General features: G+C 30.7%; 2 protein-coding genes across 3 annotated transcripts; both read left to right on the plus strand.

The window, feature by feature from the left end:
- The first annotated feature begins 15589 nt into the window (after window positions 1–15589).
- LOC145306430 (uncharacterized) lies at window positions 15590–59734 on the plus strand. 2 transcript variants are annotated; one of them, XM_080148525.1, is made up of 18 exons: window positions 15590–15678; window positions 29857–29946; window positions 32266–32415; window positions 34338–34431; window positions 35024–35135; window positions 37195–37262; window positions 39656–39733; window positions 40181–40232; window positions 51305–51372; window positions 52578–52688; window positions 54871–54975; window positions 55262–55329; window positions 55842–55899; window positions 57413–57460; window positions 58265–58327; window positions 58636–58706; window positions 59038–59128; window positions 59482–59734. In XM_080148525.1, exons 1-18 carry the CDS (start codon window positions 15617–15619, stop codon window positions 59542–59544), a joined length of 1452 nt encoding a protein of 483 aa, XP_080004651.1. In that variant the 5' UTR covers window positions 15590–15616; the 3' UTR covers window positions 59545–59734. The 2 variants fall into 2 exon arrangements, with proteins under 2 accessions (XP_080004651.1, XP_080004652.1); XM_080148526.1 differs by lacking the exon at window positions 57413–57460 and adding an exon at window positions 57288–57335 and having other exon boundaries at window positions 59482–59683.
- Window positions 59735–66241: 6507 nt separating this feature from the next.
- Window positions 66242–69400, plus strand: LOC145306682 (C-type lectin BPL-like). Its single transcript, XM_080148989.1, has 7 exons — window positions 66242–66323; window positions 66723–66773; window positions 66879–67013; window positions 67359–67478; window positions 67547–67608; window positions 68402–68489; window positions 69229–69400. The coding sequence occupies exons 1-6, from the start codon at window positions 66275–66277 to the stop codon at window positions 68483–68485; spliced, it is 501 nt and encodes a 166-aa protein (XP_080005115.1). The 5' UTR covers window positions 66242–66274; the 3' UTR covers window positions 68486–68489; window positions 69229–69400.
- Window positions 69401–71812: the final 2412 nt, after the last annotated feature.

Here is a 71812-nt window from a genome sequence, read left to right on the forward strand (position 1 = left end):
TAATACGATGCTAGACATGATTTTTTTTTGTATGGATGATAACCGGTTCCTATCCATCGGATTCGAATGAATACGAGAAAACTATTCCTTTTTAAACTTTATAAATATTGTATTCTCATTCGTTGGCTTAGGTTCTCTTACCAAAGCTTGATTGTTGGTTTAGAAAAGTTGAGAGCTTATCAGTCAAAAATTTTAAAGAAGATTTGACGGAGTATGAATATAGTCTTATCCCTTAAAATCCCTGGATTGTAATGCAAAGTGAGAAATGTGATTTTCTCGTATTCATTCAAATCCGGTGGATAGGAACCGGTTCTCATCCATACGAAAAAACTATGTCTAGCATCTAAATATATCCAGCTTTCTACGAATATAAAAATGTACAATCAAAAGATTAAAACCAGTTTTTTAGCCCGTGCCTTCGGCACCTCGGGGCTAAAAAAACTAGTTTTAATCTTATAATTGTACATTCTATATCCGCGGAAAGCCGTTTATAATACGATGCGAGAAATAACTATTATTGGATCAAGGCGAAGTTGATAATAAGAAATATACATTCAGCGCGGAAAGGTTTAAGGCTATTGACCGAGGGTTGCATTCTCACAAGAAAAAATGCGCCATCCCCAATGAAAATTAATAATGTGTCTGGGGGTGGAAATAAATAATCTCCACAAAATGGACGGATGGAATGGGTAAAATTATAGAGTTGTTTTGTTGCTGAAAAAAAGTAAATCATTAAATAAATCAAGAAAAACATCACATATTTTCACTAAAACAATGACAATTAAAAAATTATAACAGTATTGAACAATATATTTTCTTATTAAAAGAAGTAGCTTGATAAGAATTTCCGGTTTAAAATTTTTTCCCCTAATTTTTCACTTGAATAACAGAATCAATACCAATTTTATTCGCTTCGGCCATCGGCACCTCGGTGGTAACAAAACTGGTTTAATACAAGAGTTTTAATTTTACTATCCGTAGAAAGCTGTCTATAATACGAAGTGATAAAAACTAATATTAATGTGTGGTTTGGTATCTGCTCCCCTAAAAATTGTGGATCTTTGAATACACTCCCTTTAATAGTAATATCTAATTACGTTAGGATAGAAAAGCGGCTGAAGCCTAGCCTCTAGGGGACTAATTACAAGGTGACAAAGTGCATTGTTTAAAAAATCAAATGCCTATTATAATATTTTATGAAGAGGTCCCTATGATTCCATAAATAATTTGCTTTAAACAAATAACCTTACTACTGTATACATCAAATTTAATTTTATAAGATTAAAAAAGAGCTTTTAACGACAGCAAATAGCAACAGCTGAAATATCTTATTAAATATATGTTTAATTTGATGGCGTTAAGACCTCTGTAATGGCTTCGATTATAAGAATTGTTTGAAAACAATTTTGGTGGATTAAAATTCACCTAACGAATCAGATAAAACTTTGGGTACTTACTAGTATAATTTAGAGTCCATTGTTTCAATTCCAATTTCATTACATTACCCAACATTACCTTAAGATTTTGGTATTGGTGTATAGTTATTTCTTTTATCGTATTATAAACCACTTTCCGCGGATATAGAATGTACAATTATAAGATTAAAACCAGTTTTTATAGACCCGAGGTGCCGAAGGCACGGGCTAAAATAATGGTTTTAATCTTATGATTGTATATTTCTATATTCGTAGAAAGCGGTTTATAATACGATGCTAGACATAGTTTTTTCGTATTGATGAGAACCGGTTCCTGTCCACCGGATTCAAATGGATACGAGAAAATCTGTTATTTTATCTTTATTTGTCTTATCCTTTAGAACCATTAATAAATTGGACAAGAGACAGACATCATGGTTAATTAGGGTACTGAAAGTAATAGAATTAATTTAGAAGAACTTGAAAAGTTTTTTAAGCAAATTGTATCCAATATTTAAGCCGCATTAAATTTAAACATATTTTAGACATTTTAGCAAATTAGAGTTCATTTAATTTTTGTTAATCTGGGTAGTAGGGGATGAGAAATTTTCAAACTTTTATAGATTTATTATTTCATTAACCTCTCAAGATCTGAAGATGTCGTATTTTTTTGTATCATTCCTTTCTTATGGATGTTGTCATCCTTGTTTCTGATTTCTAAATCTGTATTCATATATCAGTTTTTAGCTGGCCAGAAAGTTCAAATACAGTTTCTTTTAGAACAGTTGCTCTAAAATTCATTCGTCTTGTATATATTTTATCACGTCGCATCAACAATATGGTCTTTGGAAAAATAACATTACAATTTAACACTTAGGGAGACAGCGTTTATACAAAACAGTATGGTTATTTTAATAGTAGCGAAGCTAGTATATAATTAGCGTATGTATATACGTCAATCTGTCACTTGTATATATACTCTGTGTATAGTATACTGTCTCAAAATACCACATCGCAGTTACTCTTAAGTCTCTGTCTCTTTCTCTCCCCATCTGTCTTTCTGTCACTCTATTTAATTATTTCATAAACAGGCTGTTTCAAATTTGTTTGTTCTTCTTTCTCCATTTTAAATAGTATTTTAGTGCCATGGCTTCTTCCAATAACCTCAGATGGTCCCCAAATAAGATCTTGAAAATACGTTTTGGATGAATATTTCAATTTAAGTCTGTTTAAAATAGCCTAGTATGGATAGAACCCCGTTGAACATGTAGGATTAATGACTCCTACATGAATATCAAGGCTATAAAAATATTTTTTTTGGGAAAATTAAAGGTTTTACTGGTCAAATAATAAGTAAAAAGCACCAATGGACAATGACATGTAAGATTACGGAAACACCTTAACATAGTTTATAGAAGAATTAAGGGGGCAGGAAGTAATTTAACGATAACATCCTTTAATACATACAATTACACATTTTAAATGGTTTTGTATTTTTCTCATGGACTATATATATTGAAGTAGGATGTATGAGTGTGTGTTCCGAAAGATCTAATAAACGGTTGGACCGTTCGTTACACAATTTTCAAAGAATTTTGGTAATGTTCATAAGATGGTTTTCGGGCTATTGGGCATGAGGGTTTGACACCCCCCTTTCCTTAGGATTGAATGCCTCCCCCAAGAATGTTTTTTTTTACACATGCATACAATGTATGCCCTAATAAATACTTAGATTAAACCATAATTTTTAAGCATCATGTAAAAAATTACAACTATTACAAATGTTCTGCCTAAATTTCTGGTAATGATTTTATTTTTATGTTTGCTACGCTTTACTTTCTAGTTTATACCTATTTGTTGTGTGAATCCTTATTCAAATTTAGAAATTGAGACTTGAAAACATAAAGTTTTATAGAACCTAAATGAATTCTTTAAATAATATTAAAATGTGTGTGCCAATTTATATTTGTTTGACCAGCTGAAATTAAGCTTATCTATCTAGTATCAATTCTACCTAGAATGTAACTTGTTAAAAAGGCGTTTCTACTATTCAAAAAAAAATTCTTCTAAAGCTAAAAAAGAAATCTTAAATCTTTTTAAAGCAATGACGAGACTTTCCCCTTAATCAACCTATCTTAACCCTTAACAGTCGGGCACCTTTACAAGACCTGAATCGGTCGGGGGGGGGGGGGGGCATATTTACCCCCCCCCCCCCCGGACCTTTAATGGTTAAAAAACAAATAATTGAAATGCTTTACCCTTAATGATGATTAAACTGTCGGACATATAGTCATGCCCTATTAATAGAGAAGCTACGCATCCAAAAATAATATTTATATTATGATAAACATCTTTTTAAATTTGTTTTAAGTCTTATTTTGGTTGAAAGCATTTTAAAAACCAGAATTTTTTAGGTTCTGATATATTAATTTTATTGTATTGTATTTGTATTTTACTAATTAATTATCTTATTTTTTTCAGGTATTTTTGGTGTATGAAAAAAGAATATCAAAATAAATCTAGTGTTTTAAATGCTAAGATAATTATTACTATAAATTGGTTAGGTTAATTAAAGTGCGATTCGTTTGGGCTTTCTTAAATCTTATAGTGTAGTTCTTTTGCTATTTGCAGTGGTTAGGAATCCGACGCATAAGGGTTAGACCTTCGCAGGTGTTTGGGGCTTGGTTTTTGCCCATAAACGTTGGGTACTTTACTTAAATTTTGAATGATTATTGCAAACTAAGTGTCAAAACTTTCAACAAATATTTTTAATATAAAATAATTTTAAGTGGTAATTTAGTTTATCATAGGGGTTTTACATAAATTTATCATCCGTTTTCCTATCCCTTAAGATCCCCAAAATAAATGATTGGGATGCCTGGTTAGAAATCTTATTAAACACTGTGAAAGTGTTCATTTAAATTCATGGAAATTTTGGACAGGGATTTGGCATTTGAAGATAAATTTTTTCTTGCTTTGAGTTGAACATTTTCTAATCTATGTAAAGTAATTAAAAAAACTTTTGTTGTTTATTGGTGGATTTTTAAAATTAATTTCATAGATTTACCAAAAAACATACTTTAATGTTCTTTTTATTTTATAAAATAAGCTACTTATTGACATAACAGAGGTGGATTCTTTTTAAAAACTTAGGGTCGCTCATTGAGGCAAAATTATTTTTTTGAAAAATCCTCCAAAATCGCATAAAAAAATAAACGAATTTAAATACAAGATTTTGTAGATTTTTATATGATTTTTTTACAAAAATAATTTTGCCTCACTAATAATTTTTACCAGATTCAGCGACCCTAATTTTTTTTAAAGAATCCACCTCTGTTTTTGTTAAATAATGTTGCTTATTCATTGGCCACTGTCTGTTAAATAAGGATGACAACATCCATAAGTAGCAAAGCACAGAAGGCATGGATGTAAAAACGTATTTTTGAGTATCTTCTTACAAATATCAAGCATTCTATCTTAAATAGTAGCCCAGAAAATCACACTTCTCTCATATCGTTACAGATACACAGACGGACAGACAAAATGAATTATAGAATAACTTCGCAACTAAAAAGAATTAAGAATTTCCAACTTAGCTCTCTAGTCAGGGTTATGGGAATTTTGAGTGAAAATTTATGTCCATAAAAAATTAATAAGAAGCTGAAAGTAATAATAAGAGAGATCTAAAGGGATAAGACAATGGCTGATAAATTTATGTACATCCCAAATGATGATACATAAAATTACCCCTTCGGTAGATTTCAATTAATTGCTAAAACGTTTGGACACCTGACTTAATGATCCAACCAATCAGAAAACGCCATTTTGAAACTTTTGGGACTAATCGAATAAATAATATAGAATCATTTTCTACCACTTTTCAAAAATACGTGCATCAGTAAGATATAGATTCGAACCCGCGACCAATGCAATATGAAGTGAAGAAAGGAGGTAATGCTGGTTTAATTAATTTCCAATCTTTCTCTCCCCCTCCCCCTAAGCTACCAAAGACAGAATATCTCCCACTTCTTTGTGAGAAGATTTTTTTTTCGTCCATTGTCCAATCCCTTTAGATCCCTGATAATTTCTTAGTTATCATCGCGAGAGGGAGGGGTTGGAATTTTAAAAGTAATTGTTAAGGGTGAGTGCTAATTCTCCATTACCTTAATAATGACAGCAAATAGACCCCCCCCCCCTCTCCTTCCCCACTCGTTTTTTTTAATACGTTTTAGCAAATTGGACAGAAGATTTGAGTAGAAAGTGGCAATAATGGATATAGAATACGCGGATATTCTCGTATATCCTGATAAAATGTTTCTCCTAGGTGGCTAATATACCCCCTCTCCCCCCACCTATACCCCCTTAGGACTTTACCCAATCCCCTTTTTTGGCCATGGGGGAACGTACTGACCATTTTAGTAGCAACCTAAATTTACGACAAAAGTTCCTCTGTCATAATATCCATGTATTCTATATCCATTGTGGCACCGGATGGGGGGTTTGTTACATGGTACAATTTAAACTAGTAAGAAATTAACATTTAGGGTGAGGAGTTGGTTGAGTAATTTAATGACCTGTTGTGATTTTATACAATTATACAACAAATTAACAATTTTAATTAAGAAATATAATTTCAATTTTATCATGTATTGTCTTAGCCTTAAGTTTTTATAGCTATTACATAATTTTCGTATTATAGACAGCTTTCCGTGGATAATAAAATGAGCAATTACAGGAGTAAAACAAATTTGGTATTTTTTTATCATTTTTTTTATCTAATACGATGCTATACATGGTTTTTCAGTATTGCTGAGAACCGATTCTAACTTTGCGTTTTAGAACTCATACTGGAAATTTTTATTTTGTAGGTTGATAATAAAAATATAGATATCAGATTATTTTACTGAGATTCGAACCAGTAACTATTGAAATTTTGGGATAATTACGCGTTAAGTACTTGAATTAATTTTATTGCCAATATCTCTTATAATTGAATTGTAAAGCATAAAATAAGGCTTTACTATTAGATTAAGATGTTTATTCGTTTTAGCAAATTATCTCTTATAGCTCAGAAAAAGAAGAGCAAAAAAATTGTCTGTTTAGGAAAAGGTTTAAAAATCCAGCTGATTTTTAAAGTCATAATATGAGTATTTCAATGACGCTTAAGGGTTAAATCTAGTTTGATACATCCGTAGCTCATTTCAAACCTAATTAGTCGTGTTTAATGCCGTAATTGAAAAATAAAAAATCATAAGGCCAATTTTTTTAGTATTTTTCTACTGTGTTGTTTTATATAACCACCGAAGTAGGCCCTTTTTATGCCTTTATAGCAATCCTAATTTAGGCATGGGCAAGGCATCCATTTTAAAAGGAATCTCTTTTATACAAACTATTTTTATTTATTGGCAGGTATTGTCATTAATTCATTATTATTTAGACCTGGATAATAAATGAAAAATGAATTTGTCTTTATATTAGAATGGCTTAAAATAAAGAATGGCTTATGTTAGATTTTTTTTATTTGTTGTAAAATTATTTTTTAAACAAACTTAATCTTATAATTTTATGAATATGTAGAATCGTCTTATTTTAGTGAAAATCAACATGTACAGACTTTATATATAGTAATGAATATACCGTATACTTTCAACTTTATTATTACAGGAATCTTCATGCAAAAAAATGAAATGAAATAAGTGTCCCATTAAGGCCCAGGTTTAGATTAATTTACAACTTTTCAATTGGTCAAGTTCAGGGCTACAAGGATAGGACAATGGTAGGATATAAAGTATACTCCTCCCCCCCCCTTGCTTTTAAATTAAGGAATGAAACATAACCAACAACACAATTATTTCCTCTTTAAAGGGGGGAGGCGGATGTGCCACTTTTTGAAACCAAAAGTAAAAGTCAACAAAGGAACTCAACTAAAAAAAGAGTTACAGGTCTGAGATTTTGCATGGCAGTTGCTTTATAGGGGTACAATATGGAACTGTGAAGAAACGGCGGCGCAAACGCCGAAAACCGCCGTTTTCCGCCGAAATTTTTTTGCCTTTTCTCGGCGGTTTTCGGCGGTTGTGCCGCCGTTTCTTCACAGTTCCATATTGTACCCCTATAAAGCAAATGCCATGCAAAATGTCAGACCTGTAACTCTTTTTTTAGTTGAGTTCCTTTGACTTTTAGTTTTGGTTTCAAAAAGTGGCACATCCGCCTCCCCCCTTTAAAATGAAATCTTAATTTTTTACATTGACAAAAAAAGACATTATAGCTAAATACTACCAATTTTATTGTATGATTTTTAATTAATGTTGCAAAATTCTATTTTGTCTTTTGTCTGCAGCTAAAAAAAACTGAAAGAAAAATCTGGGAAACATGGATTAATTTTCAATTGACATACCTATCCCTCATGTCTGGTCAAACTATGAGATTCAAAGTCATTTATCACAATGGGTTCAAAATGGCTAAAATTTTGGATACTTTGTTTTTCCCATTTTTTCACTTTTTTTTATTTTAACTTTCTTTCGTGATCTTCTTTAATTTTAATATTTTTTATTTTTTCTATCTCTTTCCCTCTCTATCTCTTTCTCCCTCAATCTCTCTCTCTCTCTCTCTCTCTCTCTCTCTCTCTCTCTCTCTCTCTCTCTCTCTCTCTCTCTCTCTCTCTCTCTCTCTCTCTCTCTCTCTCTCTCTCTTTCAGTCTCTTTCTCTTTTGTTAATTTTCTGGTATCTCCTTTATCACTCTTTCTTTACATTTTCTCCTTTTTCCCCACTCTACTGTTTGTCGTAATTCAACTATTAACCTATTTCATTTTTGACCATTTTAATCAATTTTGCATAATCAAAAATGTAGAACTTAACAATGTAACAATGATTATTTTAACACAAAGAACACAATTCATTTTTATTATAGTAGCGCAGCTAGTCTACAATTAGGGTCTGTCTGTATGTCTTTCTGTAATAAATAAGAAATATTTTTTTTCGGGGGGTGGGGTGGGTGGGGGTAGAGTATTGTCAGCCCCTTATGCATGTGATATGTTTTCTCCCAATTCTAATAAAACGTGCCAAGTTTCAGAACAAGAAGAGAATACCAACCAAGTTGAAGCCAATCTCCAACTCATATGACAAAGCATAAACTTAGCTACCAAACCGAATAAGTTAAACGCAATATTGTCAAAGTTTACAACATTTAGCTGGTTAGGCTAAATTGATTCAAGTGATAGATGTGATAAACAATTCAACTTTGCCAAAGAAAAAGCAGTTCAATTCAATACTTTAAACTTAGATTAAAATTATGTTATGAAGTACTTATAAGCTATAATTTGTGAGAATATTAAATAAAGCTAGATTTTCCAAGAATAAATAAATAAAGATTTATCCAATGCTTAATTAAACTCTAGCAAGCTACCAGATGTATTTTGCTTTTCTTATAACAATAGAAACTCAGAGTAAACTGCATAGCCGGCTTATACAAGTAACTTGATGCGCTACCGTACCCTTACTCCTAGAATCCAAGCTATTAAGCTACAGAGCTGTACTAATCAGTGTCCCAAAATCTAATTCAGCATGTATTATACAACTTGATATTTCTTATCAAGCATCCTTAAAGAGAGGTACAACTATAGAGGTTCCCATGTTCCGGTATGCTCCAGGGCCTCTGGAGTGTCAACCGGTGCGAGTGTCCCCCTAGGGCCGCGACCAATGGCCACAAATATACTAGCATTCTCTAGGGCCTCTAGAGTGTCATCTAGTTGCAATTGCTTGTACACAAGGTTCTCAATTGCATTTGTGTCGTGCGTTTCAGTCCCTAAAGCTCCAAACGCCTACAGATAGCTGTCCTTTAATCTCTAGTAATTTTACAAGACTTAAAATATTTGTATCTACTATATATGTAATTGCTAACCACGTTGATTCCTAACCCTCAACTAAGAATGATTCTATTTTTGCACTTGAATAATTCCTAATCAAGTTGGAGGAAAGAACTCCACTCTTTACTAACGTTTTCCAAAGGTACTAGGGCTTTCTAACAAGCTTTGATATTAGCAACTACTTTGAATTTCTAAATAAAAAGAAATCATCAAAGTATTTTTGAAGTTACTTTATATTTAGACAATATAGTAGCAAAGGTCCTTTAATAAGTTGTACATGTAGACTATCATAACCTAATGAATATCAACTATATACATAATCACTAATCACGCTATTCCCTCCGCAGGAATAACTCCGCTCTTTACTAATCGCTTCCAAAGGTACTAGGACTTTCTAACAAGCTTTAAATTAGTAATTATTTTGCTTTCTAAGAAAAAGTCTATTAGATAAAGAATATTTAAATAATAAACATTTACCAAGATAATATAGAGGCAAAGGTCCTTTAGTAAGTTATGATATGCTTATAAGTTAAGTTTTTAAATTAGTTTTACTTTTACTCTTAAACTGCTTAAGTAATGGCAAAATTAATACAAAGACCTAAGTGTTGTAAACACTTCCACGCGAAGATCTCCTATTATTTATTAACTTTTGTGCAATAAAGAACTGTTGTCTCACAACTTCAAGTTCAAATTATTCAATATATACCAAAGTGAAAAATGTACTAAGTGTTCATTGTTTATACTTTATTGTTGATTAAATGTGAGTATCATAGTTTAGCATTGTATTCTAACATAAGTATAATAATGTTTTTTAAGTTATTTTCAATTATTTTATATAAGGTTAAATATGTTTTATGACAGTTAAAACATATCTTTGGATTTGCAAAGTGTAAACCATAAGTTCTTAATAAGAAAGTAAACTTTAAACTTATAATATTTGATTCTTTAAGATTTTCTTTACACTTGACATGTAATTGTTTGTTATCCAAATACTTTGAAAAATAATCATCAAACTTCATTATGTTTTGTAAATTTACAAGTCCAAAGATATAATAGTTAAACTTAGATAAATTTGCTAAAGATAGATTTTTTTTAAGCAGCATAAGTATATGATTTTTCAGAACTTAGACTATTTCTCTAGTTTTGAGCTTCATTTGATTTTTACAAGTCCCAACAGGGAACTTGTAAAATTTCTATAAATCTCAATAAGAGTAAAACAGAAATTAAGATAAATGAAAAATTGATACACATAAAAATAAACACCATTCTAATCAAAACTAACAGAATGGTTAAGAAAAGAGATAGTATACAGATAAACACATTAGATAGGTTAAACATTAAGAGATACAGAGGTTAAATAAAAGATTACGAGTGAATGAGTGTGCAAGGCTCATTGAGAACCAAATACTTTGCTGCTCTATTTATACTGAGATCTTAGAATGTTCTAGAATTTAGTTAATGGCATAATCTGATGCAATCCTAGCTTTTTTGTGCAATAAAAAGTATAACAAAAACTTCTACATCAGTTTTTGTCATATAATAAAGAAGATTCTGGAAACTTACACATGATGCAATATTAGCTGTTTATGTATTAAAAAGCATAATAAAAACTTCTACATCAGTTTTTGTCATATAATAAAGAAGATTCTGGAAACTTACACATGATGCAATATTAGCTTTTTATGTATGACAAAAACTTATTCATTGGTTTTTGCTTGTATAATTAAAGTGTTTCTAAGAACATTCTAGTATCTATATACAATTACATAATACAAAATAATGATGAAATTATTGAATCACAGTAAATAACTATACTCTTGTTTCCTACAAAAAGTCTAGAATATTCTAGATATAAAACACAATTATATAACTTTGAATTGTTGTGCAATCCTAGTTTTTGCTCTTGTAAAATTGTAGCAAAAACTGCACTTTCTGTGGGAAACTCAAAATATACTAATACTTGGTTTTTTTTTTATTTATTTTAAAACTACAATTCTTTTCATGTTTTTTTTTTATTTTTTAGAACTTTTTTATTTACTTTACTGGACGTTAGTCAAATTGATTTTTTTGTGTATTTTTTAATAAAAGTAAATCACATGCTTGTGTTCCAAACTTAATTACATATATATAGTTATTTTTTACATTGCAAATGTTTTAATGTTGTGCTTTTTTGCGTATAATTGAACTTGTTATCAAACAAAATTGTGTCTTCATTTAAAAAATCATCTCTAAGATGAATTAATTCATAAAAAGATTTCACATTTGATTTCATGAAAGCTAATATATATTAAATCAAAATCAAAATTCATAAATTTGTTATGAGCTTTTATTGCATAGATGGTAATTAACTTCAACTAAAAGTTTATCTTTAAAAAAAATTTGGGAAAAAACGTAATTTTGGTCCTAATTGAAGACTAGGTTAGAGTTAGTTTAAGATAGACAATGAACGAGAAAATGTTACCTATCATTTAAATAATAAAAAATATCAGCTGGAAACATTGCATTGCAATTCATTGTGGTACTCAAAGTTATCTCATTCGTTGGCCTAAAAGCTTTGAGTACTTTTATTAAATCTTTTTTTTTCTCGTTTAAACCAACAGTGCACTCTCTTTTAAACCAATAGTTTTAATGCTCAAAAGGGTTAACTTTGTATATCATCAATAGGGACTTACATCAGTTTTTCGTTCATTGTCTTATCCATTAAGATCTCAGAGTAGCAGTGTTGCTATATTGTTATTGAAACATTAGATGTATTAATCAATATTTCTAGACCTCAAGTCTAGATGACAAAATTTTGGATCTGTCATTTTATTTGAACAATAGGTGTATAAATTCTAAAATTATTTTATCCAGACTTTAAAGTGAATGCCTTCTACTCGTTTTAGCCACTCTAAAATAATTGTTCTATTATATTTCACCATTCCCAAAATTGGTCGTGATTACTCATCCTATTTTTTAGCCGTAGGAAAAACATTTTTTTTATTGATTTGATAGATTTTGGAAGATAAGCATGTTTTTAGGCTCATTTTTAGGTAGTATCAAAAGTACTTTAATTATTTTTTTTATTTTCTTAATTTTTTGTTTTCTATCCCTTATAATCAATTCCCACTTATTAACTTCTCTTGTTAAAAAATCATAGACCAGAAGGGATATCTTATTACTTAATTAAAGTATTAAGGTTTTTATTGTCTGAAGCTACTTAATCGATTGAGTTCTCCATTTCATGGAAGCTTAACATAGGTTCTGCGGTGGTTTTAGGCTATTCCATTTTTAAATTGAAGTCTTAGGAAGGTTTTATGCTATCTTTCTGCCCTTCCTTACCTTCCTTAGAGCCGCTAGTTGTGGAAAAAATAAAACTAACTTAATCCAACGGTTAGCAGTAGATTAGAGGAAAGACGAATAGATTAATTGACATACGTTGTTTTATTTCATTTTAAACTGTCAATTAAGCAATTTCATATTTGATGTTGATGTTGATGTATAGTGATGTGCATTAACTTTCGCACTTGTATCATTTAAATTATTGAGGGTACCCAAAGTTTCATATCCAAATTTTCTTGGTTCAAGTACTTTTACTGCCTTTTATATAATGTAATTGGTTAAATAAAAAATAGAAAAATAGTAGTGTCAACCGATAAATTTATAATACAGAAGGGGTAATTTTGTTTATCTTCATTTGGGATATGGGAGTGTCCAAACTTTTCAACTAATAATTCTACCTTCGGAAAGAAAGGATAATTTTGATTGTCATCAACTTTTCGTCCATTGTCTTATCCCTCAAAATCCCTATTCTACTCAGAAATAAGGTATTTAGAAACTAAAAAAAGACTTATTTTATTAAACTTGTTTCTTCATTGATAACTAATTACAGCATGCCCTTTTACAATAATTTGAATAGCAAAGAGTTGGCAAAAATAGCTTTTCTTCAAGTGTAATATCCCTCACTCGTCCATTGGTGTACATGATTCAAAGTAGACATTTTAATGTATGTTTATTGTTTAAATCTGTTCCATTTCCGCTAGATTAAAACTAGCCCTTAAGAGTACTGAAATAATATGTATCGAAATTCTTATGAATAATGGGTTCATAATGATAATGTTACATTTATAGAGGCTTCTATTATATAATATCAATAGTAAGATTTGGGGAAAGGCCTTGGCCTACAAATATATATTTTAAAATATTTTATCTTTAAAATATGAATTACTTTATGTTTATCAATTTAGTTTAATGCGCTTTTTCATAGTTTATATTTTAATTAGCGGCTATGCAACTAGAGGCCTCTTGGGGCACTTGAGGAGAGGGGAGTTGCATTCCATTACCTAATTTTTTTTTGTTGATTTTTTTTTAAAAGTGAGAAAAAAATTTGAGAGGTTGATTTTTTTATGGGTGATTTCTCTTGGGAGGGTGGTGGTACCCTCTCCCAAAGTAATTATAAACCTACCCAGGACCTGTGAGAAGCTACCCTGTATAGAAGAACCCGATCGGTTCACCGGTTAGCGTGATCCTTCGGTACATATAGACAGACAAACATCCTGTTACTTTGATTTAAAAGCTTTGCACTAGCTAGATGGCAATTCTGTGGCCTTGCAATTTTTGCATTAAACGGCCATTAACAACGCAATTTTCCACCCATATAACATTATATCATTTAATCTTTATTTGCCTTAATATACACGCGGTGGCCATATATTGTCGCATCATATTATATACAGTCTTCCGCAGATATTAAAATGAAAAAAATATAAGATTAAAAGGTAAAACTAGTTTCCCAGAGGGTCCGAAGGTCTGTACTAACAAAACTGGTATTATCTTATGTTTACTTTTATTTTAATAGTCATGGAACATTGTCGATGTACGATGCGATACATGATATTTCAATATGCTTATCCAACGGATTGTAATCGGTTTCGAAGCCATACTAGAAATCAAATCATTATACCAATACAAATTCTCTTTATTGGATATTTCCTTTTAATATATTAGTTGTAATATCTTTTTGAGATTATGATTGTATATTATATGCGAAAGTGAATGCACACCTCAACACTCTAGTTGGTGTTTCCTAATTTACGCAGAAATATCAACAGTGCCAATTGAATTTCTAATCAAAGACAAAAAAAAGTTATTTTAAGCATTTAACTTTAGATTGATACCTCAATGTGGAGGGCATTAGAAACCAGTTTTATGTATAAATGTAGATGTTTACTAAAGTAACAGGATATCTGTTTGTCTGTGTGTTTGTATCGAAGGATCTCGCTAACCGCTGAACCGATATGATTCTCCTTTACATAGCAATATCTGTAAAGACTTGAACGCAACATTGCAAGGTATCGTAGAGGCTTGAAAGCAACATAGATAGGTATCGTATTATTTTTTTAAAAATATTTAAAGTGCCACTAGAGGCCTCTAGGGGCTTAGACGCTAGTTAAAATAAAAATATTGCTTAATTAAACCCACTTAACCCTGACAGAAATTAATCATTATTAATAATTTTCTTCATTTGCTTATGGAAAAAAACATATTCTCGCTTTTCTCAAATTATGCCCCAAAAACTTTAATTTATCTATACCAAATATGTATGATAACATCATTGTTACGTATATTATCATGTAGTTAGCTAAATCAATTATTCTCAGTTTTGTGAGTTATCCCAAGTCTTGTAAAGGCAGATATTTATAGTTACACACTTGATAATAAAGGCATTGAGCTTTTAAACTACAAATATCATTATAATAACAGATTTATTTCTCTAGATGGTCAGTTAGACATAATAATTCATTCACCTCATAATAGTTATTTATAGCATCGTATTAAAGACAGCATGGTTATTAAAATAAAAAGAAATAAAAGATTAAACCAGTTTTGTTATGTTAGTTATGATTTTTATTTTCATCTTCGTTGTAAATTGATTGAAATACGATGCTATATATGATTTTTCAGTATTGCTGAGAACCGGTTCTAATTAAGCGGAAATTAATCGGTTTCTAAGCCAGACTGGAAAGTAATTTAACATAAGATTTTTATCTATTTTTTAATTTTTAAACAACAAAAAAATTACTGCCCCTTCGTACAAAAATATATGCACCTCTAGCCAATAATATGGTCGCATTGTTACTCCTACATGGGCTACCTATTGGCGCAATTTAGGTATTGGACATCTAGACTTTTATATCTATTATCATAATGTCGGTGAGTACATAATAGTGCGAAGCGCACTGAAAAATTTAACCCTTATTTATTTATATGAAATTAGATTGTTTAGATCTACAGATAAGATTCTTCAATTAAAATAACTATAATTTTATTTATTTTCAGAAGAAAAAAAATCTACTAAAAATGCAGCACGAAAATGAGGGAGGCGGAAATGCAGGCGTTCTCAGGATTACTGTTAACTCCAGGTAAGAGGTTTCAAGCAGTGAAGGCGCGCACAGGGTTTTTCACATACAAACACACACCGCCCCCCCCCTCAACCCACGACCATTCCCCATGCCTATGTCATATTCAATTTTTTCGACTTTGCAAAGTGTTTGATATTAATAATCATATAAAAAGTATAACAAATAACTATTTTAACAAAAAAATTATACGATTTTGATATCTTTTGAGCTTAAAATAACTGTTTATAAAAAGCTTCATGTGATTGTTTAACAATCTAAAATGTTTTCTAATAGTTCGTTTTCTTCGTTTAGCTTACAGGATTAAGACTTGATTTGATAACATATTGAATATCAAATGACAAATATTATGTAACTATTTATGTAAAGTAATAATAATAGTTATTTCTCGCATCGTATTATAAACGGCTTCCCGCGGATATAAAAAGTACAATTATGAGATTAAAACTAGTTTTTTAGCCCCGAGGTGCCGGAGGCACCGGCTAAAAAAAACTGGTTTAAATCTTATGATTTTACATTTTTATATTCGTAGAAAGCTGGATATAATACGGTGCTAGACATAGTTTTTTTCGTATGGATGAGAACCGGTTCCTATCCACCGGATTCGAATGAATACGAGAAATACATATTATCATATTACAAAATAATACATAATGCAACAAGAATGACAACTTCCATGAAAGCGAAGCTCAACAAATAAGACAAACAAAATATTGAATTAAGGTCCGTCGTAACATTTTGAAAATGAAGGATGCCTAATTTAAACGTACTTTTAGAAATGCTACGATTATATCATAATGCCAAATCATCAAGGAAATCACATAACAATACTATAATCACATAAAGTTATTATGATAAGACATATTAATAGAGTTCACTTTCCAGATTATGCCTTTTTTATAGGTATTTTTATGCAAGATTAAAATCTACATGACAATTTTAAATTAAGTGTCGAATGACGAACGGTCGCACCCTTTATGTAGAAAGTTTAAATTTTCTAAATGTGAAATAATTTTTCTCCTATTATCTCACATAAAGCATTATAAAGAAAATAATATTAAAACTGATATGGCTTCGTTTGCACTAATAATCCCTTGCAAATTTTAGTGTTTTTTAAAAAAAAACAGAAAATTATTAAAATAGCTAATATTTCATTATTTGTTATAATTTCCCCTTAATTTTTTCAAATTCGTTGTCGATTCAAAAACAAAATTGACAAAAAATCAAAAAAAGGTGTTGGGAATTTTCTCAGAGAGGGAGAGGACATTTGATAGTAAATTATACAGGTACCCAAAGTTTTTAATACGTTCTCTGATTCGTTTGCTTTGAATCTTTGGGTACTTTTGAATTATCTAGATTGGTAGGTTTCAATCAAAAATTTTAATCTCCAGATGGGGTAATTTTGTTGGACATCATAGAGTATATACAATTTGTACATCAATGTATTGTCATTATTGGCTGTTTTATGTTAACTGACTTCTGTAAAAGTTTACCAATGCATTGGATATTAGGATTAATGGATAAACCATTACGGAATAGAAATAGTGGTCGTTTTCCTAAGGAGTTTTTTTAACGTATAAAAAAATTTGTTTGAGGTTAAGTTAGGTTAATAAAAGGTCATAGGATCCCCGAATAGATTTTAAGCAATTTTCTTCCTAAATTATTTTATATATTTCTTGTTGAAATAGAAATAATAATTTATCCCTTTTTATTAGAATTGATAAGTGGATTATAGTATCGAATATTAGATTTTAAACTTTTATAATAATACTATTTAAATAAATATCTTTCGAAATATATCTTTCAAACTTTAGTTAAAGATAAATACAATTAAAGTAAATTATAAAATTAAATTTTCAAAAATTAAATTAAGTCTTAACAACGATGATAATGTCCAAAACAGCAAAGCTCAGACAAGCGTAAATTACCAAATATAATATGACATTGCTTTTGGTATTATTTATATGTAGTATTTTAATTTTGCGCCAAATCGGCCTAGAATTGGTCATTTAATTAAAAAAAATAACTGCTGAAATTAGTCAATATTTTCATTTTAGCATACAGTATATCTAGAATTCCTTTCAAAATTGTATCTAATTGTTACATGAATCTACATTTAATTGAGAGGACGATTTAACCTGCTATCTATTAAATTACAGATGGACAAAAAGACAAACTCTAGATGTAATAGAACTTTATTAATCACTAGCAGCTGCGCTCCTAGCATCTAGGAGCTCTGTATTTGAAGGAGTAAGAAAAGTAGGAAAATAGCCTGAAACCAAAACTTAGATATAAAAATAGATAGACTAAAAGCATCCAGGGACCTATAAGAAGCTTCCATAAAATGGAGAAATCAATTGGTTGAGTAGTTAACGAAATCTTAAGCTACGGACAAAAAAAACCTTACTACTTTATATAATAGGATTTATAAATTTATAATTCATAGTTCATTGTTAGATATAACTTTATAACTTGTACTACATATCATAAAAAAATAGGGATATAAAATTAGGCTAGAAATTTTTTCGACTTTCTAGGCCAAGTTTTTCATAATGAAATTCGAAAATTTATTTTCAATTATTCTAGTGTTTGATATATTGCAAAAATAGCTTAAAACCATTATGTTTATACGCAAGTTTACTCCATCTTTTTTTATACATATAGACGGACATACATCCTGCTACTTTGTTCGACTAATGACCTGTCCTTTAGTGCCTGAAATAATTATTATCTTATCCAAATATGGGATCTTATCCAGTCTAAAGGGATAAGACAATGGCCGATTAATTAATATACATTCCCAATGATGATACATAAACTAAATCATTATGTACATAATAATAAGTTTTTAAAATGTTTGGACACTCAACATAATCAACAAACCAATCAAAATTTAACAAAAGTTGCTAAGCCAACGAATTAGAAAACGTTATTATTATACTTTGGGGACTAGTGTAATAAACAGCCCAATGTCCCCTCCCTCCCTGGATCTTATCATCATTGTTATTGACATAGTTATTATAAAGTTATCCACCTAATTTCTATATAATTCAAAAATATTTCATATTTAAGTAAAAACCTACATGAAATTAAAATATCAGTCAGAGCGGATATATTTTCTTTGAAAATCTTCCTTCAAACCTTTTAAAACTAATTTCTGCCTTTATTAGAAAGGAGAAAAAGGCATAGGATAATATCCAATATGAGTTTTACCTACCAAAAAGTTCAATTATTATAAACAGCACTGCAATAAAATCATGGATCTCAAGGGATAAGACAATAATTTGATGTTAAACATCTAATTATAATAAACAAAATTACTCCTTCGGCTGCAGCTGTGTATTTGTTACATAGTGACTTTATGACAATCCATGCAGTATTAAATTTTATGTCCTTAACAGTTAATATCTTTTGGCTTCAACATCTTATCATTTTCAAAAACTCACTCTGAAAATAAAGATTTATTTTTGTTAGATATATCTGTAAAACGGCTTCATTAACGTTAAATTATAATGCAATATTTACATTGCCATGAACATACCAAGCTTAAGTGATTTATAAACCCGCGGCGCCCAAAATTTGATTTCAACCAAACCAAGGAAACGCCCCAAAATGTCTCTACTGAGGTAGAAAGTTCCGCTACGTCTAATTACGTTTATTCTTGGAATATATGGATTTGTATATTTATAATACAAAGTAAAACGATGTCTGTCTGTCTGTCCGTCCGTCTATCTGTCTGTCTGTCTGTCCGTGCGTCCGTCCCTTAAGATCTCGGTAACCACTGAACCGATCGGATTCTACTCTTCAGGGAATATACCTACTGGTCCTGTGGTGGTTTTAGGCTATTTTCTTGGGGGGTGGGACACCCCCAACCCCCCCAAAAACAAAAAATACCCCCATTTTTTTAGTAGAAGATTTCCTTGGTTCTTTTACGTATTTCGCCAAAAAAAAAAATTTATCACCTCCTTGGGCAAAGCCCCTAGAGGCTAGGGGCGAAGCCACTAGTTGACTAAAAAAGTAACTCTCATATGTATAAAAGGAACAGGAAGGGTGTCTGTATCAAAAGATCTCGCTAATCCTTGAACTTTCCTTTACATCGAAGCTTCGATATTTTGGAGGAGGATACCTTCACCCTCACAGGAGAATTAGCCTCTAGTAAAAGACGACCTCCCTTCCCCCAAAGATAAAATATCTAATTTTTAAAAACTAAAATTGAATTGAGATTAAAATCAACTAAATAATATTAATATCAATTCATAGAATATTTATTTCTGAACCTAATAATTAGATGCCTTTGGGCAAATAAAATGAGACTTTCCGGCGAGTAATTCAAGTAATTTTGATGGAAAATCATCAAAAAAAATCACTGTTTTAAAAATTATTTATTTTTGGATATCCTAAGAGTAAGAAAGGAAAATTGACTGATCCAGCCGTGCACGAGATTTTAATGAACACACATACATAAAACTTTTAATCATTTAAGTTCTTTAGAATTAAATAAAATCATACATGAATAGTGAATATTATAACAAGGATGAAATTTCCCTAAAAGCAAAGCTCGACAAATCATATAGACAAACGTACATTGTCATATATATAAAGTAATAACAACGCATTCAATCTGTCCCAAATTAAGTTAAATAAAGAATGGACATACTTACATTTAAAGACTTAATTATAGAGACGATTTGACTAATCGTACTAAAAATTATTCATACAAAAATTAATAGGTTTAGTATGACAGAAAAAAATCGATATGTTCTAAATAGAACTACAGACTTTATCGTTCAAATAGTTGCTACTCTTCTTAAATTGTACCTTACTGTTGTAGGAATCATACCGATTTAATATGAATAGGACATGATTTAATTTACATTAATGGACGGATGTACAGACAGACTAAACAACCATGAAATAGAAAAGTATCGCTGTTAAAAAGCAAATAAAAGTAAAGCTATTGCCTATTACTCGTATGTGAAACATTGAGCAAATATTGACTAATCCCGCTTTTTACACATTCTTATAAGTGTAGCTACTATAAAAAGAGCATTTCCGTACGTTCGTTAGTCACTTTTCCAAAGCCATATTTACTAATCCTGATTTTTAGATTCCTAGGAGCGTAGCTACACTGTAACTAGGCTATTTCCGTACATCCGTTTGTCACTTTTTCAGAGTAATATTGATTTGTCCTGCTTTTTACACATTCTTAGACGCGTAGGTATACTTTAACAAAGCTATTTCCGAACGTCCTTTAGTCACTATCTCAGTTTAAATTGGGTAAAATTACTATTTCTTCCTCGCTTACAAAGTACATTGTTCTCTATGCCTTTCCATAAAGTCATGCTTTGTCCCGTCTGCACACGCACTGACACTTTTACAGACCAGTGCACACTAAAAAACACAAACACATGCTAACAATGTCTAAGCTACAACCCTTTTTGTCCTTTAATATTTTTTCACTGAATATACAATAGAAATCGGGGAATTTCTTTTAATTATTTTCTTTAAAGAGTAAGGTCATCAATACTGCGTTACCTAGGGAAATATTTATACTTGTTTTAGAATTTAAAATTTCGAATACTTTTTGTAATTAATAAATTTTTTTTGTTTTATCTCAGAAGTGACGAATTTATTGATTTATAACCATTTTATTAAAAGGAATTTCATAATTTATATTCAAAGGAATGCTAATTTTTTCCAAAAAGATATAAAAAAAAGCTTTTTATTGGAAAAGTCAAATTTTTATGCTTATCTTAGGTTAGTTAAATAAGAGAGCCAATAAAAGGCTAGTTATCCGTTAGGATAGATCTCTTTGCAAAAAAAAATAAATGGGGAAGGGGGGGGGGGGAGAGTTGCTTGTCGAAATATGAATTCAGAGATTATACCAAACTACTAGTAGTGTAACATGCCAATCAAAAAGCTTACCCCTGCTGAGATTGGATTTCACTAAGACTAAGATATTAGACTAAAGAAGTTGTATCAACTTTTTTGCTTTTTATTTAAGATAGCTAGCCGGTCCTTTCAGTAAGTAGTAGATGTAAAATTTTTCATAGAATTCAGATATGCAATCGGTTTTTTTGTAGACCTCTTATTTTTGAAGTAATTTAAGTTTTTTAAAAAAATAATTAAGTCGGTTTTAAGGTACTAAAACGCAACAAAATAAAAGAAGAAAATAGCCAGTATAAACAAAAATAGTAAGATCTTTAATTTGACACCTTACTTTTAAAATTCTGTTGAGTAATTGTTGAAAAAATCTATTTTTTTAACCTCGGTTTAATCAAAACATTAAACCTAAATATTTTCTCATACAGACATAAAAAATATGGGTTCATATATACCATTAGAATGAGAAAAATAATATGAATCCATTGTAAGCAAAATTGAAAAAGTTTAAAAAAAATGTAATAAAAAATAGAAAAAATAAAAAAGTTATTTTAAGAATTGTAACTACTAAACTAGCCAATCACAAATCGCAAAAATTGACGAATCGGGAAGCTTAATCTATAAAATTAACCTATAGAATTGCCAGAAAAAAAGGAGAACGTTCATACAATATATACAATAGATACTACAATAAATATAGTGATATTAAAGAACATGTAAAGAATGAAAAATTATGAACAAATATGCATCAGTCTGTTTATAAACTTCAAAACAATGCAGTTAAAAATACATTATTGTTTCTTGTGTTTAATAAATATCTGCTACATTGCATTATCTTTTGTTTAGGTTTGGTTCAGGTTTGGTTAAAGCTAACCCTTTAAAGCCGAAAATTATGATTCTTAAAATAAACTTATTTTTTTTTATTATAGTTTTATAAAACTTTTTCAATTTTGCTTAGAATAGATTTGTAATATTTTTCTGATTCTAAAGGTATATATGAACCCATGTTTTTTATGTCTGTTTGAGAAAATATTTAGGTCTAAAGTTTTTATTAAACCGAGGTTAAAAAAATAGATTTTTTCAATAATTACTCAACAGAATTTTAAAAGTAAGGTGTCAAATTAAAGATCTTACTATTTTTGTTCATACTGGCCATTTTCTTCTTTTATTTTGTTGCGTTTTAGTACCTTAAAACCGACTTAATTATTTTTTTAAAAAACTTAAATTACTTCAAAAATAAGAGGTCTACAAAAAAACCGATTGCATATCTGAATTCTATGAAAAATTTTACATCTACTACTTACTGAAAGGACCGGCTAGCTATCTTAAATAAAAAGCAAAAAAGTTGATACAACTTCTTTAGAATTTCTTTTTAATGGATTTTTAGCCTCTATCAGATTCTCGTTTTAAAATTTCTACCCAAACCAGAATTTTGCCTGTTTTATGGGCAAAGGCATTCCTTTACAATTGATGTCGAGCATTTGAAATATGTAAAAATACAAATAACCAACCCATTATATCTGGAGTTTCTGAGGCTTGTTTCAAATGTTGTTCAATAATATTTTTTGTTAACTTTTCTAGTGACTATTTGCCTTATTTATTGATGGATTTTGTAAATGATTTCTTCCTTTGTCTCTTTATGCATGCTATAAGACTGATACAGCTTCGCTACTATCTTATTTAATCAATTTTGTTTATCAGAAATCTTATTACTTTTCCTTTGATTGATGTAAACTTATAAATACATGAAATTTGAAATTTAAACCTACCCTCATTTTATGCCTATATATGTTATTATCTTATATGCTTTATAGAGTAGTGGGTTTAGACTAGCAAAAAATGCTAGTTGGAATAATTTACTATTTTATTTGTTTTATAACTTTTATAGTATATTCTATAGTGTTATTTATTTTTTGCAAGATTTTCCTAAAGCTAAAGGTCACATATATTGGTAATAAAAAGCTCTAAGTGTGAGATTTTAAATAAAAAGTTTTCTTGCAATGTTGCAGCTATTGGCAATTTTCAAAATTGCTATTTTAAAACTTGCTAAAATGGACTGCTGCTTTTTATGGGGTAAAAATTCAGGAATCTAAAGGGATAAGACAATGGTCGATAAATTGATGTATATCCCCAATGATAGTACTTAAAATTACTACTTTTGTAGATTATATTTATTAGTTGAAAGTTTGAACATTTAACTTAATGAACCAACTAATTAAGATTCTATAAAAGTTGTTAAGTCAACGAATAATAAAACGTTATTATAACACTTTGGGGACTAGTTTTATAAACAGCCCAATGCCCCCTCCTTCCCTAGAAAAATCCTTGAAATTTTTGGCATTTAAATTTTCACCCATCAAATTTTAAAGCAGTGTTATTTTTAAAGAGCTTGTTCGTGTAAACGGTGCAGTTACAAAACTGCTAAAAATGGAGGGGTCATTATTGTAGAGAGATCACTTACATAATGTATGAAGGATACCCACAAGTAACAGTATTTAAAAATACATATGTGACCTTTAAGAAAGAAGTATTATCTGGGAAGGATTATTCTGATCCCCAAAGTTTTAACAACAAGTTCTTACTTTAGGGACTTTCTACAAATCTTTGATGGTACAAAATTACGATGTCTCTTAGTACTTACAATTCTTACTTAATTCTAATCCACGGAAAGGGTAATTTTGTTTATCTTAATTGGGAAAACATCAATTTATTGTCCAAAGCATTGATATATTATGAAGCCCTATTTTTAATTAATTAATATCTCAAAAAAATTTCCAAGGCTAAAAACTGCAAAAATTAGCTATATATTCATCATATTGTCCGCATTGTCTAAACATATTTATAAAGAAGGGTATTTTGTTACAAATGGGTGAGAAAAATTAGATAGATAAAAAGATACTCAAAAGTTTATTTTTAAAAACACTAAGTTTTATTCCAATAATACGAGCGTCGAAATTTGTAAACAATACAAAAGCTTATCCTTAGAAATTCAACTATTGATAGCTGATCTATTAAATGGCCTTTTGTAATAATATTTGTACACCTTTTAACCAATAATATTACCAGATTGTTCATACACTGTGTTCTCATTGGTCCAGTTTACTAATTAGGGATCAAGATCTATTATATATTGCTGTAATGTCCTTTTAAATGAAAAGGCATTTTAGGGGGGAGGGTGGTTGAAGTAATCTTCTAATATGTACAATGGTGGTGCAATTTTACCAGGGACTAGGGGATATGTCAATCAAATATAGAATCAATTTTTAACCCCATGTCCCTAGAGGCCTAGGGGAACTTGAATTCACGAACCCAATTTTTATTTTTTATCTAAAGAGAAAAAGGAAAAAAAATTAGTTTTGGGAGGATTTTTTTAGGGGGGATATCTCTTGGGAGGGTGTTGTTATAAAGCTTCCCGAAACCCATGAGAAGGTACCCTAAAAAGAAGAACCATATAGGTTCAGTGGTTAGCGAGATCCTTTGGTACACACAGCCAGACAGAAAGAAATCCATTTACATTATTATAATACCTATCCCTGTATCACTATTTTTTACAAAGAAATTTGCTAAGAATTTTGCAAGGTTCTTTTTGCAACCTTAGCTTTACTAAGCCCTTAAAAAGGAAAAAAATCATGAATAAACGAATAGGAACATTTGCTAGAATGTAATTTTATTTTTCAAAATGATACAATGCTTAAAATTTGTATTGGCAGAAAAGTTTGAACAGGGGCGTACACAGGGATTTGCCAGGGGGTTGTGAATATTAAGGTTGTTAAAAAAAGAGGGATTGTAGGCCTTTCAAACTTCATAATTTTAATTCTCCCTGGTATATTTTTGAAAAAGCTTATTTATAGATTTTTCAGTCTTATACTTAATCTATTTTTCCCTGTGCAAAAATGCATTTTATCTTTAAAGCTTACATGCTTATTTTAAGCCTTTTTTCGTAAAAAAAAGAAAAATATGTAAGTATTTAAATTGGTAAAGATAGTGAAGTAAGCTAAAAATCAACAATGTTAAAGTAGATATGTGGACTTTTTGGAATTAAAAAATAATAAAAATAGTCCATTTTGTTACAGTAATCATCATATAAGGTTGAAATATGCAGAAGGATTCTTCCATCCTTAAAGGGGGGGGGGCGAAAGTGACACTTTTTGAAACCAAAACTAAAAGTCAACAAAGGAACTCAACTAAAAAAAGAGTTACAGGTCTGAGATTTTGCATGGCAGTTGCTTTATAGGGGTACAATATGGAACTGTGAAGAAACAGCGGCGCAACCGCCGAAAACCGCCGTTTCCCGCCGAATTTTTTTTTTACTTTTCTCGGCGGTTTTCGGCGGTTGCGCGGCCGTTTCTTCACAGTTCCATATTGTACCCCTATAAAGCAACTGCCATGCAAAATCTCAGACCTGTAACTCTTTTTTTAGTTGAGTTCCTTATACTTTTAGTTTTGGTTTCAAAAAGTGTCACTTTCGCCCCCCCCCCCCTTTGAAACAAGGGCTTAACGACAAAGCTCAGCAGTTAATTAGAAAATTAGAATCGTTGGAAAAGAAATTTACGTTAAATAAAAAATCTTTCAAACAAATTGAAATAAATAGCAAAGCACAAAGAAAATGACAAGTTAACATTTTTTTGTAGACAACAATTAAGAAAGATTTTGAAGCAAAACTTTTTAGTCTGTGCGAAAATTATTGACTTATTTTACATAATGGAATGCTGTTTTTCTTCCTTTTTGAATTTCGTGTAAAATATTAATTTTCTTTATTGATATTAATTTAGTGCGGCTGTTCTGCGGTTGCTGATAGCTTTGGTCAATGTTACTTTTAATTCCTTTTACATAAAATTAAATAGTAAAAAGTAAAAATTGGCATACTTAACCTTTATTGAATTCTTAAAATCAAAGCAATTAAATTTAGATAACATAATAACAAACAAAAACGTATAAAAAAACCTCATAAAATGCACGTGGTTATTTTAAGAATTATTTATACTAAAAGTTTTAAAAATAAAGCACTTTTTGTCACGAAATGATCTATAGTTTATAAAATCCAATATGTCCTGTTGCTTTTAGAGTTTTTTTGGTAGTAGGGTGCGAGGTTTCGACACCCTCCTATATTTGCTAGGGAAGCTTGGACAATCCCCCTTCGTATTACTGAATCCCCTTTTTTAAATTTTGTATTTTTATCACAAAGAGAGGGGAAAATGTGCTGCTTATTACACTATTCCCTAAAGTTTTATAATAACGTTTTTTTTGTTCGTTAATAACCTTAGGGACTTCAGTGTGTTTTGATTGGTTGTTTTACTAAGTGTTTATGCGTTTCAACCACTAATTTTTATCACTAGAAAGGGCCACTTTTTGAATCATCATTGGGGATAAACATCATTTTATAGAAATGTAAATTTTTCACCTTTTAGAAGCATAACCAAAGACCATTGGACAATGAAAGCTCAATAAGAATGTTGATAATCATTAAGAGACATAAAAAGTCCCGCCGTTTTTACTTCACATTGTATATGTTCATATTAAAATGATAAATTTTATAAATCTTTTAGAGAGTTTTAGAGACTTCAATCCCAAAAATTGCCCATTTTAAAATGACTTTATGAAGTTTTTGCTTAATAATTACTATGTTACTGTATTTTAAAGCCTAGGTTTTCTATAATTATGGTCGGTCCGTATGTCCGTCCGTAACGGATTGCTTTTTTCGTTAATTTGAACAGGTTAATATTGTCCTATCGACAACTAAGTATAATATTATAAGCAAAGCATCTCTATATTCAAGTTCTGAAAATGTATATATGTCCTTAAACAGTATCCTGTATTTAAAGATGTTTGCTTACAACTTACTTACAATTTTGTTGAAGTGTTCGTTTACCCTACCGTTTCAGAGCTTAGATTTCATGGGTGTTGTCATCCTTGTTTTAAAGAATTTTTTATAAATTAACTAATGTGAAATTTGTCTATTTTGTATGAACAACCACACACACATTTCATCAAATAAAACTGAATTGTCACTCGTCTAACAGAAATTAAGGTTATTTACAGTAAAGTTGCAAAAATACTGCTAACATTGCTATTAGAGATAGTTGTAAGTAAATTCCCCACAAACATTGATTTTCTAATCGTCCTTTTGACTATTGTACTATTGTTTGTATGCAAATTACGTGTTTCTCGGCTTTTATCAAAGATAGAAGTCCTATATTCCTTGTAAAGCAATATTCATGAACTAAAAAAATTTGTGGTATAGTCCCTTTCGTTGCAATGCACCTTAAGGGGCGATTCTTCGTATTTTTTACAGTAGATTTTCTCCTATTTCTAGCCCCTTCAGGGAAAATTGCCTAACCCTGTGAGGCAATCACCTAACCCAATATAACTTAACCTAACCTAAAATAACCTATATAAAGCCATTTTAAAAATATGACGTATCACCCCTTAAGGGGCGTTGCCACAAAGAGATTATTCCTAAAATTTGCGTTGTATATCCTTATGTGTACATTACTAGCGGCCCCTAAGGACATCTGAGGGTAAGATGGAAAGCTGATATTCTACTTTAATTTGTTTGTGGGCATTTTTTTCTTTGAGCTATTTCTGTGGGGAATTTGTAGGTACCTTTCCTACGAAATTGCTGTAGGCCTTCTTATCGGTATAGCTGTAAGTGAGAGATCTTTAGCTTCGCACAGAAACATACATCCTGTTAATATTTCTAACCTTTAGTATAGATATTAGGTCTTTGTCGTTGTATTTTATTGAATTGGTCATTTTTCATCCTTTAGCATTAGACAAACTAATTATAGAAGAACCTAAAAAAGAAATTGAACCTTAAGTGCTCTAAAACGGATTGATGATAAAAACGTCAACTTTAGCCTTAGTCATTTTAATTCATATATAAGACAAGAATGGACGTTAGATATCCCCAATTATTAAAAACAAATATCCCCCTTCTGTAGATTGTTGATGTAATACCATTGTTTAAAATTTTTGGACACTTCTAGCTTCAACCAACTAATCAATATTTGATTAAAGTACCTACCCAAAGTTTTGTGCTAACAAATGAGAGAACGGTTTTATATAACGGTAGATCATGATGTCATAATTTGCAGTCAACTCCCCCCCTCCATCCCACCCTCCCTAAGGCAAAATTGCATCTTCTAATTGTATATTTCTATAATAAAAATATTTTCTTGTTTTATTAACAAAGAAACAAATGAAATAAAAATAATAAAAGAACTATAATTTTATTATGTCTTCTTGATAAATAAAGCAAATATGTTTTATATTGTTGTTAAATAAACTACTTTATAACAAGGGTAGTTTGAAGTTTAATTAAAAGCTTCGCTAACAATGCCTTTTTAATTTTAAGAAATTTCTCTGAGCGACATATGAAGTAAACTATTTAATTTAGCTAAAAATATTTGTTTTCAACTCATTAACTTCAGATTTTAATAGAAATATATTATTTTGAAAAGTCAAGCTTCTCTACATATAATCAGTGGTGGCCAGTCCGTTCGTAATTGGTATTTCTTTTCGTTAATTAAGACCTGTCCATTCGATGATGATGATTCATGTGACATTAAGGTACAATTTAAAAAGTGTATCAAATCTATAAACATTAAGAGAAAGGACAATTTAAAACATGCTGATTTTGTAACTTTTGACAACATTTTGTATTTTAAATATAACAAGGATGACAACATCCATAAAAGCGAAGCACTGAAACGGTAGGACAAACGGACATTAACACTTGTATAGTATCTAAACTGAATAATCAGAATTTAAAAGTATAAGAGCCGAAGCAAAATTGTAAGTAAATTTGTTGAAAAACTGCTTGAAGCAGGATAATGTTTATGGACATACTTATATTTTTGGACTTGATTATAGAGTTGCTTCGCTTATAATATTGTTCTATGTTGTCCCAGGAATCAATATACCAAAAATCAGATCAAACGGATAATTAGAACACTTGAAAATTTGTTGTTAAAAAAGTAGAAAAATCAACATGTTTAAAATGGACGTACGGACATTCTGGTAATGATTATAGAGTTGCTACGCTTTCTAAATCGTACCCAACTACTACAGGAATCATCATGCAAAGTTTGAAATCGATAGGACAATTCTAACATGCCTAAATTAACGAATAAAAGCTATCTATCTCGGACGGACGTACGGACGGACGGACGGACGTACGGACGGACCGACCCTAATTATAGAAAAGCTTCGCTTTTAAAAATGTATATTTTTATGGATGTTGTCTTCTATTTTTAAAAATATATTAGCTTGTTTATTTAGTTTCGTTATTTCTTTCAGTGTTGGAGAGAGCGAGGGCGAGGATTCTGGTAGTATGAGTTCCTATTGTAGCAGTATTCATTCTCCATACTCTTCTAAACCTGGTTCCAGGTATTAGCCATCTATCAACTTATCTTTAAATCCATCTATCTAATTATATGTTTATATGTCTATCTATCTATTATCTAAATGAGTTATTATTGTAGCAGTATCCATTCTCCATACTCTTCTAAACCTGGTTCCAGGTATTAGCCATCTATCAACTTATCTTTAAATCCATCTATCTAATTATATGTTTATATGTCTATCTATCTGTATATCTAAATGAGTTATTATTGTAGCAGTATCCATTCTCCATACTCATCGAAACCTGGTTCCAGGTATTATTCATCTATCTATCTATTTATTTATCAATCTATCCACCTATCTTTATATACATCCAGCTATCTATCTATTATCTATATATCTACATGAATCTATCTATCTGTTTATTTATCAATCTATCCACCTATCTTTAAATACATCCAGCTATCTATCTATTATCTATATGAATCTATCTATCTATTTATTTATCAATCTATCCACCTATCTTTATATACATCCAGCTATCTATCTATCATCTATATGAGTTCAAATTGTATCAGTATCCATTCTCAATAGTATTCTAAACCTGGTTCAAGGTATTAGCCATCGATCCACCTATCTATAAATCCATCTATCTAATTATATGTCCATATGTCTATCTATCTATCATCTATATGAGTTCATATTGTAGCAGTATTCATTCTCCATACTCTTCTAAACCTGGTTCCAGGTATAATTAATCTATCTATCTATTTATTTATCCATCTATCCACCTATCTTTATATATATCCAGCTATCTATCTATCATCTATATGACTTCTTATTGTAGCAGTATTCATTCTCCTTACTCTTCGCTGGTTCAAGGTATTATTCATCTATCTATCTATTTATTTATCCATCTTTCCACCTATCTTTATATACATCCAGGTATCTACCTATCATCTATATGAGTTCATATTGTAGCAGTATTCATTCTCCATACTCTTCTAAACCTGGTTCCAGGTATTAGCCATCTATCCACCTATCTTTAAATCCATCTATCTAATTACATGTCCATGTGTCTATCTATCTATTATCTAAATAAGTTTAAACTGTAGCAGTATTCATTCTCCATACTCTTCAAAACCTGGTTCAAGGTATTATTCATCTATCTGTCTATCTATCTATCTGACCATCTGTCTATTTGTCTATCAATCGATCTATCTATCTATTCATCTATCTGTATATCTAAATGAGTTCATATTGTAGCAGTATCCATTCGCCATACTCTTCTGTACCTGGTTCCAGGTATTATATATCTATCTTTCCATCTTTGAATTCATCTCTCTAATTATGTGTTCATAGTTCTATCTATCTATTATCTAAATGAGTTCTTATTGTAGCAGTATTCATTCTCCATACTCTTCTAAACCTGGTTCCAGGTATTTTATCCATCTATATTTATATCCATCTATCTATCTATCTATCTGTAGTGTCTATTTATCTATTTGTCATCTATCTAGCTATCCATCCATCTATCATCTATAAGAGTTCATATTGTAGCAGTATTCATTTTCCATGCACTTCTAAGCCTAGTTCCAGGTATTAGCCATTTATCCATCCATCTTTATATCAATCTATTATCTATTATCCATAGATAAAGAACGGTCACATCTATCCTTCTATCTATATAGCAATCCATCTATCAAATCATCTAATTATCAATATATTGCTTTATCTATCCAACCATCTATCAAATCATATTCATCTTTCCATCCTAAAATAATCCATATATCCATCCATCTAACCATACATCTATCTATCCATCCATCTATCTATCCAACTATTTATCAAATCATTCATCTATTTTTCCATTTTTCCATCTATCCATCCATCAATAAATTCATCCATTCACCAATCCATCCAACAACCAATCCATATATCTATCCAACTATTCATCTATCTATCCACACATCAATTTATTCTCTATTTATAAATTTCCAATTCACTCATCTATTTATCCATTTTCCATCCATCTATCAATTCAACTATTCATCAGGTCATTCATCTATCCATCTATATATATATATATATTAAGATTGGCTCACCCAGTTCGACGTAGTGAGATAGTAAAAAAATCACATATATCTATCTATTCATCTATCAATCCAAATATTCATTAAATCATTCATCTAGCCATCTAGCTATCCATCTCTCTATATATTCATCCATCTAGCTATGTGTCTATCTTTCAACATATCTATTCATTCATCCATCCATCCCTCCATCTATCTATCCAACTATTCATCAAATCATTCCTCTATCTATCCATTTTTCCTTAGACCTATGATCTATTCATCTATTAAGAATGGCTCATCCCGTGCGAGGTAGTAAAATAGTGAACGGTCACAGCACTCCAGAGAATAAGAAATACTACAGAGCAGATCCTATTGAGGTTTCAACCAATGGAGAAATTGAGAACGGACCTATTAACATTAATAGGACCATTAGTATGAGGTAAGAATTATAGTTAGTAGAGTAGCTACTATATGATTTACTTTGTCTGTCAGTACATAACTGTATGAGGAAACTGTGATTTCTTAGCTGCTATTCCAGATAGAAAACTGATTTTTGATTTTTTTTATTTACCAAAGGTTTTATGATTTTCTATTATTTATCATATCCTTTCATCGTTTTATTTTTTATGACTCTTGTACATCTGTTTGTCCATCCGTGATTTAAATCACTTTTTTCATGAATATTGTCAATACTTTTTTTATTTTATTTCATTTTGAAACTAGACAAAGAACACAAAAAAATAATTGAGTCTAGGGGCGAAGCTGTAATAATTTTGTTTTTGTTTTAATATGATAGACAGACGGACAACAAGTTATACAAAAACAAATTTTATAATAGATACGCTTCTAATTATAAGCTGGGGATTCTAATAAATGTAATTGGCCAAAATTATTATAATAAAGTGAGATTTGTCCTAGTCATTCTAATTATGGTTACGTAACATATATACTCATGAAGGGAGAAGGTTGTTTGGACTGTTTTATTACTCTTGTCCCAAAAATTGTATTAAAAAGTCGCTGGCTTGACAACTTTTGGGACTATTTGAGTTTTGCTTGGTTGGTTCATGAAGTTGAGTATCCAAATGATTTAAGAACTAATTATAATCTACAGAAGTGATAATTTTGTATATCATCATTGTACATCAACTTATAGGCCATTGTCTTATCTCTTTAGATCACTGTATATTCTATGGCGTACAGGGGGGGGAGGGGTTGAGATAAGTAAATGGTGCACCTTATCTCCCCCCCCCCTAGCCCCTACTTTTAAAAAATTTATACATAATTCTAAATGTATTTGATTACTATTAGACAATTTTTTTGGGTTGCATATGTCACAAGAATATAATTTCCAAGTCATCATATATAATAACAAGGATGTAAAATGCATTAGTAGTGAAGCAAATGATATTTTTGTATTAATAGATGTCTATCTTAAATAACAGCTGAGTTACCAATATTTTACCTGCAAAATTCCTATGACTCTTGTAGCATTACCGACGGACAAATTAATGTAGAATATATGTTCATTGGCCAATGGAATATCCAAACAAAATGTAACAAATTTTTATAGGTGCCTAAAAATTAAGTTTACCCATAATGTAGCTGACGAACATATGGACATTTAAAATTATAATTAGCCTCGCTACAAAAAATAACACTTGTATAATGCGAAATATGTCGTAATCATATGATGAAGAAAAATGTTAAATTAATCATTTTTATGTTTAAATCTTCAATCTTAAGAAAGAGCTGGCAATTTTGGTGCTTTACCTCAAAGTGCCTAACAAGCACTCTACGCCCCTCCCCCTATTTTTTATTTTATTAATTGAATAAATAATATGTAAAGGGTTAGTTTTTTTCCTAATGCGAAAAAAAACTACCTATCCCTCTCTTAATAGGGGGGTGCCTCGTGTTCGACAAGGCGACAAGGTGAAGACTACGCCCATGGAAGACTCTAGGGCACCTATGATAAGGGGGGGGGGTAGAAGTTAATTATTTTTTGGGGGAGATGTCATTTTTTTATTTGGAGGTTGGTGATTCCCTCCCAAAAAATAGTTAAGAACCTTCCTTGGACCTATAAGAAGCCTCACTGCAAAGAAGAACCATATAGGTTCAGTGGTTTTAATTTTAAATTAACTGTCTAAAAAAAATTGAGGGAATTTTTTTTTGTTTTTTGATGGGCTTGTTGTACTTGGTGTACCACCCCCCAGAAAATAGCTTAAAACCACCACAGGACCAGTAGATATATTCCCCGGTGAGTAGAATCCAATAGGTTCTGTGGTTACAGATATCTTAATCTTCAGACGGACGGACGGACAGACATCAAGCTACTTTGTATTATAGATATAATCTTTATTCTAGCACACTGAGTTTGAATGAGAGTGCCAAGAGTGCAAGTGTAACAGCAAAGGAAATTCGTGCCATCACAAACAATTATCAAGCCCTACTTAATAAGGTAAGCTTCATCATAGCAAGGGGGGAGTGGACTGCTTTGGACTGAAAATTACACTGGTACTCAAAGTTTTAAACCCCTGTTAAAATTTGGGTGCTTGTATTGACTTGTGACGTGACGGCTAAAGGTAAAAAAACGGCAAGGTCTATAAGAAACTGTGCATATCTAATCTGATTTAATGATAAAAATAGCGGCAGCCGTTGCTTTATAAACTGCAATGTAAACTGACGCGGCAGCTAATTTAAAATTCTAGTGAAATTTACAACTCTTTCTTTATAGGGTCGTCCGAGCTTTTTATTTTTAGAGGGGTAAACTGAGGGTTTTCATAGTTTTGAGGAGGTTTATCTATTTTTAAAAAGGATAAAATGAAAGGTTTCATCGATTGAGGGGGGTAAAATCATATATCGTATCGTTTTATATCCAGTTTTCTACGAATATAAAAATGTACAATCATAATATTCAAACTAGTTTTGTTAGTCAGTGCCTTTGGCATCTCGGGGCTAACAAAACAGGTTTTAATCTTATAATTGTACATTTTTATATACACGGAGAGCTGTTTATAATACGATGCGATAACTAACTATTCCAATTTCAGGCTACAAATGAAATACGAAATTTATCGTCTGAAAAGGCGCGGCTGGAAAAAGAAATGGACAAGCTACTGCATGCAAATCTTGAATTGGCTACAGAGAGTAAAAAGTTGTTAGGTAAGCATTTATTTTCAGCAGCGTAGCTGCCTTATAATTGGGGCATATTCGTTCGTCCGACTGTCAGTTAACAGTTGTTGTTAGAGGTGGAATGTTTTAAACTATAAGAGGAAATAATTTGCCTAACCTTTGATGCAAATTTTATACGTATGTAAATAGAATAGTCTTTACGGTTTGGCTTCGAAACCACTTGATTAAAGCCAGTTCTCAGCCATACTGAAAAATCATGCATAGCATCGAATTACGAACAATTTTCCACAAATATCGAAAAAAATAAAATTAATACTAGTTTCAATCTTTTATTTTGCATTTAATAACCGCAGAAAGCTGTCTATTATACAATGCAATAAATAACTATTACTACATAAAGTTATGGGTTTGATTAATCCAAACTTTACTTACTTTCTTTTGTTTGAAGTAAATGAAAATTCGTGTTATGTAAATTGACCAATTTTAACAACTAAAAATTGTCAAAGTAAAAATTGCAATACAGTAGTTATCCTTTTTCTAATTGTATTACATTGCATATAATATATCTGTGCAATTTAAAAACCGGATAGTGATGATATTGAAGATTTTTTCTCAATTGACTGGCAGATTTTTTCTATGGATTGACGCAATCAAATCAATTTATTTTGGCGCATTTTTGCACAAATTCTAATGCTTTTACAATGAATGGTAATGGTATGGATATAAAACAACCAAATAATTGAGCTTGATTCGAGGGCTCTTAAAATGCAAATAGAGGGCGTTTAATGGGCTGTTTATTTTACTGGTTCCCAACGTTTGATGATAACGTTTTCCCAGAAGGGGTAATTTTTTGCATCATCATTGGGGATATACATCAATGTATAGGAAATTGTCTTATCCCTTTAGATCCCTGATTAAAATGTAATATGAAAAGGATGTTAAAATAGGAAAAGAAGATATGACACTAGAAGCCACGGTCAAAAAGCAATACTTTGTTTTAAAAATTTTGCTATATAAATATAACAATTTTATCATATTTATGAAAACAGCTACAAAATTATCAAATTTGCATTTGTAATTTTTTTGTACCTCGTATTGTAAAGGGTATTGTCTCTAAGGTATTTTGAATATTTATAAGTTACATTTTAAAACTGCAAAACTGTATTTCATGTGAAGAGAACTCTTACCATCCAGTATTTTATCTTTGTCAATCGGTCTATCGGTATATTGCCACAAAATCCTATTATATAAAGTAGTAAGATTTTTTTTGTCTGAAGCTTAAGATCTTAGTAACTAATTAACCGATTGGTTTCTCTGTTTTTAGAAAGCTTTACATAGGTAATGTGATGTTTTTAGGCTATTTTGTTTTCAGATTTAAGTCTTCAAGGGGTTTTAAGCTTTTTTCTCGTATTCATTCGAATCCGGTGGATAGGAACCGGTTCTCATCCATACAAAAAAACTATGTCTAGCATCTTATTATATCCAGCTTTCTACGAATATAAAAATGTACAATCATAAGATTAAAACCAGCTTTTTTAGCCCGTGCCTACGGTACCTAGGGGCTAAAAAACTGGTTTTAATCTTATAATTGTACATTCTATTACCGCGGAAAGCCGTTTATAATACGATGCGAGAAATAACTATTATAAGTGTGTCTTTCCATTTTTTGTGCCTTGCTACTTATGAATGTTGTCATCCTTGTTAAGATTTTTTTTTAAAGCGAAGCCTTTTTATAATTAGGTTGGTCCGTTGAACCGTCCGTAAGTCCCTTCGTAACGGTTAGCTTTTTTCATTGATTTAGACATGTTATAATTGTTCTTTCGATTTCAAACTTTTCAAAATGAATCCTATAACAGTTAAGTACGAATTAGAAAGCATAGCATCTCTATAATCAAATGCTAAAAATGTAAGAATGTCATTTAACAATTTTTCTTTAATAAAACAGTTTTGCAACAAACTTACTTACAATTTTGTTTATACTAATATATTTATATTCTGCCCATTGAGTTAATTTTTGTTTGACCTATCGTTTAAGAACTTCACTTATATGGATGTTGTCATCCTCGTTGAGATTATTTTCTTTCTTTAGAAGAGCAAAGAGAGTGGCGTGCAGAGAGATCCGGGCTTATGAAGGCAAATAAAGAATTTGTTGAAGAGGTAAGTTCGGACCATTTATTAAGAAAACATTTAGTTTAAAGTTTTTTGTCATTCTCATATTAAAAGCTCTTCTACTGGTTATAGAACATATTATGACTGAGGAAAAAATATACGTCAATTTAGGTTGCTTACATAGACATAATTTATTGATCAGTTCGTACATCCAGTAGAAGTGGAGGGGATACTTTAAACCCCTTTTGCGATGGGGTTATTTTAGCCAACTACAAGTATCACTTTAATATGATAATCCGGTCTGAGATCCGATTAAAGAATATACTATGCTTTTCTATAATGGGTCGGTTCGTTTGCAACGAATAGCATATTGTTAATTTTAGGGTTGGTCCGTCCGTACGTCCGTAACGAATAGCTTTTTTCGTTAATTTAGGCATGTTAGAATTGTCCTATCGATTTCAAATTTTGTATGGTGATTCCTTTAATAGTTAGGTACGATTTAGAAAGCGTAGCAACTCTATAATCATTTCCAAAATGTCCGTACGTCCATTTTAAACATGTTGATTTTTTTACTTTTTTAACAACAAATTTTTATGTGATCTAATCATCCGATTGATCTAATTTTGGTATATTGATTCCTGGGGCAACAAAGTATAATGTAATAAGCGAAGCAACTCTATAATCAAGTCCTAAAAATGTAAGTATGTCCATAAACATTAACCTAAATCAAGCAGTTTTTCATCAAATTTACTTACAATTTTGCTTTGACTCTTATACATTTATATTCTGATTATTGTTAATGTCCGTTTGTCCTACCGTTTCAGTGCTTCGCTTTTTTGGATGTTGTCATCCTTGTTTCTTTATGATTGCCAATGTTGTTTTCTCATTTGTTGAGTGGAATTCGCCTGTTCTTATCCTTGTTTAATTTTAAAAATACAACAATAAAATTAATGTAATAAATTTTTTTGGCTCAATCTTTAAAAATCAAAATCTTAATCATTAATGGATAAATTAAAAATACGTTAATTCTTTACTTTATTTGACAGAATTTTGTACATTTTCAATTTAAGGAATAAGTGCTTATAATAAGAGTTAGTAAAAAATTTTCTAAAACACATTGTGATGTTTTAGCATTTGTTTGTTTTTCGGTATTTGTTTTACTTATAACACCTTTTATGCCTACTTTTATGTTTTTTTAATGCCTACTCATGATTATGCGTTTTTTATACAGTGTGTTTTTTTTTATGAGAACTTAACTGAAAGCAATTTTACCCCACTTATAGTTATCAGAATTTAATGATTAACGGCTTATTTTCTTCGTTTTTTATAACCATTTATAGAACATCAAAAAAATCAAAATTCAAAACTTAGGTGTCAACATCTAAAAATGGTTTTAGTGCATTTTTCTTAAGCTCAAATCTTCTACCCTTTGCAAGAAAATATTGGATTTTTAGTAGTCGACTTTAGGGGGCCAGTACTCCCTCCCTGGGAGATATGGCCTTCAAACTTTGATATGTTCTAGTACATGTCCCCAAAAGTATCTGTATAAATTTTTAACTCTGTATCTCAATTTTAAAGCATTTTGCAGCCATTCTTGCAAAGGGTAGAAGATTTGAGCATGAGAAAAATGCGCTAAAACCATTTGTAGATATTGACACCTAGGTTTTGAATTTTTAATTTTACTGTACTTTTTTTACTAAAATCTGAAATATTTTTTTGGTGTTCTATCAATGGTGATAAAAAACGAAGAAAATAAGCCATTAATCATTAAATTCTAAAAAGTTTGCTTTCAAAAAAGTTCTCATAAATAAAACTCACTGTATAAGGTCTATAAATTTGTAGGTTTTAGCTTGTTTTAGCTGCGTTATCTTTGAACATGAACATAGTTTTCCTTGCTTTACAGATTAAAATAAATAAATAATGCTTCTCTTATAAAAATGCTAAGTTTATTTAAAAATCCATATAAATTATATGACATGGTAATTTTCTTCCAAAAATAAGTTGTAAAAGGCATTCAATTTTCCAAAAAATATACGTCATAAGGACCTCTTATACCATTGTAACAACTTAAAGAATTTACCTATATTTTCAACAGATTTCAATGAATCAATTTGCTAAATATTGCCAGAAAAATAGATATATTCAAAGAAAACGAAAGTTTTTTGAGACAAATCTGCCATTCTATATTTTTCACGCCCTTCTATTAGAGAAGAATCATCTTTCCGCTTCAAAACTATATATAAGTTTTCATTAAATTAATTATTGATAAATGGAGGATGGGGGTTATCGTTATATTAACCAGCTGGGAGAAACATCAGGGTATGCGATAATCTATCATAATATCCACTAATTCTATATCCATTAATATTGCTAGGTTGAGAGATTATATATGGAGAATTTGTCATAATATCCATTAATTCTATAACCATTAATATTGCTAGGTTGAGAGATTATATCGTCAAGAAGAATCTTGGGAAGTGGAAAAACAAAAACTCGATGAACAAATTGCAGAGCTTCAGGTAAGATAGATTGATAATAAGTAGATTGATTGATAGATAAATAGTAAGATACATGGTTAATTGCATAAACAGATGGATATAAAATATTGTAATAGGTCGACAGACAAACAAATTAAGAGATTGACGAGTAGATTGTGGATATATTGATTGATTTATTGAATGAGAATTGGACAGAAAAAATTAATGATACTTAAAAAGAAAGAAAGACAAACAGATGGATAGAAACATGGCTAATGCTTTAGGCGGCAGATATATAAATGGATAGATGTATAAAGGAATAGATAGATGAATATACATTTTGATGACATAGTTAGATGAAGAAACAACTGGATAGATAGACAAATAATGTATGTAAGTGGCAAAACAGAATGAAAAAATGGATGGATAGATTTATCTATTTATTATAAAGAGAAAAAGACACAAAAAGGAATAAATTAATTTTTTTAGGGAACATTATTACAACAGAATAAATCCTGGAAAGAGGAGAAAAATAAACTAGGCAAGAAATGTCATTTTTATAAAAAAAATTATTAATCTTACTCCTGATTTTTAAATACGAACATTTCTTAAAAGCTGTTCAAAACAGTTAAAAAGTAGGCTTTTCTATTAATTGAGAAATTACTTTAGAAAAAAAATCAGAAATCTGAAACTTAAATTTTACAGGTACCCAAAGTTTTTTTTTTATTTGCTTTCTCGTCGTTTGACGGTCCAAGAACTTGGGTATGAATTAGTTGGTTCAAAAATAAAATTTTTCAACTTTTCAACCAATTATTTGAGTCTCCATGTTATATATCACCCATTGTCTTATCTCTTAAGATTTCCAATGTTTAAAATGCATAGCTGCTTTATAAGTGATTGTGTCCCACTTGCACTATTTCTCTAACTCCTATGATGATATGCCAAGGGATAATTAGGGATAAGACAATGAATCATAATTTATGCAAATCCTCAATGAAGATTTGAACCAACGAAAAAGAAAACATAACTATAAAACTTTGGTTACCAGCGCAATTTACAGTACAATGTACCCTCCCCCCCCCCTCCCCGACTATGCATCAGCTTATATTCTTACCCTCCTTTATGTTGATACTTTGCTATTTATAAAAGCGAAGCTTTTCTATAATTAGGGTCGGTCCGTCCGTACGTCCGTAACGGATAGCTTTTTCCTTTAATTTAGGCATGTTAGAATTGTCCTATCGATTTCAAATTTTGCATGGTGATTCCTTTAGTATTTAGGTACGATTTAGAAAGCGTAGCAACTCTATGATCATTACCAAAATGTTTGTACGTCCATTTTAAACATGTTGATTTTTTTACTTTTTTAACAACAAATTTTTATGTGATCAAATCATCGGATTGATCTAATTTTTGGTATATTGATTCCTGGGACAACAAAGTATAATGTAATAAGCGAAGCAACTCTATAATCAAGTCCTAAAAATGTAAGTATGTCCATAAAAATTATCCTGTATCAAGCAGTTTTACAACAAATTTACTTACAATTTTGCTTTGACTCCTATAAATTTATATTATGATAATTAAGTTCTAACACTATACAAGTGTTAATGTCCGTTTGTACTACCGTTTCAGTGCTTCGCTTTTATGGATGTTGTCATCCTTGTTTCTAATTATTCCTACATGTACATCCCTGGATCCCTGGAGAGAAAATTGAGTAAACCGCCGCCTTGAAACCTATCTCTCTGATAATCTACGATGGTCTATCTGTATAGTAAATTATCCAATAGGTCCACCAGATTTATTTTAAAAGATTTATTCAGCTGCAATTGTCCCTTTTATTGAATTTTGATTGGTTAGTTCCAAACAATCAGTATATATACATTAATTTTAATTTACAGAAGGGGTAATTTTGTTAATTATCATTGGTGATGTATATCAGTTTATCATTATCTTATCTCTTAAAAAAGCTAACTTTTTTAATTTTAAAACTCTTGTAAACCATTGTTAAACATTTTTTTATAATTACAGATAAGGTAGAAAAAGTATAAATATTGAAAATAATATTTGTTTTCCAATCTTGTATGTTCAAGAATCCGTGATTCCTTATTGTTGTTCAATCCAGGAGTTTAAGGATAGGATAATGCAAGATAATTTGTTCTCCCTAAGATTCTAAAGTTTGGAAGCCCGATGTGTTTTTCGATAAGCAGCCTCAACCAATTAGCCTACAAGTAAAGACATAATTTGCGGCTACAAGTCATTGACTACAGGCTGCCAATAAATGTAAAGAATTTTCTCGTATTCATTTGAATCCGGTGGATAGGAACCGGTTCTCATGAATACGAAAAAACTATGTCTAGCATCGTATTATATCCAGTTTTCTACGAATATAGAAATGTACAATCATAAGATTAAAACTAGTTTTTTTAGCCGGTGCCTTCGGCACCGCGGAAAGCCGTTTATAATACGATACGAGAAATAACTATTCTCGTATTCATTCGAATCCGGTGGATAGGAACCGGTTCTCATCCATACGAAAAAACTATGTCTAGCATCGTATTATATCCAGCTTTCTACGAATATCGAAATGTATAATCATAAGATTAAAACCGGTTTTAATCTCATAATTGTACATTCTATATCCGCGGAAAGCCGTCTATAATACGATGCGAGAAATAACTATTAAACAGTTTCATTTTGATAACCTTTTTAAAGATATGTCGTAATTATGTCAGCAAAAGTATGCATATTTATTATTTCAATAGATTGTCGTTGTTCGATATTATGTCAGCCTTGTCCACTTCCTGAAAAAGTCAAAAGTGAATATTGCTAAAAAGATTTTAAAAAAGCATATCGATATTATGACAGTTATTACCACTTTTTGTTGAAGCCATATAGTCGACATAATCCCTTGCAATTGCCTGCTTTTTAAACAAGGATGACCAACATCCATAAAAGCGAAGCCTTGAAACGGTAGGACAAACGAATATTTATACTGAAACTGTGTCAGAACTGAAAAATCGGAACATAAATGTATAAATGTCGAATAAAAATTTTAATTATATGTATTTGTTGAAAAACTGCAGAAATACAGGATAATGAAGGACATACTTTACGTTTTTAGGACTCGATTATAGAGATGCTTTGCTTATAACATTGTACTTTGTTGTCGTAGCTATCCGTTACAGACGTACGGACGGACCGACCCTAATTATAAAAAAGCTTCGCTTTTAAGAATGGGTTACATAGTTGGAATTAAGTAATTTAAACCTACTTTTGCTAATGTAACTTTTTCCTACATTCCTAATTTTGAGGGGTAAAATACATATTTATCCAAAATTTATATATCCTTGTTGTACCTATTCAACCATCCATCACTTGTCATTATGACTCCATTGTTATACTGATAAACATTCAATAATTAGTATACAATTCTTAAATTTTTAATTTAGCTAAAATTAAAAGAAAAATTGGCTATTGACAGGGATGTTGGCGGATTTTTTGTTGTGATATGAGAGTTTTACCTCTCCCCATGGATACTCTACCCCTCACTGCTTTAAAAAAATTTCCTTTGGGGTTTTTTCACCTTTTCCGGGGAGGGAGGGGGAACTGGACTGTTAAATTTGACCGGTACCTTATTTTTCATTTTCTCTCTTATGTTTGCCAGATTAAATCTTGATTGGGTTGTTCAAACTAGCAGTATCTATACTTTTCCACCATTAAGTTTAATTTAATCTTTTAGAGTAACTTAGAATATATTGGTATTTTGTGGTCCAAAAATAGTTTTAAGTGAAAGTAAAGTTCTTTTAAAATCCAAACCTAATTTTAACTAAATTTATTTGTTAATTAAGTGAGCTACAAATTAGCTGACGACAAACTTTAATTAGTTTTTGATTGGGGTTTAATTATCAAATTCTATAATTACTCATTTTAATTGGATTACACTGTGGTGTTTATGTATTATTGCGAATATAGCGTATCCATTGGTTGAATGGGATGTGACTTTTTCGATTGCAATCAAAGATTGCGTCATAAGCAAGCTACAGCACTAGAACCAGAACGTCAAAAGGGGAATGCCTAGGCCATAGATAGTCACATACACTTTTTTTAAAAGCGAAGCTTTTCTATAATTCCGTATGTCCGTCCGTCCGAGATAGATAGCTTTTATTCGTTAATTTAGGCATGTTAGAATTGTCCTATCAATTTCAAACTTTGCATTATGATTCCTGTAGAAGTTAGGTACGATTTAGAAAGCGAAGCAACTCTATAATCATTACCAGAATGTTCGTACGTCCATTTTAAATATGTTGAATTTTTTTACTTTTTAAAAAAACAAATCTTTATGTGATCTAATTATCCATTTGATTCCTGGGACAACAAAGTACAATATTTTAAGCGAAGCAACTCTATAATCAAGTCCTAAAAATGTAAGTATGTCCATAAACATTATCCTGTATCAAGCAGTTTTTCAACAAATTTACTTACAATTTTGCTCCGAATCTTATACATTTATATTCTGATTATTCAGTTCTGAGTCTGACACTATACAAGTGTTAATGTCTGTTTGTCCTACCATTTCAGTGCTTCGCTTTTATGGATGTTGTCAAATGATTTTGTTCATATGCTTCAAGAGTCTCCGCCATCATCTTCAACTGTATCCTCATCAAAACTTGAAAACGCTTCCTTATATTTCATTAATATTTGCTATTGTGTCCTTTTGCAATTATGAATCACTATTCACTATGAAGAAAAACTAAGTAAAGAAAAATAACAATGCCGCTTAGAAAACTTTTTTGTTTTATATTTAAATAATGTTGCAACACTATTTTGTCTGTCCCGAAGGATCTCGCAAACCGCTGAACCCATATTGTTCTCCTTTACAATGAAGCTTCTTATATGTCCCGGGAAGGTTTTAAACTATTAAAGAAAAATACTTTTTTTACTCTTTTTAAACCCAAATTTAAAATGAGATAAGGTCGAGCGTTGAGTGCCCCTAGAGGCTTCTAGGGGGCGTAGCTGCTAGTTAAAAAAAATATTAATTATAAAAAATTATTATAAGATTAATCTTTTCCTCAAATATAATCTAGAGGAAATATAATTTATCCCTCCATTGTCCTATCCCCTAAAGTCTTCTAGATTGTATGCATGGAATGACATTAAAAAGTAGCTGATTAATTAACTGTCATAGATTTAGGATTTGCACATAGAAGGTTGGAATATTATAGTCTATTAAAATTTATAGCTCATGATATCAGGAATCCAACGAGAAAAGACAATGCCCGATAAAATTATACACATCCCCAATGAAGATGCACAAAATCACCTCATCTGTAGATTAAAATTAGTGGTTGAAAATTTTGAACACTAAACTTTATGAAACAATTATTCAAAATTCAATAAAAGTCCCCAAAGTTGTTATTGTAACAAACAGCCCAATGTCTCCTCCCTCCCTGCATATTGGTCCTACATTATTTTCATTTATAATTGATCATGGAATTTGGTAGGTTTGCTTAAATTGCATTTAGACCACAAACAAACTTTTTGATACTTAATTTTGGCCAGGTTAGGTAAGCAAGGGTTAGGAAAGCTCCGCAGAGATAGTAGCTTGTTTGCATATGAACCGTGCTAGATATATATTATTATTTTTAGTAGCGAAGCTACTCTATAATTCACCTTGTCCGTCCGTCAGTCCGTCCGTCAGTCCGTAACGCTATGGGGGAAATGGGATTTACTCAGCTCCTGTAAAAGGTAGAATGCTGAATTTTTTTGACAACGTTCCCATCATTAAGGAGCACAATTAATTATAAAACATTGATGGCGATAGGACCACTTTTTAGCAGGTTTTAGGCTATTTTTGTATTTCTCACATTTTTCTCTATATCTTCAGTGTTTATGGTGCGATTTTCAAAACTTTTTCAGTTATAGATATTAACATTAAATTTCCAGTTGTTTAAAGAAAACAACTATGAAGGTTAGACTGCCTTTAAGCAGGTTTTAGGCTATTTTTGTATTTTTCACATTTTTCTCCATATCTTTGGTGTTTATGGTCCGATTTCCAAAATTTTTTAGTTATAGATATCAAAATTAAATTTCCTGTCCTTTAAAGAAAATAACTATGACAGCCAGACTGCCTTTCAGCAGGTTTTAGGCTATTTTTGTATTTTTCACATTTTTCTCCATATCTTTCATGTTTATGGTACAATTTTCAAAATTTTTTCAGTTATACATATCAAAATTAAATTTCCTGTTGTTTAAAGCAAACAACCATGACGGTTAGACTTCCTTTTTGCAGGTTTTTGGCTATTTTTAAATTTTTCTATATCGTTGATGTATATAGTCCGATTTTCCAAATTTTATTAAGTTAAGGATTTAAAAATTAAATTTCCTGTCGTTTTAAGAAAACAAGAATGGTGGTCAGACTGTCTTTTAGCAGGTTTTTGCTATTTTTATATGTTTTACATATTTCCCCATATCTTTGGTGTTTTTGGTCCAATTTTAAAACTTTTTTGGGATATCAGTATCAAAATAATTTTTCCCATTGTTATGAGCATCTTTTATGTAATTTACTTTGACCATCATCATTATACAAAATAAGACAGGGTTTCTTGTTTATTTTCTCCAATAAATCAATTAATGAATACACTTTAAATATACGTATATGATTTTTTTGTGCTTCGCTACTTATGGATGTTGTCATCCTTGTTTTAAAATAAGTGATATGTGGGAAGGGGCGGGGGTGGCTTATTTATAGGTTTGAGTGAAACTATATGGCTGTAATTTAGGAGAATCAACACAAAAAAATAAACCTCTACCTTTCATAGCATCTGAGAAATTTTTTTTACTCAGTTAAGAGATGGATTTACTTACAGTAGATCGACTCTATAGGATCTCGTTTTTTCTATCAAACTTTTTGTAGTAAAAAAATGTATGAAATATTGTAACAGGTAGGTAGAATATCCTTGAGCCTACCTACTAATGATAAAGCATCCCAGAAATTTAAATTCCAAGGTTGCTCCGTCTGGGAACCTTTTTTCAAGGGTAGAAACATTGGACCATCATGTTGTGACCAATTAATGCAATTCTAAATAATAAGTTAGCCTTTTTTGGTTATGCCTCTTTCTGTTTAAAATAGCAAAGCCAATAGAGAAATGTGATTTTCTTGGCTGCTGTATCAGGTTGTCTGCTGGTTTTTTTTTATGAATACACCTTTGGTCCGTCACTTTGTCATTATTAATATAATAGTTATTGATCGCGCCGTATTATAACAGCTTTTCGCGGATATTAAAATATTCACTTATAGGATTAAAACCAGTTGTGTTAGCCCCGAGATGCCAAAGGCACGGGTTAAGAATACTACAGTAGTTTTAATTGAGATTGTACATTTATATATTAGTAGAAAACTGGATATAATACGATACAATACATGATTTTTCAGTGTGGCTGAGAACCGGATATTAATCGGTTTCGAAGCCAAACTGGAAATGGTATAATAGAGAAATGAATACTAATAAATGGTCATTGAAATATCTAAATTATTTACTCTTCTAGGATTTTATATAAAAGTAAAATTCATTGTTGATTATATCTTGATTCTAGTGATTAACGGTCTAGCTAATTGAAATAAGCATTGAGAACTCATTATTCTTATTTCTTAGTCCTTATCATGTTACTTTCCTATGCAGGTCTTCCTTTAAGTGCTTAGTGAGCAAAGAACCCCCGCCCTCCATTGAGATGAATTTAAAATTTTGTTTTTCGTATGTGGTTGTGTTTTGCCTTAGGTTAGGTAATATGGGGTACATGGTTAGGGCCCCCACAGGGGTTAGGCACAAAGAAAAAAGTAACTACCTCTTACAATTTTAAAATCAAAGGGGGTAAGGATTCTTTGCTCGTTAGACATTTGAGGAAAAGTACCAATTTCTTTTCAAATATCAAGTATAAACGAGGATGAAAACATCCAAAAGCAGTGATAAAAGATTTTAATTTCTTTTTGAACATTTTTTGTTGGTGTGACAGGTATGCAAGAATAGTAAATGGAAAATATTTTAATCTATGCTGTAAAATTCCATATTAACATCAGTTTGTCCATACTTATTAATGCCTTATTAATCCCCAAAGATGTTAACAAATTTACCCCTTCTGAAATACAAAATTTTTGTTTTGAAAGTTTGAACACAAATTGTTTTAAACTAACTATAGTCCAATAAAGGTACCAAAAGTATTTCAAGCCAACTAATTAGCAAACGTATCTATAAAACTTTTGGTACCAGTAAAATTTTAACCAACAAGGAACCATTAACAAAAATGTTTAACCAATACAAACTATTTTTAAACCCTTCAAACATTTTGGGCTTCTTCAACCAAATAAATTATCATATTAATGCAAAGGACTGCCCTTGAAGGTGTGGATTCAGGGAAAAGGCAACAGATGATAAATTAACCCACACCCCCCCGTCTCCCCCAATATTATGCACTAGATTCTTATGTGAATTTACTGAGTTGAATATTATTTTTTCTTGTCCTATCCCTAATTGCCCTTGAAATAATGTTTGCAAGGCTAAAAAGAAAATTAATGATTGGGGCTAATGTTTGGTTTTAGCGAAAACCAAAATTGGGTCTTTTAAAATCAGGCGATACAAAATAGATCATTTTTATCACTTTTTCTGTTACTAAAACTATAGCTATCTATCGCTCTGTCATGCTCTATCTTTTTTGCCTTATTATATTTATCTTTTCAATTCAACACTTGTGGCTTCGCCCCCAAGACTAAAGGAGCTTCGTCTTGAGAAAGCGTTTAGATATAATAAAGATATTGGGTCTATTTTTATTATTTGTAGTAACTTACCTTCCCAAAATTAATAAAAAGAAATTATTTAAATCTTTTTGCAAAATCAAACCTAATTGCATTAGCAAAATCTTTCGATAGAGACCGACCGACACAATCGCCATCCTACCTCTACAGTCCAGGGATATAAAGGGATAAGGCAATAGTCGATAAATTGATGAACATCCGCAACGATTATACACAAAATTACCCCTTCTGAAGATTAAAATAAAAAGGTTAAAAAGTTTAAACAGTTAACTTGATAAATCAACCAACCAAAACTCACTTAATTAAGTCCCCAAAGTTGTTATGTCAACGAATAAAGCAAATGTTTTTATAAAACTTTTGGGACAAATGTAATAAAAAGCCAATTGTCCCCTCTCTCTCTCTCTCTGTCTTCAATGCCTTTTCTTAAAGCCCCTTGTGAAAATTTAAATGCCTAATAACTATTGAGCATACATACATACTAAGTTGTTAAAACAAAGGAAGTTGTAATATACAGTGTGCAGTAACAGCCGCATGTTATCGTATTCATCATATAGCCTAAACAAACTCTCTCCATCAGTCCTTCCAATCTAAATACACTTCTCAGCTACACCCGTCTACCTTTCATAATATCAGAAGCACTTAATAGATAATAATTAAAAAGGCCGTTTGATTATGAGAATTAAGCAGAGGTGGGGAACGGTTATTTGTGCTGTTATTTACTAAGTATATTTGCGATAACTTTTATTTAATAGATTCTTCCAATTTTTAACATTTACAAAACAGCCTGCTTTTTTGCTTCAAGATCCATGTCAGATCTATATAGGAAATAAATGTCTATAAGTGAGCTCAAGTTTTCCAAGGAATAAATGTTCAAAAATCATAGTGCTCCAATAATCCTCATTAAACTCTCATTGACCAAAGCGATAAAACCTTTATTCTATTTGTTTATGGAATGAATAAAGTTTTTCAATCCATGTTGATATTTGAATTACATTGAAGTATTTAATCTTGATTTAATAAACAAAAAATATACGTTCCTAATATAGAAAATCAAAGAAAACTCTGTTTTAAAAGAATTCGATTGTGGCGACACTTCCGTAGTGTTCAAATATCAAAACTAAAATTTTAATCATATTAACCCTTTGGTGATGGTAATGTAAATAAAAAATATAATTGAAGAAATCTTTTTAAAATCATTTAAAATATTAAATATTTACTTCTTTCTTTTAGATAGTAATGGCGAGGGAGGAAAATTGAAATAGATAAATAGATATGTACTTGTAGAAAACTAGCCAATAGTGAGATAGTTATATCAAGCCAACTCTAGTAATATTATATGTACATTTTGATTGTTTGACTATAATACACAAGTGACTGCACTCCTAGCATTTAGTTGCTTCCTATTCGAAGATTAAGAAATTGGCAGAAAATACCAATACTTGAATCCAAAATAAATTAGCCTAGAATATTCCAGGCTTCCCCAAAATGGAGAATCCAATCGGTTTTCGAGATCGTAAGCTTCAAACAAAAATCTTACTATTTTATATAATAGGATGTGAGTAAGTGATTGAACATTGTCTAATGAGTTGGGTTGAGAAAGTGGTTGGTGTTAACATAAAACGGCTGGAAATTAAAAACTGTTTTTACACCACCTCCCCCTCCCCCCCATTGAGGTCTCTAGAGGCACTCAATAGAAGGAAGGATTTTATTTTTAACTGGAACAGAGTCATAAAATAAGATAATAGAACAGAGCCTAGTTAAATTTTGGAAATACTAAAAAATATGCTATCAATATTTATATTCACTACTTTTATCAAGTTTGGGAAAACGTTCAAAGCATCCTTTATGTAATGTGTAATATTCAATATTCACTTTAAACCATTATAAAATTTAATGATTTATATCCTTTAATTTGAAGGATTTGTGTTAATTTATTTTGTTTAATTTAGGTATTATTTATTTGAAGGGATATAAGATAATGGACGATAAATTGCTATTTATCCTTAATGATAATAAACAAAATCACCCCTTCTGTAAATTAAAACTATTGGTCGAAAAATTTGAACACTATGTTTGTTTATCAAAATCAAGATTTAAAAAGTCCCTAAAGCCAATTTTGGGGACTAGAATAATTTACAGTACAAATTTATATTTCGCATGAATAATTTAAATTTTCATGTTATATCTCATTTGCGTTAAGTATTGTTTTTGTAAAGGGCGTTATAATTTTAAAGAAACATTAGGTAATAAAAAAAATAGAAATACATACATATATATCAATGTTTAACTAAAGTTTAAAATAAAATTAAATTTAAAGGATTTTTGCAAATATTTTGAAAGATTTTTTGTACATAATAATTTTAAAAATGTATTAATGTTCAATATCCATATGAAAATAAATAGAATAGGATGACAACATTCACAAGAATCAAAATAGGTAGATTAAATAAGAAATTAAAGAAATACCTATTAGTCATATGAATCTTCTTTTGAAAGTTTAGCAGAGTGGTTCACTTTGCCCTGTACAAAATTCTTTCCTTCATATATTACCTCTTCTGTAGATTAAGAATATTGGTTGAAAAGTTTGGACACTTCTAGTTTGAAACAACCAACCAAAATTTAAAAAAAGTACCCAACATTTTAATCAAGTGAATGATATTTGTAAGAGAATCGTATCCCATCTAAAACTGTTTGAAAAGACTTGAGGTGCAATGGAATAATATGTATAAATGTATTCGTTATTAAAAAAAATAGGCGATTTTGATTTATAATAATTAATTTAAAATTACATTTCTTGCTGCTAACAGATAACAAGATCGACCAACTTGTGGACTCTGTGAAGATACTGACATTTGATAATGATAAACTAATACAGGTACAATTATATAAATAGGCAGAAGGATAGATAGTCAGAAAAATTTATTATAGATAGATACTTTTTAGTCAAAAAGATAGATAGTCAGAAATATAGATAGATAGTCAGAAATATAGATTAAGAGATATAAGTTTTCCGGAATTGTAATGTAGGGAGTAGATTTGAAATCTGCATCAAATTTTAAGGATTTTTTATAAAATTCGTTTTTTGTATAATTCTTTATCTAAGAGCGGAAATACAAATTAAGTTAATTAATTTTGGCATCTGTGATTGGTGGATTTAAAAAATCTGCGCTCTGATTGGATGTCGTACATCATTCAACCAATTAGAGCGCAGGTAGTTTAAAATCCACATATCCTATTGGTCAAAATTAATTAACTTAAAATGTATTTTCGCTTTTAGATAAAGAATTTTACAAAAAACGAATTTTATAAAAAATCCTTAAAATTTGATGCAGATTTCAAATCTACTCCCTACATTACAATTCCGGAAAACTTATATCTCTTAATATAGATAGATAGATGATAACCTATAGAGATAAGTAGATAGTAAATATACAAATGGATAGATAAATTGATAAATTTTATAAAGTTAAACTCCTGGATGCTGCATTTGGGACAGAGCCACTAATAAAAAAATCTAGAATACAAAGTAAACGATGTCTATCTGTCTGTTTGTTTGTCTGTCTGTTTTTTTGTTTGTAGCGAAGGATCTCGCTGACCGCTGAACCGATCGGGTTCTTCTTTCCAGGGTAGCTTCTCATAGGTCCCGGGAAGGTTTTTAACTATTTTCTTAGGGGGTGTGACACCCCCTACCCCCCCCCAAAAAATAAAAAATTTCACCCCCCCCCCCGCTAGGGGCGGAGCTGCTAGTATTAAATAAAATAATACACAAGTTACACGGACAGATAAACAGGTGGCTGGATGACTAATGTATGATAGAAAGATAGACAAGTAAAAAACAAAGACAGCTTAGAAATGTATAGATTTATATAAAAAAGATTAATTGATATACTGCCGATCTAAAAATAATAAGCATAGCATTGTATTACAGATAATTATCCACAAATAATAAAATAAAAATCATACAATAAATCATTTAACAAACAATACTTGTTTTATTTTATCTTATAAGTTTTCTTTTAATATCCGCGGAAACCTGTCCATAATAAGGTGCGATAAAATACTATTTCTATTTATTTTTAGGAAAAAGAATTAGAAAGAAACACAGCCTCCCGTTCTAGTCAGGAGATCAAAGATGAATTTGAACAAAAAGTTATCCAGCTTGAAGCTACTATTTCTAATCTACAATCACAAGTAAATATAGATAGATAGATAGAAATTACTAGCAAGATAGATAGATAGATAGATAGAAAGTTAGATATATAGATTGATATATGGAAATAAGCTTGAAGCTACTATTTTTAATTTACAATCATAAGTAAAGATAGATAGATAAAAAATAGCTCAGTGGTAACGCACTGACTTACGGTGATGAGAGTTCGAGTTCTAGTCCCCATGTGGCAACTCGAATTTCTCAGTTGAATACATTCACGCAACTTCCCCTGGTTGTGTAAGAAGGGGATTATTGAGTAAGTTTGGATACTTAATAGTCAAGTACATAATATCAGTACTACCCTTATCCCAAGCTCCTCTGCGGAGAGCGTCATTCATTACGGTGACTTAATTTGGGACACCTGTCATACTCGGCGAGGGTGAGGTAATAATGAGTAGCTATCATGAGATAGCGGGTCAAGTCATAATGTGCTTGAACGTGGAGCTTGATAGCCCTAGTGGCTATACAAAAGTGTCTCAGCCTACTCCATGACTACTTAGGTCCAAACCCTAAGAGACTATGGCTAATCAATCAATCAATCAATCAATCAATAAAAAATACCCAAAAACTGCTAGATAGAAAGACACATTAATATGGCATTTTTAAAACAAAATATTGAGCTTGCAGCTACTTTTTCTAATCTACAATCACAAGTATAGATAATGATATATAGATCGAACTAGATAGATAGAAAGTGTATATTAGATAGAGGGACTGAAGTTCAATTTAATAAGTAGATTTTTTATTAAGTATATTCATTTTCAAGCTATTATTTCAAATCGACAATAAAAGAAATAAAAGATAAACTTATAAAGATAAAAGGTCAGAAACATATATATTGAGAATTGTAGATAGTCAGAAAGATAAATAGCCTGAAAAAAAATAGACAAAAGGATAAATAGATGCTATTTAGATAGACAGAAAGATGGGTAGCAAACAAGATAGATTTTTAGAAATATAGATGATAGTTAGAAAGATAGAAAGATAGAAAGTTAAAAAAATGGAAATTTCAAATATAATTTTTAGATTTTGGAAAGTTATGGTAAAAAATCCTAGATTAAAAAGAATTTTTCCCCACCCACCAATGATTACTTGGACTAGGCCAAAAAATCTCAGTGAATATTTAATTCGAGCCAAACTTCCTGTTTTAAATGATCGAAAATCAGAGAGAAAAAAGATTGGTTTTAAACATTGTAATAGAAATTGTAATCTTTGTAAACATTCACCCAGATTTGCAAATTATTTAACATCATCAACAACAAATGAAAAGTTTCCTATTCTCTCTAGTATGAATTGTTTATCTTCTAATGAAATTTATTGTATAGCATGTGTTAAACAATCTGGCAATTGTAGACTAAAACCACATTACATTGGCAAAACAAAAAATCGTATTTGTGATAGATTTAATGCCCATAACAGTTCCATTAAACCAAATTCAACCAAAGCTGTAGGTATTCATTTTTCTTCTAATGGACACCAGCCCAATGATTTTCAAATGGTGCCATTAGAGCAAGTGCAGAGTAATGACCCTTGGATTTTGTTATCTAGAGAAAAATATTATATTCATAAATTTGACCCTGTATTACATATTAGAATGTAAAATGCAGTTGCAATGTTTTTAAAAAATGAAAATAACAACCACACCACAATCCCCTCTTGCTACGCCCATTCAAAATCTTCAACCCTTTCTTTCAGCTGTTTTTTTTTGTTTGTTTTGAAATGGTCTGCTGTTAGACCATAAATAGATATGTAGCGGGAGTGTAAATATGTTTAAAATGTCAAAAAAGTTTATAGGTATGTGTTTTTATTAATATGAATTATGAAAATTTAATTTTAACAGCATTTCTAATTACATAACCTTTTATAAAGATGCGATGCATCTCTACAATTCTTCAAATTAAAAAAGAAAAAAAGAAACGTTAAATATCTTATTCAGATTCTTCAAAAATAGACTTTTTGTATGTATTATTTACTGATTTGTGTTTTTTTCCTTTACAGGACGATTGAGAATGATAACCTTAGTTATTGAAATATATATATGGCCTGTACAAAGATGTTAGTTTGATAAAGTAGTCTTGGGTTGAGATGGATCAATAGCTTTTTAAAACAAAATCCAGAAAGATAGATAATAGATGACCACTAATATCTATCTAACTATTTTAGTTACAGAACGAGACAGCAGAGAGGGAGAAGGTAGAAATAGAGTTGGAAAACCTCGAGGTTGACCTACAAGAAAAGAAAGCTGCAAGAGAGAAAAAATTTGAACAGGTTTCAATATTTTATTTCCAGATTAATATTTATCCCTAAAGGCTCTCAGCCGGCTCCTAATATATCTAGAGGACTTGTAATTTCTATGGTGCTTCCTTTTACATAAAGTTTTTCCTACTATAACACTAAGCAAATTATTTTTTGCTTCCTCTTTATTTAGCCACTTTTTATTTTTTTACCCCTGCATGTTAACAGTTTTTAACCAAAAAATGTATAAAAACACTTTCCTTGGCTTCTATTAAAGATAGACGGCTAAATTTGTTGTGAAGATTCTTATTTTGTTTAGGTTCGTGAAAGAAATGAAAAACTGTCAGCGCAATTATTCGAGCTTCAAGTGTCTAAAGATAATCTAAGGTGAGGACTTCTCTGAAAAGCATAAATACAAGAACTCGGCATTTTTAAATTTGTGACAGTGTCATGTGTGACGTCATGAAAATACGTCTAAAAAGGAAGGATGAGAGGAGAAGTAGGAAATGAAAAGGATAATAGACGTATTTTTATGACGTCACTTTACGCTATCTCTTAAATTTTAATATTCTCAGTTGTAGCGCATCAGCTCGTCGTTGGGGAATAGATTGGTTCCAAATTCGGGCAAAAACCGCGTCATAACTTAAGACGTTACAAATTGTGATTACTGTCATTTTCGCAAGAATTGGGGTAATGCCTTATCCCATACAAAGTTAGGACGTCTAGAAAGGTCGTGCAATTAAAGGGTTGGTTGTCCGCTTACAGTAGGATGTGCTTGGTCCCCAAAGTTGTTGAGTCAACGAACAAGAAAATGTTGTCATAAAACTTTGGGGACTAGAGTGTAAAAAACAGCCTATTGTCTCTTCTCTCTCTGGATGATATTTGTGTTCTTATTTTAGTCGAGATATGGAAGAATTAAAGAAGCAGGATAAACGCAGACAACAAATTATTGACCAGGTAAAATGCGCCATGCTGACGTACCAACATTTTGGACTGACAGATCAATATATCTCTGTTATAGGTGCTTTCACACAAAAATCCCTGATAAAACCCGTTCTTTTGTAATAAGCTGAAAATAAAGGAGGAGGGGGGGGAGTCCTATGAGTAAACCATGCAGGGGGCTTTAACCAGTCGATGCCTTAACCTTTTGAGATTACCCAGTACGCTCAACTTTGACTTTGAGGGAACTGAGGTGGGTTCTTAAAAAACCTTACCCCACTGAACTTTGGAACACTCAATTGCTCCCTTGTTTTCCCATTTTTTTGGAACATCAAATGAGGTAAATGTGATTCTCATTCTTAAAAAAAAAATCAATTGAGAAAAAAAGTAGGGCAAAATAATGTTCCAAAGAGTGTTCCCTAGTTCAGTGGATTAAGTTGGGTAGCCATAATTAAATTTGGAATATTTTTTTTAATTCAGAGATTTTTCAAATTTTCAAATATCTAAATTAAGCATAAAAAAACATGTCTAAAAAAACAAATACCAACAAAGACAAAACAAATTTTAATTTTAATTCAAATAAAACTTGGCACCCCGTTTTGTCGCCATTTTGTATAGGCTTATACCTAAAATGAGAGGACAATTTTTCTCAGCAATTTGTTCCCTTTTTTAAGAGCGATTTTTTTTTGGAGTCAATTGTAAGCAGATAATTCCTTTTACTTTGATTTATTAGTTTTAATTTTTAAAAAAATTACAATGTGAAGCTGTGTTTAAGCTTGGGATTTTTTGTCAAGTAATTTTTGGTCCCAAAAAAGTGGTCTAGGGGGGAAAATTTATCCTCACTCAAAAATCATTTTGGAACATTATAACCAGTGGGTTAAAAGTTTTTTAAGAATCAATATTACCAATTTTTTTATTTGCCCCACTGGTTATAATGTTCCAAACTGATTTTAGTGGGGTAAATGTTTTTTAAGAACCCACCTCAGGCCAGAAAAGAATGTACTTTAAATCGAAGAGGTTGAGAAAGGAGGGGGGTTGCTGATAATGGCCTAAATACATATATTTTTGAATACATTTTTTTTGATTCATTTTCCATATCAGATTATTGAAATTGAAATTTTAAGGATCAAATATTTTCGAAATCAAATTTAAAACAAGGATATCAACATTCATAAGTCTAGAAGAAATTTTAAAATCTATTACATAGAGCTATATCGTAATAGGAATCACAATTTCAAAAAAAAGTTAGTTGAAAAGAGTGACCTATAATGCTATGATTTCAGAAATGTTGCTTCTTGAACGGTTGAAATAGAGAGAACGATTCTAACGTTCAGACTTATTTACGGACAAAAAGGACCCCTAAATGTTGAAAATCTTTGCTTTTAATAATATACTTTTTGTTTTAGTTGAAAGTTGAAAAAGAATGGTTGGTTTCTAAAGAGAAACAAAATAAGGTAATAGTTATTTCTTTCATCGTATTATAAACGGCTTTCCGCGGATATAGAATGTACAATTATAAGATTAAAACCAGTTGAAAGTTGAAAAAGAATGGTTGGTTTCTAAAGAGAAACAAAATAAGGTAATAGTTATTTCTTTCATCGTATTATAAACGGCTTTCCGCGGATATAGAATGTACAATTATAAGATTCAAACCAGTTTTTTAGCCCCGAGGTGACGAAGGCACGGGCTAAAAAAACTGGTTTTAATCTTATGATTGTACATTTTTATATTCGTAGAAAGCTGGATATAATACGATGCTAGACATAGTTTTTTTCGTATGGATGAGAACCGGTTCCTATACACCGGATTCGAAGGAATACGAGAAATATCATTTTTATCTCTCTATCTATAATACTAATCTTTTATCTATCTACCTATCAATCCATCCAGAATAATTCCAGATATATAGAAATTTGCAGAATAAATAGAGAACAATTTTATATTTTTCAATTTTTTTCTATCTATCTATCTTTTTATTTTTCTATCCATCTAGCTATAAATCTGTCTATATATCTATTTATATAGCTTGCTAGTTGTCTGTAGAAAGATAAAAAGCACATTTTCTTCTATCTATCAATCTATTTTCTATTTATCTACCTATCTTACTATTTATCTATCTAGATAAGTGCAATAACATAAAAGTGATTAGTCTTCAATCTATCTATTCATTAACTCTACCTGATACTTAATTATCTTTCTATTTATTGAAAACAATTAAATATTTATCTATCTATTTCAACCTCTCACTTATCCATCTATTTTACTGTTTTTCTACCTGGCAAGGTATATGTAATTGAAAGCTAAGAGATGAATAGTCTTTAATTTATCTATCTAACTCACTCTCAAATTATATATCTTTCTATCTATCTATTTATCTATTTAGGGGGGTGCCACGGCAGAAGAAGTAGAAAGATTAAGAGATGAGCTCAAACAAGAAAAAGAAAAGGTAAATAATTAAATAGTTGACCACTGAAACTTAGGGATCATTAGGGAAAAGACAATGGGTAAATCAAGTTTTAATTAAATAAACCCAAAGATTTAACGCCTATAAATGCGGGAGTGTCGTTATAAAGTATTAGGTATTTATATGATAAACAGTCCGATGTGCTCTAACCTAATATAATATGCTATTTCTAAATTCTGAATGAAAAAATTACAAAAAGTCAAGAAAATTTTATTATTAATTCTTTTAAATTCTTTAAAAATGTGTTATTACTTCTAGAAACCCATATCTACGTATAATCATAATTTCAGGTTACAAATTTGCTGACCTGGAAAGACCAGTTGGCCCTGAAGAACAAGGACCTTCAAATGGAGAACAAAAAGTAAGTTTTTTTTTCTAAAATTAATTGTAAATCAATAAATCCTCTAAAAAAAATTCAAACTTTTTTCCAAACGAACAACACGAAACTTTACTCGATATATATAAATATTTCTAGTTTCTAGCTACTCTATAATTCACTATATCTGTCCGTCCGTCAGTTAGTCGGTCCGTAAGGCTATGGTGGAAATGTGATTTTCAGAGATGCCATAGAAGGCTGAAACTTCTTGTCAACATTCCCATCAAAATCGAGCATAATTAAATAAAAAAAATATATTGCAGTCGGACTGTTATTTAGCAGGTTTTGGCCTATTTTTAAATTAATCTTGTTATAGATTACAATCTCGTGCCGATGACCTGGAGGCACTGATGAATGATGAAGTTACAGACATCAATGAACTTCTCACTGTTATCAATAATATTCAGGTAGATACATTATACGCCTCCAGGGGCATTCAACTCAAGGTGGGTGGGAGAAAGGTCACACCTTCTACATTCAATTATAGTTTCGAAACAAAAATCGAAGAAATTTTTTTTGGTGGGGGGTAATTTTTTCTATGGCAATTTCTCTTGGGAGGTTGGTTTAGCCTCCCCCATGACCTATATTAAGCTACAGTGTAAAGGAGAACCATATTGATTCAGCGGTTAACGAGATCCTTTGCCACAGACACACACACAGAGGTGAACCATATCGGTTGAGCGGTTACCGAGATCCTTCGGTACAGACAAATAGACAGACACACATCCTGTTACTTTATTATACAAAATATTACTTTTAGGGATCTGGTGGCTCCGCCCAACAGTTCTTGGATCCAGCTAAACTTAAAAGAAGAAATTATTAAAGAAAATTTGTAAAAGTTTATATTTTTTATTGTAAATAACCTGTACAGAGTTTTTTATATTTTTTTTTTATTCTCACAGAAAGTATTTTTTCTGGGTTTTCCTATAAAAATATCAAAGTATTTAAAGATAACTATTTTTTACATGTAATATTTTCGCCTTGTATAATGACAACTTTATCTGAGTTTAAAAGTAAAAAAAGAGTATTTTCTTGAAATTGTTAATAGTCATTTATCGCATTGTATAATAGACAGCTTTCCGTGGATATTAAATTAGAAAATTATGAAATTAAAATCAGATTGTTAGTCTTGGTGGGCCGAATTTCCGAGGCAACAAAACTGGTATTAATATTATGATATTTATTTTATTATTTGTGGAAAATTGTTTGTAATACAATGCTATAATCTTTCAGTATTTTTTAGAGAACCGGTTTTTATCCAGTGGATATTAATCGGTTTCGAAGCAATACCTGAAAATATTTTGAATCGCCTATTCACCAATCAATGAGTTTGTATATTCTTGTCATCAGTTATAGCTTTTTTTTGTATTTATAATAATTTTTTTCCAGTATGGCGCCGAATCTGAACGATTTTCGCTACAATAAAACCGTCATACTGTAAAAATTGGTTTATTTTTTCGCATATTATCCTTAAAGTTGTGTGGCACTATTTAGTCAAATGCGCCTATTAGGTCAAACTGTTCTTAATAATGACCAAATGTATTGATGAAATGTTCATAATTAAGAACAGTTTGGCATAATAAGCGCATTTTACTAAACGGTAACACACAACTTATTGAAAAAAATGACCCATTATTTCGTATTATGTCGTATTATAGAGAATTTTCCACAAAAAAATGAAACACAATTTATAGAATAAAACTAGGGTTGGGCCGGATACTTTTTTTGCTGGATACCGGATATCCGGCCGGATTACCGGTTATCGGGCGTCAAAAATCAGCCGAATATCATGTAACCGGATAGTTTTAATTTCCAGTATCCGGCCGGATATTGAAAATCACCGGATATCCGGCTGGATAACCGGCCAGACCGGATATCCGGCCCAACCCTAAATAAAACCCTGTTTTGTTGTCCCAAGCCAAAAAAATGGAATAAATCTTTAATGTATTCATTTTACTACCCGCGGAAAATCATCTGTAATAAGATGCGATAGCAACTAAATTATTTTCTTTCTCAATATCATTTTAGTTCACATACCTATAGCATTTTCCACATATTTATAGATTATTTTCATAATTTTTTACTAAGTCAATTTATTTTTTGATCTCTATTCATTTTTTTTGCATACGAGTTTTTGAAAATTAGAAGAAGGAATTTTTAAATTTTTTTTTTTTATATATTCAATTTCAATTAAAAATAAGGAGGGGGTTCTGTGGGTTCATGAATGATTTAAGGGAAAGCACCACTAATACTAGTAACAACATTTCTCGTATTCATTCGAATCCGGTGGATAGGAACCGGTTCTCATCCATACGAAAAAACTATGTCTAGCTTCGTATTATATCCAGCTTTCTACGAATATAGAAATGTACAATCATAAGATTAAAACCAGTTTTTTAGCCGGTGCCTTCGGCACCTTGGGGCTAAAAAAAACTAGTTTTAATCTCATAATTGTACTTTCTATATCCGCGGAAAGCCGTTTATAATACGATGCGAGAAATAACTATACAAGATTGGATATACAATAAGTGGATATTGTGAGAGAATCTCGCATACCCTGATAAAATGTTTCTCCCCCTGACTAAGGAGGAACGTATTGACCAATAACTTGGTACTATATTAGCAACTAGCACTGAGCCCCTAGCATATAGAGTTTTTATATTCGTGGGATATGGAAGTGCAGAAAAATAGCCTAAAACTTATTTATAAAAAAATAAAAAAAACCTAAAACCATCCAAGGACCTATAAGAAACTTTACTGTAAAGGAGAACCATATCGGTTCAGCGATTAGCGAAATCATTTGCTGCATACAAATAAGCTTATTACTTTATATAATAGGATTGACGATGAAAATTTCCCTGTCACAATATCCACTTATCCTATATCCATTTTCTACTTTTTGGTGTGTAATTTTTCAAGGAAACTTTTTCCATCCATTGGAAATTTTAATTATTATTTTTTTCAATTCATAAATAGAAATAGTAATATCCACGGTAAAAAAAAAACAAAAAAACATTATAAATATATTTAAACTATTTTACTAACACTGTAAATAAATTATACATTAGATAATTTGTGAGTGTTTTTGTAATTATATATAACTACAGTTTTGTATTCATAATTTAAGAAAATAAATTTTAATTTCTTAAGTTTTGTCATTAGAGTAAAACAATAGAGGGGGAAGGGGTTAAATAACTGTTTGTCCCCTTCTGAGGACCTCTGCCGACTCTGCAGTGGGTCTTTGAAAAATCAACAAAATATTAACACAGCCAAGTAGCAGAAAACAAGTTGATAGCAGACGAAAAAGATTCATAAGACAATTGAAATAAATTAATGTTAAATACACCCCCATTTATGTGAACAAAATTAAATCCCTGTGTAACAATATTATTGGTTGAAATGTTTGGACACTGTTAGTTTGACTTTGAACCAACCAACCAAGATTCAATAAAAGAACTTAGTTGGTTGTGAAAGTAATTTAGAAAGCATCAAAATAAAATATTACTATATGATTTACAGTGCATTGTCCCCTTGAAATTGAAAAACTTGAAATTGATAGTCGATACATTAATTTAAATTTTTAATATTTTACAGCATACAGGTGGTCAATATGAACCAATAACAGTGTAGGAACAATCTAATTAGAATATTGGTTAGAATATAGTTCAATTATTTATTGGGTTTTTAAAGACAGCATACACAATTAAACCATGGTGTATACAATAACAGCTTATACCAAGAACGAAATTTATTCGAAAAAGATCACTAAACCTATGCATTGTTAAATTGAATATAAAAAAAATAGGCGTTTTCCTCTTAGGAATTTTTTTCTTAATTTGAAAATTGTATACCCCTCTCCCCCGTCCATTAACATTTTTTTTACAATTTATAGGTTAGGTTATATGGCTAGGAGCTAAGAGACCTGTAGGGGCATATCCGCTACTAATATACATATAATGACAGTGCTTTTAAAAACAAGATTAATATATTCATGAAAATATATGCCTTTTTAAAAGCGAAGCTTTTCTATAATTAGGGTCGGTCCGTCCGTCCGTCCGTCCGTACGTCCGTCCGTCCGTCCGTCCGTCCGAGATAGATAGCTTTTATTCGTTAATTTAGGCATGTTAGAATTGTTCTATCGATTTCAAACTTTGCATGATGATTCCTGTAGTAGTTGGGTACGATTTAGAAAGCGTAGCAACTCTATAATCATTACCAGAATGTCCGTACGTCCATTTTAAACATGTTGATTTTTCTACTTTTTTAACAACAAATTTTCAAGTGTTTTAATTATCCGTTTGATCTGATTTTTGGTATATTGATTCCTGGGTCAACAAAGAACAATATTATAAGCGAAGCAACTCTATAATCAAGTCCAAAAATGTAAGTATGTCCATAAACATTATCCTGTTTTTAAGCAGTTTATCAACAAATTTACCTACAATTTTGATTCGACATTTATACATTTATGTTCCGATTTTTCAGATCAGAAACTATACAAGTGTTAATGTCCGTTTGTCCTACCGTTTCAGTGCTTCGCTTTTATGGATGTTGTCATCCTTGTTTTTGTAAAATTACTTCCCTTTCATCTATATTGTGATAAAATAACATTTTGAAACGCTTCAACCCATAAATGTACTTTGTAAAATGTAGGCTAGCATTACGAAATTCATAGTTGAGACGCAGTTAAAATTTGTACTTTATTCTAGGTTTGGTATTGAGGCCATAAATGTTTAATAATTCCTTTTGACAAGCCAACAAACTTAAGCTAAAAAAAAGTATTCTTTTGATAATCTGCGATGAAATAGTAGATAAAACCAACAGATATAAATCATGATTTGTATTTATTTTATTATATTTTAATTGAAAAAAATATAAACAAGGATGACAACATCCATAAAAGCAAAGCTCTGATACGGTTGGACAAACGAACATTAACACTTGTAGAATGTCAGAACTGAATAAGCAGAATAAAAATATTTAAGTCTAAACAAATTTGCAGGAAAATTTGTTGCTAAACTGTTTTAAAAAAGGATACTGTTTAAAGACATACTTATTTCTAGGACTTGATTATGGACGTACGGAATTTCTTGTAATGGTTTTAGGGTTGCTACTCTTCCTAAATCATACCTTATAGGTGCAAGAATCAACATGCAAAGTTTAAAATGGATAGGAAAATATTAACTTGTTTAGAATAACAGAAAGAGAAAAGCGTCGTTTTAAAAACTACTGAATTAAAGACAAATCAAGGAAGCATTATTTTGTGATTTTGCTTTAAGTGTATTTTAAGTTATCTTATAAGGTATCTGATACACCAAATCTGTAAAACCCAAACATTACTGGTTATCAGTTTGGGCTAAATATTGATTGTAGCCAGATCCAATTTACAATAATTTAGTTGGCTTTTGTAAAAGTAGAAATTAATAACCTTATCAATTACCATTGATTTTAACTGGTATGCCTGTATTTAGCCCTGTACTACATTGTGCATTCTTAATTTTGTTATGTAACTCCTCTTTACAAGTTAACTCTTTAGTTACCACCAAGCCAGTAAACCCAACAATCGAAAATATATACATATTTTAATTCTAATATCTATAATTCACTTTGTCTGTCCATCCGTCAATCCGAAACGCTATGGGGGAAACGTAATTTTCTCGGCTTCTATTAGAGATAGAGAGCTGATATTTTTAGTAAAGATTACTATGACATATGCTCATCTAATCTATACATTGTTTTGTCCATCTGTCTATTAATTTGGTTGCTAGATCGATTCCTAGATTTTTACGTTTTTGTAATTTTCTCTATTCAAGATAAACGGCTGGATTTTTCAGGGATTAAATAAATTTTCATTCTACATATTTCCATCAAGTTTTATAAAGTTTACATGATTTTTGCGATTCCTATACAAGTTGGACGGCTGAAATTTTCAGGTATTTAATAAGTCAACATTCTACAAATTTCCATCAAGGTTTATAAAGAAGATACCCTTATTAGTTGGGGTACTAGATCGATTCCTAGTTTTTTAAAGTTTTCGTGATTTTATTAACTGAGAAGGATTTTGGAGGTATAGCTTTTTTAGCCAAATTGGGGTATTCTTATAATAAAGTAGCAGGATACGTGTTTGTCTGTCTGTCTGTTTGTTTGTACCGACGGATCTCGCTAACCGATCGGGTTCTCCTTAACAGGGTAGCTTCTCATAGATAATAGGAAGGTTTATAATTATTTTGGGGAATGGTTCCACCACCCTCCAAATTAAGAAAAATCACAAAAAAATTTACCTTCCTCGATTTTACGTAGAAAGTTCAACGCAACATAGACATATTTGAAAAATAAATTTAAATCATTTAAATTGCCACTAGAGGCCTTTAGGGGGCGTAGCCTCTAGTCACTTTACAGAGTACATGAAAATCTGGTGCAACATCTTAGTAATTATATACCGATTGCAAGATTTAAATCACAACATTGTTGCGCATAATTCAATAGTTAGCAACACAAGACTATATATGATTAAGCCTTGATTTTAAGTTATCCTTATCCTTATACTAAAGTAACAGGATGTCTGTGTATCTGTGTGGTTGTACCGAAGGATCTTGCTAACCACTAAACCGATCGGGTTCTCCTTAACAGGGTAGCTTCTCATAAGTCCCGGGAAGGTTTATAACTATTTTTTTTGGGGGGTGGGACATCCCCAACCCCCCCACCAAAAATAAAAAATACCCCCCCTCAAAAAAAAATTTTTAATTTCTTTTTCACTAAAATTAAAAATGAGGTAACGGGCACCCCCCCCCCCCAAAAAAAAAATTTCCACCCCCCAAATTTTTTTATGTTTTTTTTTAAATCTAGAATAAGAAATTGGGTTATCAAATTCGACTTCCCCCTCTTAAGTGACCCTAGAGACCTGTAGGGGCGTAGCCGCTAGTCCTTTTATTAAAGTAACAGAATCTCTATGTGTGTCTGTCTGTATCGAAGGATCTCGCAAACCGTTAAACAGATATGGTTATTCTTCACAATATAGCTTGTAATGGGAAGGTTTATAACTATTTTGGGGTAGGGTAAAACCATCCTCCAAAGAAAAACCACATCCTCCCAAATTTTTCTTTTATTTTTCTAAAACTATAATTGAAATGAAGTACGGCATGTCAAACTCCCCGGCGTCCTCCCCAAATTTTTTTTTACTCTTTCTTTTAAATCTTAAATAAAAAAATGGGTTATCGTTTCAAATCCCTCTCCTCAAGTGTTCCTAGAGGCCTCTAGGTGCATAGCCGCTAGTTAATGGATAAAGTAACAGGATCTGTATGTGTGTCTATCTGTACCGTAGGATCTCGCTAACCGCTGAACCGATATGGTTCTCCTTCACGATATAGCTAGTCCTAGGAAAATTTTGTGTGTTCCTATGCCAAATTGAAACCTGGAGGTGGTTTTATTATACTTTTTTGCCCCTCTCTTACCTTTTTGAAAACAGATACCCTAGATGCTAGGGGTGAAGCAAATAATTACTATATTCTTTTCATAATCATTGTTTTAATGTATAATTCAGTGTTTCAGATACAATGAAGATACATGTATTTTTTTTGTTGTGTCTCTGGGCTATTTCTATTGGTAACTTTATTTTATTGTGTATGTCAGTTCCTTACAATAAAGTAACAGAATGTTTGTCTGTTTGTACTGAAGGATATCGCTAACCGCTATGGTTCTCCTTTACAAGGTGGCTTCACATAGATCCTGGGAAGGTTAATAACTATATTAATGGAGGGTACCACCACACACAAAAAAATAAAAAATTTCATTTAAAAACTAAAAATATAAATGAGGGGTAGGGGGTGAGCCCTGGAACACCCCCTAAAATAGTTTTTTTTTTACTGTTTCTTAAAATCTTAAATAAAAGATTAGATAACAAATCAAGCTCCCCTCTTCCCAAGTGCCCCTAGAGGCCTCTAGAGGCGTAGCTGCTAGAAACAACCAAAAAGAAACAAATGATTTTTTCTATTTAATTTTAAGAAAGGACAGCTGGAGGTCATTGTAAATTAGATGGCTGGCTGAAATCACCAGGTTATACATCATTTAGTCTAACTTTTTTTACATTATGTAAAACTATTAAAACAATTTTTTTTTGTGCATTTACATATACAACTAACCTTGTAAACCAATTTACAGCGGGAGATAGGGGCTGCTTTAAAATAATTGAGGAAAAAAAGAACTGGCAAGATGCAAGGAAAAAGTGCAAATCTTTGGATGATACAGCGGACCTTGCTTCTGTAAGAACATGTGAGGAAGACGCATTTGTCAGAAGTAAGTCAATACTAGGTTTTACTTAAAAATAGAGTCTTAATATTACTTATATTTTAAGTTTTCAACTTTTTTTATATAACAAAACACCATTTTATGAAGAAAACTTTTTTTGCTACTTCAATATCGATTTGTAAAATTTAGCCTTAACTTTAGAAACTATTTATTGCTGATTAATTATATGGATGAAATTAAAAAAAAAATTATGAAATTATGAATTACATTTTTCACTCTTCTAATTTTTTTCACTCCACCCATCACCCTCCCCCCACCCCTTCCCCGAGGAATAGGGTTTAAGTTCTGTTTCAGCAAAATTTTGTAGTGAACTATGACAAATCCTAATTTCAGTTATAATCCAAAAGTTTGATGTTACATTCGGGGATAAAAAGGCTGGCGCAGGATATTGGAGTGCAGGAAATTCTATCAAATTTGAAGGTAACTGGCAATGGGCTGACAAAAATGATACAGGTAAAATGACTTTTATAAAATTAGTTAGCTGTTAAAAAGAGTTTGTTTCTAACTAATTTGTTTCTAAGTTGCATACAACGGATGGTTCTGGAACCAACCTGACAATGGTGAAACAGAAAGATGTGTTGAGGTAAACTTTAAATTTTGAAACATTTAGTTAATGTATCCACCATCAAAGAACATTTTTACACGCACTTGGAAGTTTTAGCCATTCCCTGAAGATAAGGTTTTCCTTATGTTTTTTTTGAAGTTTGGAGATTACAATGTTTTTCTTAATGAAAAAAACCTTCATAAACATGCTTCTACTAAACTCTCTAGTTCTCCGTTTAAAAAATGCTGAATTATTCAAATCTACAAAAATAATCTTGTTCTATAACCAAAAATTAAAGAATGCTATTTTTTTATCTCATTTTGTCTGCCTTCCTGTCTAACCATGCCATTGTTTAATTTATTTAGCTACTTTTAAAGATACTAGCGGCTACGCCCCTAGAGGCCTCTAGTGGCACTTTAAATGTTTTTGTTTGTTAAAGTCTCTACGATATTTTTTACGTACGATACCTCTTTATTTGACGTTGAAGTCTCCCATAAATATTTAAAAATTTCAATTTTTTGTCATTTCTCTTGGGAGGGTGGTGGTACCCTCCCCCAAAATAGTTATAAACCTTCCCAGGGACTATGAGAAGCTACCCTGTTAAGGAGAACCCGATCGGTTCAGCGGTTAGCAAGATCCTTGGGTACAAACAAACACACAGACAGACACACAAACATCCTGTTACTTTATTATAAGGATGTCGGGAATATTCCTCCAAACAATAACCATTCAATTTATACTATGTTATCTTTTTTAAAATTCTAAAGTTTGTCTTATAATTATCTGCCTCGATGATACTTAACTTAAAAATGTTGTCATTTTTTATATTCAGTGGGTTAATTGGGAAGGTTGGTGGCAATGGAAAAATACTTTGTGCCGTCTACGCAAAATGTTTGTTTGTAAGATGCCAGCCTAGACAGGTTTGGATTTTTGTATAATAATAATTATATAAAGATTATATAATGTGCATCCCATTACAAGTTGATGATGCGCTGGCTCCTCTAGGTAATCACTTTGAATTAAAGGAGAATCCTGCCCCAACAAGACATCTATAATACAAAGTAGAACGATGTCTGTCTGTTTGTCTGTTTATTTGTAGCGAAGGATCTCGCTAACCGCTGAACCGATCGGGTTCTCCTTTACAGGGTAGCTTCTCATAGGTCCCGGGAAGGTTTGTAACTATTTTCTTAAAAATGAAAAATATCCCCCCCCCCCAAAATTTTTTTTTCTTTTTAAAACTACTAGCTGCTGCACCCCTAGCATCTAGGGGCTCTATATTCGAAGGGAAGAAAGAAAATTAGCCTAAAACCATACACAGACTTATTGATAAAAATATAATAGCCTAAAACCATCTTATGACCTATAAGAAGCTTCACTTTAAATGAGAACCACATCGGTTCATTGGTTAGCTAGATCCTTCGCTACAGACAAAAAAGCATACTACTTTATATAAAAGGAAAATTAAAATAGTGGGGGGACTACCCCCCCCCAAAAAAAAAAAAATTTCCCCTCCCCAAAGAAATTTTTTTTTACATTCTTATTTTAAATCTAAAATACGAAAATTTGGTTTTATTAAACCTCTTGGGGCTCAAGCCCCTAGAGGCTAGGGGCGAAGCCGCTAGTTAGAAAAAAAATATATTAATCTTTATTTTTAATCAGATCGTGTTTCAAATGTATTGAACTGGCAATGGATTATGGACCCCAGCAGTAAAAGCATCAACTTTATATTTTTTCCTGTAAAATTGTTATTCATTTAATTCATAAATTTTAGATTTGTTATTCTCAATCACATTTTTATAAGTTGTATAAAAAATATATGTTCTGCCTTCCATGAGTATTTCATTTGAATCTTTGATAAAAACCTATACCTATACCTATACCTGGACTAAAAAACTCTTCAATATCAAAATACTAGAGTTGGCTCAATATAACTATATCGCTATTGGCTAGTTTTCTATAAGTACAAATCTATTATCTATTTCTCAATAAATCTATTTTCCTCCCCCGCCATTACTATTTAAAAGAAAGAAGTAAATATTTATTAATTTAAATGATTTTAAAAAGATTTTTTTCAATTATATTTTTTTCACATTACCATCACCAAAGGGTTAATATGATTAAAATTTTAGTTTTAATATTTTAACACAAAGGAAGTGTCGCCACAATCGAATTCTTTTAAAATATAGTTTTCTTAGATTTACTCTATTATGAACGAATATTTTTTATTTATGAAATAAGGATTAAATACTTCAATGTAATTCAAATATCTACATGAAGTGAAAAACTTAATTCATTCCATAAACAAATAGAATAAAGGTCCTATCGCTTTGGTCAATGAAAGTTTAATGAGGATTATTAGAGCACTATGAGTTTTAAACACTTTACCATTGGAAGATTCGAGCTCATTTATTGACGTTTATTTTCTATATAGATCTGTCATGGATCTTGATGCAATAAAGCAGGCCGTTTTGTAAATTTTAAAAAATGGAAGATTTCATTAAATAAAAGTAATCGTAAATATACTTAGTACTAGAGTTGGCTCGATATAATTATCTCCCTATTGGCTAGTTTTCTATATGCATATCTATTTCTCAATAAATCTATTTTCCTCACCTGGCATTACTATCTAAAAGAAAGTAAATATTTAATAATTTAAATGATTTTTAAAAGATTTTTTTAAATTATATTTTTTTCTTTACATTACCATCACCAAAGGGTTAATGATGATGATTACAATTTTAGTTTAATATTTGAACACACAAAATGTCGCCACAATCGAATTCTTTTAAAACATAGTTTTCTTAAATTTATCATATTATAAATTTAAATTTTCTTTTTTATGATTAGAAATTAAATACATCAATATAAGGTAAATAGCAACATGAAATGAAAAAAAATGAATTTATTTTTAATAAGTAAAATAATGGGTCTTATCGTTCTGGGCAATGAGAGTTTATTATGGATTATTGGAGCACTATGAGTTTTAATCATATATTCCTTGGAAAACTTGAGCTCGTTTATAGACATTTATTTCCTATATAGATCTGACATGGATCTTGAAGCAATTAAGCAGGCCGTTTTGTACATGTTAAAAATTGGAAGATTTCATTAAATAAAAGTAATCGCAAATATACTTAGTAAATAAAAGAGGTTTGTTATTCGCCTCTCACTTTTAAACAAAGTCTGATTTTACGCACATTTTCTCTAGCAGTATTCTACCTGGACATCTTTTGGTCTTGGCTATTTCATATTATTTTTAAAAGCGAAGCTTTTCTATAAGTAGGGTCGGTCCGTCCGTCCGTAACGGATAGCTTTTTTCGTTAATTTAGGCATGTTAGAATTGTCCTATCGATTTCAAATTTTGCATGGTGATTCCTTCAATACTTAGGTACGATTAGATAGCGTAGCAACACTATAATCACCATTAAAATGTCCGTACGTCCATTTTAAACATGTTGATTTTTTTTACTTTTTTAACGACAAATTTTTATGTGACCTAATCATCCGATTGATCTGATTTTTGGTATATTGATTTCAAGGACAACAAAGTATAGTGTAATGAGCGAAGCTACTCTATAATCAAGTCCTAAAAATGTAAGTATGTCCATAAACATTATCCTGAATCAAGCCGTTTTTTAACAAATTTACTTACAATTTTGCTTTGACTCTTATACATTTATAGTATGATTATTCAGTTTTGACACTATACAAGTGTTAATGTCGTTGTTTGTCCTACCGTTTCAGTGCTCCGCTTTTATGGATGTTGTCATCCTTGTTAGAATAGGATTAGTATGACATTTTTAACGCACCTAGAGTTTTCATTTCAAATTATTCATATTTAACAATTTGATTACATAAATAATATCAGTATTATAATTCAGAGAGAGGGGACAATGGACTGTTTATTACACTAGTCCCCAAAGTTTTTATAATAACGTTTTCTTATTAGTTGGCTTTAATGAATTTTGATTAGTTGACTCATTAAATTCAGTGTTCAAACGTTTCAACCACTAATTTAATCATTGGGAATGTACATAAATTTATCGGCCATTGTCTTATCCATTTAGATCCCTGATTATAATTAAAATACTAAATTAGAGATTAGCAAAAATAATAATTAAATATTTTTAGCGTAGGTCAAAAACATTTTTTTTAACCTTTTACTAAAAAGATAAAAAAATAGTATTAAACAAATTTAATTAAAATTTTGATTAGACATTTATAATTTATGTTCTGATTTTTC

Source organism: Acartia tonsa, chromosome 14 (assembly GCF_053477335.1).
Source record: "Acartia tonsa isolate MP-2025a chromosome 14, ASM5347733v1, whole genome shotgun sequence".
Taxonomy (NCBI): domain Eukaryota; kingdom Metazoa; phylum Arthropoda; class Copepoda; order Calanoida; family Acartiidae; genus Acartia; species Acartia tonsa.

Coding starts and splice junctions, on each gene's coding strand:
- LOC145306430 (XM_080148525.1), top strand. CDS start 15,617: ATGCAGCACGAAAATGAGGGAGGCGGAAATGCAGGCGTTCTCAGGATT. Junction 51,373..52,577: donor ATAATGATAAACTAATACAG/GTACAATTATAT, acceptor ATTTATTTTTAG/GAAAAAGAATTAGAAAGAAA. Junction 52,689..54,870: donor TTTCTAATCTACAATCACAA/GTAAATATAGAT, acceptor TAACTATTTTAG/TTACAGAACGAGACAGCAGA.
- LOC145306682 (XM_080148989.1), top strand. CDS start 66,275: ATGAAGATACATGTATTTTTTTTGTTGTGTCTCTGGGCTATTTCTATT. Junction 66,774..66,878: donor TGGCTGGCTGAAATCACCAG/GTTATACATCAT, acceptor ACCAATTTACAG/CGGGAGATAGGGGCTGCTTT. Junction 67,479..67,546: donor GGCTGACAAAAATGATACAG/GTAAAATGACTT, acceptor TTTGTTTCTAAG/TTGCATACAACGGATGGTTC.